The 67,914-nt window shown below is 56.5% G+C and overlaps 8 protein-coding genes across 8 annotated transcripts; all 8 read left to right on the forward strand.

Annotated features, from left to right (window-relative positions):
• Positions 1–430: 430 nt before the first annotated feature.
• LOC142088941 (protocadherin beta-15-like) lies at positions 431–5,731 on the forward strand. Its single transcript, XM_075164816.1, has 2 exons — positions 431–3,340; positions 4,765–5,731. The coding sequence occupies exons 1-2, from the start codon at positions 431–433 to the stop codon at positions 4,882–4,884; spliced, it is 3,030 nt and encodes a 1,009-aa protein (XP_075020917.1). The 3' UTR covers positions 4,885–5,731.
• Positions 5,732–7,558: 1,827 nt separating this feature from the next.
• LOC142088942 (protocadherin beta-15-like) lies at positions 7,559–9,997 on the forward strand. Its single transcript, XM_075164817.1, has one exon. The coding sequence runs from the start codon at positions 7,559–7,561 to the stop codon at positions 9,995–9,997; it is 2,439 nt and encodes an 812-aa protein (XP_075020918.1).
• A 7,837-nt stretch (positions 9,998–17,834) lies between these two features.
• On the forward strand, positions 17,835–22,740 carry LOC142088485 (protocadherin beta-15-like). The gene is made up of 2 exons (XM_075163857.1): positions 17,835–20,386; positions 21,666–22,740. Exons 1-2 carry the CDS (start codon positions 17,948–17,950, stop codon positions 21,783–21,785), a joined length of 2,559 nt encoding a protein of 852 aa, XP_075019958.1. The 5' UTR covers positions 17,835–17,947; the 3' UTR covers positions 21,786–22,740.
• Positions 22,741–22,866: 126 nt separating this feature from the next.
• On the forward strand, positions 22,867–26,790 carry LOC142088943 (protocadherin beta-15-like). Its single transcript, XM_075164818.1, has 2 exons — positions 22,867–22,879; positions 23,129–26,790. Exons 1-2 carry the CDS (start codon positions 22,867–22,869, stop codon positions 26,788–26,790), a joined length of 3,675 nt encoding a protein of 1,224 aa, XP_075020919.1.
• Positions 26,791–32,412: 5,622 nt separating this feature from the next.
• LOC142088944 (protocadherin beta-15-like) lies at positions 32,413–37,101 on the forward strand. Its single transcript, XM_075164819.1, has 3 exons — positions 32,413–32,519; positions 34,470–36,746; positions 36,975–37,101. Exons 1-3 carry the CDS (start codon positions 32,413–32,415, stop codon positions 37,099–37,101), a joined length of 2,511 nt encoding a protein of 836 aa, XP_075020920.1.
• Positions 37,102–40,948: 3,847 nt separating this feature from the next.
• On the forward strand, positions 40,949–43,387 carry LOC142088945 (protocadherin beta-15-like). The gene has a single exon (XM_075164821.1). The coding sequence runs from the start codon at positions 40,949–40,951 to the stop codon at positions 43,385–43,387; it is 2,439 nt and encodes an 812-aa protein (XP_075020922.1).
• Positions 43,388–50,658: 7,271 nt separating this feature from the next.
• On the forward strand, positions 50,659–53,835 carry LOC142088946 (protocadherin beta-15-like). The gene has a single exon (XM_075164822.1). The coding sequence runs from the start codon at positions 50,659–50,661 to the stop codon at positions 53,833–53,835; it is 3,177 nt and encodes a 1,058-aa protein (XP_075020923.1).
• A 3,923-nt stretch (positions 53,836–57,758) lies between these two features.
• LOC142088947 (protocadherin beta-15-like) lies at positions 57,759–60,197 on the forward strand. The gene has a single exon (XM_075164823.1). It carries the CDS (start codon positions 57,759–57,761, stop codon positions 60,195–60,197), a length of 2,439 nt encoding a protein of 812 aa, XP_075020924.1.
• Positions 60,198–67,914: the final 7,717 nt, after the last annotated feature.

Genomic DNA, 67,914 nt, shown 5'->3' on the forward strand with positions numbered 1-67,914 from the left:
AGGAGAAAGGGCTGTCTCCCTCCAAAACAGGAAAACAGGTTGCAGCATTTCGATGTTTGTGCACAGCTGGGGACATTTTGCGGTACAGTGATACACCTTATCATGGGTGCAAGGGTCAGCAGGCGGCAGGGGAGGATGCTCCCGACAATTAAGGAGAAAAACGCTTTTCACACAGAAAAGCGTTGAAGTTGTGTGTCCTTTGGGCGAGCTGTGATACACAATGTGAAGAAAACAGGATTAGGATGATGTGCCCTAGAACAGCATTTTCATTCTAGTGTGATGGTAAGCTCGGGTGACGGTGAAGCATTCGCTTTCGGGACCTTTCCCTGGCACCAGCTCTCACATTCAGTAGCCGTGCTTCTCTCACCCGCCCCGCTTGCTGACTGTGCTGTGCTGATGAACAAGTGGAGAAGAGAAGGAAAATCCCGCAATGCGTCCTGTGGAAGAGGCAGATCCTGCAATGCCGACAGAACACAGAGGAAAACCAAGAGCTGTGTTCGAAGAGCTCGCGGTGGCGAGCTGGGAAGCGATACCCGGAGCAGCGCTCTGTGTGCGGGAGGCAGCCGGCTTCCAAGCGAGGAGAGCGTTTACGCTGCGCCTTTTGCCTTCGGTTTGGCCCGCAGAGCGCGGATTCCGAAGCAGCAAACTCCGAAGCAGCAGCTCTGCCCCGAACGAGAAGGCAGAGGAAATATTCCCCGTCGCGACGCTGGGTGGGGGTGTTGGCCACGGACCGGCAGGTTCCTCCGCCCGCGCCGGGTTTGCGGGCTCGGCGAGACAAAAGAAGCCGTGTGAGCTGCTGGGGAAGGGCGGCGGGGCACGGAGTCGGGGTGCGCGGGGGCTTTCAGACCCCCTTACCCCGGGCTTCCTGACAAACACCGCTCTGCCTCGGACGCTGCTTAAAATGCTGGGACCCAGGGAGGACGGCGGCTGGCTTTTCTGGAGAGAAATGGCGTGTGGGAGACGGAGCGGAGGCAGCAAGAGGCAAGTGATCTTGTTTATTCTGTGCGTTTGCGTGTGCCAGAGCGGGGCCGAAACCCTCCGCTATTCTCTGGCGGAGGAGATGGAGAGGGACGCCTTTGTCGCCAATATTGCAAAGGACCTGGGGGTTCCTCCGGGCCAGCTCGCGGCTCGCAAGGCCCGCCTTGTGTCCGAGGGGAACGAGCAGCTTTTCCGCCTCAGTCAAAACACCGGAGTCCTGACGGCAAAGGAGTCGCTGGACCGGGAGGAGATCTGTCCGCAGAGCGAGACCTGCATACTCCTCTTCCAGATATTCTTTGAAAATCCGTTGCAGCTGATCCGAGGGGAGGTGGAGGTTCGTGACGTGAACGACAACTCCCCCGTGTTCCCGGAGAAGGAGGTGGTTTTAGAGATTCCCGAAACGACGTCTCCCGGGTCCCGTTTCCCTCTGGCAAGCGCCCGGGACAAGGACGTGGGCAGCAACGGCTTGCAGAACTACAGCCTCGGGTCCAATGCGCATTTCTCCCTCGCTCTCGGCACAAGAAAAGGTGGAGCAAAATACGCCGAGCTCGTCCTAGAGCGGCAGCTGGACCGCGAAGAGCAGCGAGAGCTGAATTTACTCCTCACCGCCACCGACGGGGGCTCGCCACCCAGGTCGGGTACGGCTCAGGTCCGGATCGTGGTGCTGGATGCCAATGACAACATCCCGGTCTTCGGTCGGGAGATCTACGAGGTGCGCCTGGCCGAGAACAGCCCCCCGGAGCTGCTGGTGGTCAGAGTCGCGGCCGCGGATCCCGACGAAGGGTCGAACGGGAAGGTGCGGTACGCCTTCACCCAGACATCGGAGCGGTCCCCGCAGCTCTTCGAGCTGAACCCTGCCAGTGGGGAGATACGGGTGGCGGGCAACCTGGACTTCGAGGAAGCGAAAAACCACGAGATGGTGGTGAGGGCCACCGACGGCGGGGGGCTGTCTGCGCATTGCAAGGTGCAGGTGGAGGTCCTGGACGTGAATGACAACGCCCCGGAGATCGCGCTCACCTCCCTCACCGCCTCCATTCCCGAGGACGCCCCGCCCCGCACCCTGGTGGCCCTGTTCAGTGTGCGGGACCGGGACTCCGGGGACAACGGCAGGACGGAGTGCGCGATCGACGGGGACTTGCCCTTCAGTCTCACCCCGACTGTCGATAATTACTACGAACTGCGAACAAAGGCGGCGCTGGACAGGGAGAGGACGGCGGAGTATAACATCACCGTCACGGCCACGGACTGGGGCACGACGCGGCTGAGCTCTCGGGAAAGCCTCTTCGTGCAGATATCGGACGTGAACGACAATCCGCCAGAGTTCAGCCAGGAGATGTACACCCTGTCGGTCCCGGAGAACAACAGCCCCATGCTCCGGATCGGCAGCGTGAAGGCCACGGACGCCGACGCGGGAAAAAACGCCCGCGTAAACTACGCGCTGGTGCGGCAGGAGGGCAAGGAGCAGCCCGACGTGTCGGTCAACTCCGACAGCGGGGACGTTTACATCCTCCGCCCGCTGGACTACGAGGAGGTGCGCGCCTTCGAGGTGGCGGTGCGCGCTGCCGACGGCGGCTCGCCGCCGCTCAGCGCCCAGGCGGTGCTGCGCGTGGTGGTGCGGGACGAGAACGACAACGCGCCCGTGGTGCTGCACCCGCCCCCCGACAGCAGCGCGGCGGCGGGCGAGCTGGTGCCGCGCTGGGCGCGGGCGGGCTACCTGGTGGCCAAGGTGGTGGCGGTGGACGCGGACGCGGGGCAGAACGCGTGGCTGTCGTACGAGCTGGCCAAGGCGACGGAGCCGGGGCTGTTCCGCGTGGGGCTGCACAGCGGCGAGGTGCGCACGGCGCGGGCCGTGGCGGAGCGCGACGCGCCCCGGCAGAGGCTCGTCGTGCTGGTGCGCGACCGCGGGCAGCCGCCGCGCTCCGCCAGCGCCACCCTCGGCATCGCCCTGGTCGACGGCTTCTCCGACGCCCATCTGCGGGTGAGCGAGGAGGCGCCGGCCGCCGAGCCCGACGGGCCGCTGACCCTCTACCTCGTGGCCTCCCTGGCCTGCGTGTCCGCGCTGTTCCTGGCCACGGCGGCGTCCGCCGTGGTGGTGAAGGTGCGGCGGGCCAGGCGGAGCGAGGCGGAGAGCTTGCCCACGTTCCCGAAGGCTGCCACGGAGAGCAACGCGGGCTCCCTGCCCCGCAGCTACGTGTACGACGTCTGCTTCGCCGCCGGCACCGTCAACAGCGAGTTTCGGTTCCTCAGGCCGCTCCTGCCCTGCTTCCCCGCCGGGCTGCCCCCCGGCCCGGGCGAACAGCGGAGCTCGGTGTGCTCGCAAGAGGCGGCCAGCCTCGGGGACGAAGGCGACTGGGCTGCACAGGTGAGAGACCTGGCCGGGCCGAGGCGATGGGGGGAGGCGGAGGGAGCAGCGCGGGGCGGGAGGATGCGCTCAGCCCGGGCAATGAGGACTGTCGGTGTTGCGGAGCTGGCGGTGGAGGAGCCGCTGGGGCGGGAGCAGAGGGCAGAGAGGGTCTCAGAGCCGCTGGCGGGGCCTCCCACGAGGATCCGGCACGGCTCAGCTGCTCCCCAAGGGCTCACTGACCGCGCCTCGCTGCATCCAGCTCTAGGCCCTGAGTATTCGCGTTAGATCAAGTCTTTGGTGTCACCACAAAGGCGGGCAGCTGGACCATGCGAAGATGAGAAGTAGGGGTGTGGATGTGTGAGGCACACAGGGGGTCCTGCCCACGCATGGAGAGCCCGTAGGGACCCAGAGCAGGAACGACACGGCTCCCAGGGACACGTCCCCCCAGGGGCGGCAGCACCGGGAACGTGGTGGTCCTGTCCAGCGTTACCCGGCACTGCGGGGACAACGGCGCAAAGGGGTGTCACCTCACGGACGGCGTCCCCTGCACTGCTCTTAAGAGCTGGTGCTCGGCGCTGCCAAGTGCCGTTCACCAGGGTAGTGGCAGCGCTGTACTCAAGCTGTCTCTCAAGCTTCTGGAGGCCACGGAGGTGGGGACCTCTGCCACGAGATGCCCTTATATTTTTGTGGCTTGGATGAACAGTATTGGCCAGAAAAATTACAATACAACGATACAACGATACAACGCACCGTCCCAGACCCCTTCTGACCCAGCCGGGTGATCCCGGACGGTACCAGCACCTCTCTTCCCAGTGCTGCTGTGAACTGGAAGTGAGCCATGTTTGAGACGCCCTTTAAAGTTCGGCTGTTCAAAGAGCATGGGGGAGACAAGAGGTGGTCATTGAAACAGCTCCTTCTCTCCTCATGGGGTTACTAGTTTCCGGGGATCCAACTAGCATTTCACAAGAGTCTGGACGATGAACATATTTGAGGCTGAAGACCCACAAGCACCATCTTTTGGTCACCCCACAACATTTTCTTATTTCATAACCACTGATGACTTGGACTCCCTTTACTGCAGGTTCTCAGAACCGCAGTCAAGTAGCCTCAGGGGAGACAAGGACCCATCTTGACACGTCAACGTTAAACCACATTTACTGTTTGTGAGCAGTAAATGTTTGGGCTCTTACCATCTTAAATTACTCCCTCAGGCTCATAAAAAGTTTGCAGTGCCTTTGTGATGTCCACGGTGGAGGATGGTCTCTGGCTTTAGATTTTCGCCGTGCAGGTCAGAGCCTCACAGCCTTGGCCAACCTCCTCTTTGGCTCTGGGTGGAGAAGAGAAGAGAGGGGTCAGCCGTGCAGTGGTGGAAGACATGCCCTCTAAGCTTCTCGCTTACCTTCAACGCCCAAATGACATCCTCCACTCTCTGTTCTTTGCAGGGCAGAGCTCCCCTCTCCGAAGACACGCGTCCCAGACCTGCGGAAGCAGCTTGCGCTGCAACCAGGGGGATGGAGCGAAATGTCAGTTCTGATCAAAACCCTTGGCTCACCCATCAGTAAGTGAGGAGAAAGACAAGCGTGTCTGTCCTCACAGGGAAAAGAGAACGAAGAGAAAAAACACCCACCAAAAAAGTACCAGGGAGGTACAAGGCTTCTCTGAGAGAGAGCAAAAACGCTCTCCTCTTGAGCAGTACTTTGTTGAGTAGGTATTTTGTAATTGTGATATGGATGGAGGAGGAGGACTGTGTTGCATATTGATTACACCGAGACTTGATGTATGATTGTGAGAGTGCTACTGCTTCTAAATGTTAAGGGAAATACTGAACACTGGAAGCAGATCTTCAAGATAACGTTTTCCTACATCATCTTTTCGGCGTTTGTTTGTTTGTTTGTTTTTTTCTTAGGGAGAGGACTCTGTAATCATGTCGTAATTTTCTGCGGTCTGTTCAATACCAGGCCAAAGAGATATTAAGCAAAATTAAGTGCTGCTTGCAAAGGAATTCCTTAATCACAAGCAGAAGCTGATTACATGAGAAACGGCTGACATTGGCACGCTTCGCGTATTTGACCAGGAGTTGACAGGTTCTCCACGCTGTAAAGAGTGGGCTTTGAGCAATGCATTCTTTTTTTTTTTTTTTCCGTAACGTAACGTAGAATATAGAGCGACAAGAAGCTTTCTGTTTTCTTCTCCTTTCATTAATCGGTATTGATCTATAAAGTAATGTGATATTTCCTGTGGCTGACACATTTTTAAGAATGAAATGCCTGATGATAGAAAACAATAAAATCTACTTGGAACTCCCTCGGGTGAGTGTGGTGTCTCGAAGATCATTTGTCACAGGCGTCGCCGACACTTGTCACTGCCATAGCCACCCAAGAGCAGCATTTCGGGAATCAATCCGTGCCTTCGGAGTGGATTTTATGGAGGGGAAATCAGAGCGACCTCCGTTCTCAGAAGCCGGCGCAAGGTGGAGGGGGCTTGTCGGAGCCAAGCTGAGGTCCGAGAGATGCTGCCCCCAGCCCCTTCGCGAGGGCTCCCAGCCTGAGAGGTCGTGAATCGGGGGAACAATCCCCGTCCATTGCAGACACCCGCCCGAGAATTACTAGGGGGAACTACATGGCGATGGCTGCCAAGGTTCATGGACCAGCTCACTCCGGATGCCGGACACCTGTAACAATACACAGCTTTTTTAGCTAAACAGCCTAAAAGTAGTTCCTTCACTGTGCATAAACAGTTCAAAGCGTTGTGGGGAGGGACATTAGAAAAAACAGCTTTAAATACATCTCGTTTTCAAATAAAAGGCAAACAGAAGCATTGCTCATTGCAGTGGTGGCCATGCTTGGAACAGGGTTGTCAGGGCAGTAAAAGCTGTATGCCCTGACCTGGGAACAAAGAGCGCGGTTTCTCCGTGTTCTGCAGTCTTTGCGCTGGGAAATCGCCGCGTCCTTCTGCAGGTCGGCCGCCCGGTGCCGCTGGTGACCGCAGAGGCGCGGAGGCTCCGCGCAGCTCCCGGACCCACCGCCCCCGGGGCTCGGCCGGGCGGGGCTGCACCATCCCGGGCTGCTCTGCTCGGGGGTCGGCAGGCTGGCTCGGCAGTTCCATCCAACTCACAGCGGGAGGAGATCGGTTCGCTGGGAGGGAATGGAGCTGAGGAAGAGCGAGGAATCGCTCCCACGGCGAGCGGTGGCTCTGATGCTGCTCCTCTGCGTGTCGGGGATGAGAGCAGAAGCCGCCTTCGGGTACTCTGTGCCCGAAGAGGCGGAGAGAGGCTCTTTTGTGGCGAATATCGCCGGACTGGCCGGCCGGCAGGCGCGTCCACGCCTGAGCCTCGCCGGGACCCGCCTCCGCTCCCCGCCCTCAGCCTGACATTGCCCGGTAGACGGAGTGCCGTGCTGCGCCGCTACCTGCGTGCCGCCCCTGTGGAGGCTCTTGCCCGGCTCCTCCGGCCGGGGAAGGCGGCTCGGTCCCTCCGGGCTGAGCCTCCGCCCCACGCTGCCGAGGGAATCGCCTCGTGCTTGTCTTGCCGCCGTGTTTCTCGAAGGGCACGGGTTTGCCGGCTCCCGGGAGCCGAGCGCGCACGCCTGCCCGCGGGTTCCGGGCCGCGGGCAGCGGGGCAAGACGCGGGGCAGCTGCCGGCGCTGCCCGTGCGCTCGGACTCCAGCGGCGGCCCCGCGGGACTCGGGGCGCTCCTTCCCTGCGCTTCCCTCCCCGGCGCGGTGTGCGCGCGTCCTGCCGCGGGGCCCCCGCTCGGGCGAGCGGCCGGCAGCCGCGCGGGTGCGCGCGGGTCCGGGTGCCGCTGCGAGCCGGCAGCGCGGGCAGCGGGCGGCGGCGGGCGCAGTCCCGCCGCGGGCCGCAGGGTGGTGCTCCCGGCCAAGGCGGCGCCGAGCGGCTGCGAGAGGGGAGGCGGCCGAGCCCGGCCCTGCCCTGCCCTGCCCAGCCCAGCACAGCCCAGCCCAGCCCAGCCCAGCACAGCCCAGCACAGCACAGCACAGCACAGCCCAGCACAGCCCTGCCCAGCACAGCCCAGCACAGCCGAGCCGGGCGGCGAGCGGCGGCGAGCGGTACCCCGTGCCATCCGCTGCCGGGCCACGGCGGCCGCGCTCCGGGCCGCCAGCCGGACTCGGCGAGAGGGAGGGCGCCCGCCCGCCGCCCCGCCGCGCCGCTGCCGGGCGCCGCTTTCCGCGGAGGACTGCGCCGGCGACCCGCGAGACAGAGGCTCCCCGCCGCCCCGACATGGCGATCGCAAGGCAAGTGCTTTGTCTCTCCGCTTTGCTCTCCCTGCCGCACGCGCGCTCCGAGCCCATCCGCTACCGCGTAGCCGAGGAGGCGGAGAGCGGCTCCGTGGTAGCCAACGTGGCGGAGGACGCGGGGCTGGCCCCGGCGCAGCTCTCGGCTCGCCGCGCCCGCCTGGCCCCGGAGGACGGCCGGCAGCACTTTCGCTTAGAGCGCGGCACCGGCCGCCTCGTAGTGGCGGAGAGGCTGGACCGGGAGGAGCTGTGCGGGCAGTCCGGGACCTGCACGCTGCCCTTCGAGCTCCTGCTGGCAAACCCGCTGCAGTTCTTTCGGGTCGAGGTGGCCGTGGAGGACATCAATGACCATTCGCCCGTTTTCCCGGAGGAACGAGTCACTTTCAAGATCCCGGAAACGAGCGCCCCGGGCTCGCGTTTCCCGCTGGAGGGGGCTCGGGATCTGGACGTTGGCAGCAACAGCATCCAGGCTTACAGCATCGCTCCCGACAACGAGTACTTTAGTGTCTCCTTTGGGAGTCAGAGTGAGGACGACAAATATGTAGAACTGGTCTTGGAAAAGCCGCTAGACAGAGAGGAGCAGGCGGAGTTGGGTTTCAGTCTCATTGCCGTGGACGGGGGCTCTCCACCCAGGAGCGGGACCACCCAAATCCACATTGTTGTTCTAGATGTAAATGACAACGCTCCCGTCTTCACACAAAAGCTGTACGTTGGGCAGGTTTTGGAAAATGCCCCAGAGGGCTCTGTGGTTCTCAGCGTGGTGGCAACCGATCGGGACACAGGACCTAATGGGGACATCTCCTATCAGTTCAGCCAAGCAGTGGGTCAGAGCCACTCAGCATTCGCGATTGACCCCACGAGTGGTGAAATTAAACTCACAAAGCCTCTGGACTTTGAGGCGGCAGAGAATCATGAGCTCAGTGTGCGGGCCACAGATGGCGGGGGCCTCTCGGCAATCTGCAAGGTGTTGGTGGAGGTGGTGGATGTGAACGACAATGCACCGGAGTTGGTGGTCAGTTCCTTCAGCAGTCCCCTCCCTGAGAACGCATTACCTGGGACAGTGGTTGCCCTCTTTACTGTCAGGGACCGGGATGCGGGTGCCAACGGGAAGATCTCCTGTGCCCTTGAGGACCAGCTATTGTTCTCCCTCCGGCCAGCCTATAAGAATTACTACGAGCTGGTAACTGTGAGCGCACTGGACCGTGAAGAGACGGCTCGGTACATCCTCACTGTCACAGCAGCAGATGCGGGGTCACCTCCTCTCACAACCACCCAGACCTTCATAGTGGACATCTCCGATGTCAATGACAATGCACCTATCTTCAACCAGACATCATACACCATGTTTGTGCATGAGAACAATGTCCCCACGGCACTCGTTGGAACCGTCAGTGCCTCGGATGCTGATGTGGGGCCCAATGCCAAGGTGACCTATTCCCTGGCCCCAGCCCACCCCACAGAGCCCGACCCCTGCTCCTGTATCTCTGTGAACTCTGAGAACGGGCACGTGTTTGTGCTGCGGCCTCTGGACTACGAGCAGGTGAGGCAGATCGAGGTCTTGGTGAGTGCCTCCGACGCGGGGTCTCCTCCCCTCAGTGCCAATGTCACTGTCCGCCTTGTCGTGGTGGACGAGAATGACAATGCGCCGCTGGTGCTGTACCCCACCCAGGGCAGCAGCCCACCATCCAATGAGCTGGTGCCCATGTCGGCTGAGGCGGGGTACCTCGTCACCAAAGTGGTGGCCGTCGATGCCGACGCAGGGCAGAACTCGTGGCTTTCGTACCACCTGCTGAGGGCCACCGACCCCGGGCTGTTTGCGGTGGGTGCCCAAAGCGGGGAGGTGAGGCTGAGGAGGCCGGTGATGGAGAGAGATGCCGTGAAGCAGAAACTCGTCATCCTGGTGCGAGACAACGGGCAGCCACCACTGTCGGCCACTGCGGCGCTGAGCGCACTCCTGCTCAATGACTTCTCAGACATGCGACTACCGCACAGCAGCCTGGCCACGGAGGATGAGGGTGGCTCCCTGACAACCTATTTAATCATTTCATTGGTCTTCATCTCACTCCTCTTCCTCACATCCACAGCAGCCTTCGTGGCTCGCAAGGTGTGCAAGAGAAAGGAGCCGAAGGGTGGGCACATGCTTTACGGTGCCGGCAACTTGCAGAGCAACCTGGCCAATGCGGCCGCTGTGGGGACCCTGCCCCACGCCTATTGCTACGAGATCAGCCTCACGACGGGCTCGGGCAACAGCGAGTTCAAGTTCCTGAAGCCCATCCTCCCCAGCCTGCCACCACAGCACTGTGGCATGGGTGGGGACACCAACGATGAACAAGATTTCCCCCATGGCCCTATCACTGCGGACATGGCACCAGACAACCCAGGGACGTTCTCTGTGGAACAGTTCAATAGTCTTTCCTTGAACTAGCATGGAGTCAGCACAGCCAGAGGCTTCCTGCCTCACGATAGGAAGAGATCCAGGCTACAACATGTGGCAATGGTTCCTCCAGAATAAATCTGCATTTGCAACAGGCGTCACCCATTTCCCCCAAATTCTAAGTCAGAAGAAAGGTTCTCTCCCCTTCCAAAAAAACAGCCAAACAAAAGAATCTACAGGCTCCCTCAGTCAGGCAATAATAGGTTTCAGCTCTGTTACAGGTGTTTCTGAAATGCTTTGAGAGTGGGGTTAAGTTCCAGGGGCTCCAGCTAAGTTCTTGTCTCACTTGCTGTCAGGCAAGACCCTGGACCTCTTATTCCGTGCTGTAACGCAATGGCAAGGTCAGGCAGACAAATCACAGGCTTGCTGAAATGCAGGTAGCCCTCGTCCTGGGTCAGGAAAGCAAGGAAGTTGTGAGTACTGTGCTACGATGTGGTGCAAGCGCGGGGCTCTTTCTTCTTGGTGTTCCAGATGTTTCTGTCTGCATGTGGGCTCTGTATGTTTTGCCTTCTGGTCACTATGTCTGTCCGCACGGCCGTTGTCCGCACAGCTGCACAGCTGCCCTAGGACTCACATCCAGCAGATGCACGCAATTGCAGCTGAGCAGGCAAGAAGGATATTTTGACCCTTTGAGTACAGCAGTCTCATCTGCTCTAAGGGAGAGCAGCAAAACGCACAACAAGATTTTTCTTTTGGCCCATGAGACGGGGGTGGGTGGGCTGTCTCCTTGGGATTGCCATGAAAATACAGCAGCACAAACAGTGTTGGTATAGACTGTAACTGTACAGAGTTGTGAAAAGCCTGACCTTGCTTCCAGAGATCATACAATTTCTTTTTCCTCTTGAGCTCCACGAGGAGTTCCCTGTTCAGCCAAGCTGGTCTTCTGCCCCACTTGCTTGACTTTTGACACAGTGCAATTGCCTGCTTCTAGGCTATAACCGTACAGAGTTGTGAAAACACGTTCATTTCTTTGGTTCCATTGTAAGGAATTATCCACGAGTCACTTCAAAGGACTTTGTCTGAAGGTGGAATCGAGATGATCTTGGAAAAGGGCCATTGAGTTTGGTCTTGTATTTGTTGTTCCCGAGTTCAGGGGCTTCTTGATGGGAGTGGAAAGCTGTCCCGATAGGATTTCCTGGGTTTGTGTTAGAGCCTTTGCATTCTCCTTTTTGCCCTTTCTCCTTCTACTCTGCAAACTGTGTTTGAGCATTGTCTTACCGATTCCTCTCAAGAAGGACTGTCACCCCGTGTATAATAACGGATTGTTGAATGAAGGCAGTGTGGCAGGGAATATTCGGAAACCCTGACGCTGTGTTGTGCTGCAGTTATAAACTGTACCGTTGTAAACCGGGATACCCTTGTGTGTAAAAGTGAAATAAAGAGAAGACCTGAATGCCTTGTGTGGAGACAGTAGTCTTTGTAGAGATGTTCTTGCTGTGAACGCTCTGTCAAAGGGTTTCAAAAGGCCGGGAGTTTTTTTCTTGTTTTGTCCCTTGCCTGAAGTAAGGTTGAGTGGGTTCATTTCTTCCGTTTGGAAGCGCGGCCGATAGAGCATTCAGGAAAATTGTGGGGAGCAGGATTTGCTGGCAGGCCTCTGCCGGTCTTCTGAGCACTGAGGTTCTAGCTGCAACAGGGCACAGTTAGCTCAGGTCAGTGGAAAGTGGCCCCGACCCCAAGAGGGGCCCTGGATGTGCAAAGGTCTCTGCCCAGCAGTGAGGTGGGGGGAGTGACCTATCCCAGTCTTGCAAGAGCTCCAACTGTGGATGGCAGCTGTGAGGTGTTCGAGCACAAAGTATTTTGATTCTAAAGTTTTTTGGGGATGAGAGTATAGATGTTGCCTTGGGGAATTGTTGAGGGCAGCGCCAGGAGGTGGGTGATTTGTGGGGGAAAACTGCTACCAGGGTGGGGATTCACTCTCGGGAAATGCAGAGGACTACAGCTGTCCCTTCCGCAAAGGCCCCAATGAAATGTAAGTCCTGAGGACAGGCTGGTGTAGTGACGCTGACCAGAAGACCGTTGTACATCGAGGAGTGAATGATCCACTACCTAGTTAACGTGAGTTGAATCATAGAATCACTTAGTCTGGACAGGACCCTTGCAACCATTGAGTCCAACTGGCAACCTAAGACTACCAAGTCCACCACTAAACCATGTCCCTAAGCGCCACGTCCAGTGACTCAGCCACTTCCCTGGGCAGCCTGTGCCAATGCTTGACAATCCTTTTGGTGAAGAAATGTTTCCTAATATCCAATCTAAACCTGCCCTGGTGCAACTTGAGGCCGTTTCCTCTCGTCCCATCACTTGTTACTTGGGAAAAGAGACCGACACCCGCCTCCTTATAGCTTCCTTCCAGGCACAGGCCGGTGCTGTGCTGTGCTGTGCTGTGCTGCACAAATCCTGTGGCAGCAGGATGAACTCAGCTCATTGTAACCCAGGAACCTGCAGGCAGCTCCCACTTGGTACTGGTGGGAAAGCCCGCTGCGAGCAAGTAGTCCACATGCAAACTTCTTTTACTGTGGCAGTAGGAATGGTGAATAGAATTGGTGTCTTGCAGGGGAGTCCCATAAATGGCTTGAATGACTGAAACGGGGGCACTCTGTCTTTCCCATGACCGGGGTCTGTATGACATGCTGTGGGTGGCTGGAGTCCTGTGTGAAGCTGCTCTGCTCAGGGTTCTCTGCATCTAAAGGGACGTAGGGTTATCTGTGCTAATCTCTTCCAATAGTGTGAGTTATAACAAACAGAGTTGTAAGCGACATCTTAGAGCGTCGGCGTGTCTCTCTAACTGAGATCACAAAGAACCAGGACCTCCTGGTGTAAAAGTGCTGCTTCTCGGGTCATTCCAGCTGGAGGGTCTGGGTGTCTGATGCAGTTCATAACTAGATGGTTTATTAGGGTTTGTACCCTCGGAGAGGGGGAGGCTGCTTCCTGCACTGGAGGGCCTGAACACACTGCAGAGCCTTCCCGAGGGGCTCGTCGGAGGAGCCCTTTAGGAAGGATAACTTCTTAGGCCAGGTAACAGACAGCCCTACCAGAGGGGATGTGTTTCTGGACCTGTTGGTCACCAACGCAAGTGAGCTGATCAGAGACAAGAGTCAAGATTGGAGGCAGCTGGGCTGCAGTGATCATGCACTGGTGGAGTTTGCTGTCCTGAGGGATATGGGACAGGCAAAGAGTAAAGTCAGGTCCCTGAATTTTAGGAGAGCGAACTTGCAGCTGTTCAAGGAGTTAGTCAATGTGACCCCCTGGGAAACTGCCTTCAGGGACAAAGGAGCAGAACAGAGCTGGCAGATCTTTAAGGACGCTTTCCACAGAGTGCAAGAGCTCTCAATCCCCATTGTAAGAAATGCGTCCTGGGAGGTGGCTGGGAAAGAGAGGATGGGAGTGCTGCTCCCTCTTTGCACTCGGACATGGAAACGACAGTGACTCGGGGAAGCAGCTGTGCTTTTGATCTGCAGGCAACTGCTCTTGCCAAGTCACGCTGTCCTCAGGGTGTGCTGGAGATGGACAGGCAGTGGCTCCAGGGATGGGGAAGAAGCCTTTATCCAGGGGGGAACAACACCCGGCATGGGGCCTCTGAGGTTTCACTCAGCGGATCTGAATTCCCAGCTGCAAGACCAAGAAGGGGATTTTGGAAACTGGAACTGCTCAGGCTGCAGAAGTGCCGGGAGAATCCTCTTTTAGGAACCCTGTGTTCTGAAATATGGAGACATACCAGGAGCTGAGCACAATGTGTTGTAGCAGAAATCTCAGAGTAAAGAGGAAACCCGGTTTCAGTCATTTTAAGCTACCTTCTTAGGATATAGTCATCACTAAACCAAACAACGAGGAAGCCTGCAACATCACTGTGTACTCAGGGAGGGAAGTGAATTCTTGACACATTTATGGAAATTACATAGAATCATAGAATCATTAAGGTTGGAAAAGACCTCTAAGATCATCGCGTCCAACCGTCAACCCAACACCACCATGCCCACTAAACCATGTCCCTAAGCGCCTCATCTACACGTCTTTTAAATACTTCCAGGGATGGTGACTCAACCACTTCCCTGGGCAGCCTGTTCCAAGGCCTGACCACTCTTTCAGTAAAGAAAGTTTTCCTAATGTCCAGTCTAAACCTCCCCTGGTGCAACTTGAGGCCATTTCCTCTCGTCCTATCGCTAGTTACTTGGGAGAAGAGACCAACCCCCACCTCACTACAACCTCCTTTCAGGTAGTTGTAGAGCGCGATGAGGTCTCCCCTCAGCCTCCTCTTCACCAGGCTAAACAACCCCAGTTCCCTCAGTCACTCCTCATAAGACTCCAGGCCCTTCACCAGCTTCGTTGCCCTTCTCTGGACACGCTCTAGCACCTCCATGTCCTTCTTATCGTGAGGGGCCCAAAACTGAACACAGTATTTGAGGTGCGGCCTCCCCAGTGCCGAGTATAGGGGCACGATCACCTCCCTGCTCCTGCTGGCCACACTATTTCTGATACAGGCCAGGATGCCATTGGCCTTCTTGGCCACCTGGGCACGCTGCCGGTTCATGTTCAGCCGGCTGTCAACCAGCAACCCAGGTCCTTTTCCTCTGGGCAGCTTTCCAGCCACTCTTCCCCAAGCCTGTAGCATTGCCTGGGATTGTGGTGGCCGAAGTGCAGGACCCGGCACTTGGCCTTGTTAAACCTCATGCAATGGGCCTCAGCCCATCGATCCAGCCTGTCCAGGTCCCTCTGCAGAGCCTTCCTCCGCTCGAGCAGATCAACACTCCCGCCCAACTTGGTGTCATCTGCAAACTTACTGAGGGAGCACTCGATCCCCTCGTCCAGATCGTTGATAAAGATATTGAACAAGACCAGCCCCAAAACTGAGCCCTGGGGAACACCGCTCGTGACTGGCCGCCAACTGGATTTAACTCCGTTCACCACAGTTCTCTGGGCTTGGCTGTCCAGCCAGTTTTTTACCCAGCGAAGAGTGCACCTGTCTAAGCCGTGAGCCACCAGCTTCTCTAGGAGAATGTTGTGGGAGACAATGTCAAAGGCTTTACTGAAGTCCAGGTAGACCACATCCACAGCCTTTCCCTCATCCACTAGGCGGGTCACCTGGTCATAGAAGGAGATCAGGTTGGTCAAGCAGGACCTGCCTTCCATGAACCCGTGCTGGCTGGGCCTGATCCCCAGGTTGTCCCAGACATGGCTTGGGAGTGCCCTCAAAACATACATTCTTATTATGGCTATGGTTCCTTAGTCCGTCCTAAACCAGCATGCCTTCTTCTGGCAGTACACACACTTCTTTTTTCCACCCATACACATCCATGTCATTGTTGTGACCCAACAGAAACCACCAGCATTAGCTATCCAATGGTGCCTGCTAAGCGAGCCTCTTTTATTTCGCCTTTCTCTACAATCTGAAAGAACATGAGCTTCAGTCTAGGAGCAGCATCTTCTGATGTGCAAAGATACTCTGATAGCCAAGAGCTCCGTTAAGGATCGCTGTTCCCCTTACAGCCTTCTACACCTGAAGCTGAAGGACACCATTTGCCTTCTGAAATGAGGGGAGCAACAATTACCGGGTTACTGCAGTCAGGGTGGGAAGTGTCTGTGGCAGCTCTTCTCAGCTTGTGTCTGTTCCCTGCTGCGTAGTGGTGCCAAGGATGAGGTTTCAGAGAAGCAAATACACCTCCCTGTCCCTGAGGTGCCGAGAGCTGAGCAGGAGCACTGGCAAGGGCACAAAGCAAATGGATTGCAGGTGTCACTGTTATTTTTGCATGGCACGAATGAGGAGAGAAGCCACATTGCCAACGCATCTGCTGCTGTACTTGGCCTATGGTTGGTTTTACATCAAGTTTCTGTGTTGGTGATAATGACAGAAACTGGAGAGATGGACACGTCCCTGGAAGGGAAGGAAGGAAGAAAGCGCTGACCTGGCCATTGATGTAAGTTAGCCTTTTACATCCTATCACGCTTCCAAGTCAAAGGGCAACAAGAGGAAATCACAAAAAAATGGCTGCATCCGTGCAAAGTTCTCTAGTAGCTGAAATGCTGGGGAGTCCTAAAGTCAACCCGGGTTGTTATTTCTCCTACAGATACAGTCACAAAGATTTTATTTAAACAAAACAAAAAAAAAAAGAAGGCATCAATGAATTTCTAGGACTTCACCTGGTGAGTATTGTTTGACAGTGTCAGCCCTTTTAGCAAACAAAAACCAAAAAACAAAATAAGGGGAAACGATCTAGGAAATCAAAGGAAAAGTGTCAAAACCAAGGAGGGTAGGACACTTTCTATAGAGAAAATGAGCGTGGTTCCTTTAGTAGTAAAAGCTGAATTAAAATTGCTTGAACCAAAAACAAATAGTGCGAGCCCTATTTTGTTTTCTCCTCCAGTTTTCATTCTGTAAGAGGTCTTAGAGGCAGCTGTGCGCATCCCCAGAACGTTGCGTGTGCGTTTGCCGGAGCTCGCCGCTGGGTGCGCAGGAGCAGTCGCGGTACAAGTGGATCCTCAGGGCCGGCGACGAGTGCCTGAGCCGGGCGTTTTTATCGGGTCTCCGGCACGGATCCTGGCTCGCACTACCGGACCGTGCTCAGGATCCCTCGCTCTCCCCTCCCACCTCCGTTTCCCCACGGTTCTTCCTCCCAGGTCCACTCTTGACCTCTCCCTTTCACCGAGTTTGAGCCTGCCTCGAATCCTCCCATAATAAGCTTTGCATATTGCTAGAATCCCCCGCAAACATCTCGTAATCAGTTCGCTCTTTCCTATGAGACCCTTTCTGAGAATCCATGATAATGTTTTTTTTTTACCCCTTATCGTTTACAAAGTTTCTGGTTGAACCTCTTGGAGTTTACACTTGAATGGTTCCTTTAATGGCCCATCGTGAGTGTCGTTAGATCCCTGGTCTCTGCTATTGTCCCCGTTAGCTCCTGCTCGTTAGCGTTTGTGTATCTGGGGCTTTAATTTAGGACCTGTGCTGTTTGTTTCCTTGCCTTTTGTATTCAATAGCTGTTGGCCGTAGATCCTTACCCCGGTACAGGAGTTGAGGTTTGACCTCTGAGCACAGGGACCTTTGCAGTATTTCTGAGCCCGTGTGATGACGTTAGAGGAGAAGGCCTGTCTCCCTCCAAAACAGGAAAACAGGTTGCAGCATTTCGATGTTTGTGCACGGCTGGGGGCATTTTGCGGTACAGTGACACACCTTATCATGGGTGCAAGGGTCAGCAGGCGGCAGGGGAGGATGCTCCCGCCAATTAAGGAGAAGTTGCATGTCCTTTGGGCGAGCTGTGATACACAATGTGAAGAAAACAGCATTAGGATGATGTGCCCTAGAACAGCATTTTCATTCTAGTGTGATGGTGAGCTCGGGTGATGGTGAAGCATTCGCTTTCGGGACCTTTCCCTGGCACCAGCTCTCATATTCAGTAGCCGTGCTTCTCTCACCCGCCCCGCTTGCTGACTGTGCTGTGCTGATGAACAAGTGGAGAAGAGAAGGAAAATCCCGCAATGCGTCCTGTGGAAGTGGCAGATCCTGCAATGCCGACAGAACACAGAGGAAAACCAAGAGCTGTGTTCGAAGAGCTCGCGGTGGCGAGCTGGGAAGCGATACCCGGAGCAGCGCTCTGTGTGCGGGAGGCAGCCGGCTTCCAAGCGAGGAGAGCGTTTACGCTGCGCCTTTTGCCTTCGGTTTGGCCCGCAGAGTGCGGATTCCGAAGCAGCAAACTCCGAAGCAGCAGCTCTGCCCCGAACGAGAAGGCAGAGGAAATATTCCCCGTCGCGACGCTGGGTGGGGGTGTTGGCCACGGACCGGCAGGTTCCTCCGCCCGCGCCGGGTTTGCGGGCTCGGCGAGACAAAAGAAGCCGTGTGAGCTGCTGGGGAAGGGCGGCGGGGCACGGAGTCGGGGTGCGCGGGGGCTTTCAGACCCCCTTACCCCGGGCTTCCTGACAAACACCGCTCTGCCTCGGACGCTGCTTAAAATGCTGGGACCCAGGGAGGACGGCGGCTGGCTTTTCTGGAGAGAAATGGCGTGTGGGAGACGGAGCGGAGGCAGCAAGAGGCAAGTGATCTTGTTTATTCTGTGCGTTTGCGTGTGCCAGAGCGGGGCCGAAACCCTCCGCTATTCTCTGGCGGAGGAGATGGAGAGGGACGCCTTTGTCGCCAATATTGCAAAGGACCTGGGGGTTCCTCCGGGCCAGCTCGCGGCTCGCAAGGCCCGCCTTGTGTCCGAGGGGAACGAGCAGCTTTTCCGCCTCAGTCAAAACACCGGAGTCCTGACGGCAAAGGAGTCGCTGGACCGGGAGGAGATCTGTCCGCAGAGCGAGACCTGCACACTCCTCTTCCAGATATTCTTTGAAAATCCGTTGCAGCTGATCCGAGGGGAGGTGGAGGTTCGTGACGTGAACGACAACTCCCCCGTGTTCCCGGAGAAGGAGGTGGTTTTAGAGATTCTGGAAACGGCGTCTCCCGGGTCCCGTTTCCATCTCGAAAGCGCCCAGGACAAGGACGTGGGCAGCAACGGCTTGCAGAACTACAGCCTCGGGTCCAATGCGCATTTCTCCCTCGCTCTCGGAACAGGGAAAGGTGGAGTAAAATACGTGGAGCTCGTCCTAGAGCGGCAGCTGGACCGCGAAGAGCAGCGAGAACTGAATTTACTCCTCACCGCCACCGACGGGGGCTCGCCACCCAGGTCGGGTACGGCTCAGGTCCGGATCGTGGTGCTGGATGCCAATGACAACATCCCGGTCTTCGGTCGGGAGCTCTACGAGGTGCGCCTGGCCGAGAACAGCCCCCCGGAGCTGCTGGTGGTCAGAGTCGCGGCCGCGGATCCCGACGAAGGGTCGAACGGGAAGGTGCGGTACGCCTTCACCCAGACATCGGAGCGGTCCCGGCAGCTCTTCGAGCTGAACCCTGCCAGTGGGGAGATACGGGTGGCGGGCAACCTGGACTTCGAGGAAGCGAAAAACCACGACTTGGTGGTGAGGGCCACCGACGGCGGGGGGCTGTCTGCGCATTGCAAGGTGCAGGTGGAGGTCCTGGACGTGAATGACAACGCCCCGGAGATCGCGCTCACCTCCCTCACCGCCTCCATTCCCGAGGACGCCCCGCCCCGCACCCTGGTGGCCCTGTTCAGTGTGCGGGACCGGGACTCCGGGGACAACGGCAGGACGGAGTGCGCGATCGACGGGGACTTGCCCTTCAGTCTCACCCCGACTGTCGATAATTACTACGAACTGCGAACAAAGGCGGCGCTGGACAGGGAGAGGACGGCGGAGTATAACATCACCGTCACGGCCACGGACTGGGGCACGACGCGGCTGAGCTCTCGGGAAAGCCTCTTCGTGCAGATATCGGACGTGAACGACAATCCGCCAGAGTTCAGCCAGGAGATGTACACCCTGTCGGTCCCGGAGAACAACAGCCCCATGCTCCGGATCGGCAGCGTGAAGGCCACGGACGCCGACGCGGGAAAAAACGCCCGCGTAAACTACGCGCTGGTGCGGCAGGAGGGCAAGGAGCAGCCCGACGTGTCGGTCAACTCCGACAGCGGGGACGTTTACATCCTCCGCCCGCTGGACTACGAGGAGGTGCGCGCCTTCGAGGTGGCGGTGCGCGCTGCCGACGGCGGCTCGCCGCCGCTCAGCGCCCAGGCGGTGCTGCGCGTGGTGGTGCGGGACGAGAACGACAACGCGCCCGTGGTGCTGCACCCGCCCCCCGACAGCAGCGCGGCGGCGGGCGAGCTGGTGCCGCGCTGGGCGCGGGCGGGCTACCTGGTGGCCAAGGTGGTGGCGGTGGACGCGGACGCGGGGCAGAACGCGTGGCTGTCGTACGAGCTGGCCAAGGCGACGGAGCCGGGGCTGTTCCGCGTGGGGCTGCACAGCGGCGAGGTGCGCACGGCGCGGGCCGTGGCGGAGCGCGACGCGCCCCGGCAGAGGCTCGTCGTGCTGGTGCGCGACCGCGGGCAGCCGCCGCGCTCCGCCAGCGCCACCCTCGGCATCGCCCTGGTCGACGGCTTCTCCGACGCCCATCTGCGGGTGAGCGAGGAGGCGCCGGCCGCCGAGCCCGACGGGCCGCTGACCCTCTACCTCGTGGCCTCCCTGGCCTGCGTGTCCGCGCTGTTCCTGGCCACGGCGGCGTCCGCCGTGGTGGTGAAGGTGCGGCGGGCCAGGCGGAGCGAGGCGGAGAGCTTGCCCACGTTCCCGAAGGCTGCCACGGAGAGCAACGCGGGCTCCCTTCCCCGCAGCTACGTGTACGACGTCTGCTTCGCCGCCGGCACCGTCAACAGCGAGTTTCGGTTCCTCAGGCCGCTCCTGCCCTGCTTCCCCGCCGGGCTGCCCCCCGGCCCGGGCGAACAGCGGAGCTCGGTGTGCTCGCAAGAGGCGGCCAGCCTCGGGGACGAAGGCGACTGGGCTGCACAGGTGAGAGACCTGGCCGGGCCGAGGCGATGGGGGGAGGCGGAGGGAGCAGCGCGGGGCGGGAGGATGCGCTCAGCCCGGGCAATGAGGACTGTCGGTGTTGCGGAGCTGGCGGCGGAGCTGGCCGCTGGGGCGGGAGCAGAGGGCAGAAAGGGTCTCGGAGCCGCTGACGGGGCCTCCCACGAGGATCCGGCACGGCTCAGCTGCTCCCCGAGGGCTCACTGACCGCGCCTCGCTGCATCCAGCTCTAGGCCCTGAGTATTCGCGTTAGATCAAGTCTTTGGTGTCACCACAAAGGCGGGCAGCTGGACCATGCGAAGATGAGAAGTAGGGGTGTGGATGTGTGAGGCACACAGGGGGTCCTGCCCACGCATGGAGAGCCCGTAGGGACCCAGAGCAGGAACGACACGGCTCCCAGGGACACGTCCCCCCAGGGGCGGCAGCACCGGGAACGTGGTGGTCCTGTCCAGCGTTACCCGGCACTGCGGGGACAACGGCGCAAAGGGGTGTCACCTCACGGACGGCGTCCCCTGCACTGCTCTTAGGAGCTGGTGCTCGGCGCTGCCAAGTGCCGTTCACCAGGGTAGTGGCAGCGCTATACTCAAGCTGTCTCTCAAGCTGCTGGAGGCCACGGAGGTGGGGACCTCTGCCACGAGATGCCCTTATATTTTTGTGGCTTGGATGAACAGTATTGGCCAGAAAAATGACGATACCGGGGCTTTACAACGCACCGTCCCAGTCCCCTTCTGACCCAGCTCCTTCTCTCCTCATGGGGTTACTAGTTTCCGGGGATCCAACTAGCATTTCACAAGAGTCTGGACGATGAACATATTTGAGGCTGAAGACCCACAAGCACCATCTTTTGGTCACCCCACAACATTTTCTTATTTCATAACCACTGATGATTTGGACTCCCTTTACCGCAGGTTCTCAGAACCGCAGTCAAGTAGCCTCAGGGGAGACAAGGAGCCATCTTGACAGGTTAATATTAAACCACATTTAGTGTTTGTGAGCAGCAAACGTTTGGGCTCTTACCATCTTAAATTACTCCCTCAGGCTCATAAAAACTTTGCAGCAGTGCCTTTGTGATGTCCACGGTGGAGGATGGTCTCTGGCATTAGAATTTCCCAGAGCAGGTCAGAGCCTTGTCCAACCCCCTCTTTGGCTCTGGGTGGAGAAGAGAAGAGTGGGGTCAGCCGTGCAGTGGTGGCAGACATGCCCTCTAAGCTTCTCGCTTACCTTCAACGCCCAAATGACATCCTCCACTCTCTGTTCTTTGCAGGGCAGAGCTCCCCTCTCCGAAGACACGCATCCCAGACCTGCGGAAGCAGCTTGCGCTGCAACCAGGGGGATGGAGCGAAATGTCAGTTCTGATCAAAACCCTTGGCTCACCCATCAGTAAGTGAGGAGAAAGACAAGCGTGTCTGTCCTCACAGGGAAAAGAGAACGAAGAGAAAAAACACCCACCAAAAAAGTACCAGGGAGGTACAAGGCTTCTCTGAGAGAGAGCAAAAACGCTCTCCTCTTGAGCAGTACTTTGTTGAGTAGGTATTTCGTAATTGTGATATGGATGGAGGAGGAGGACTGTGTTGCATGTTGATTACACCGAGACTTGACGTATGATTGTGAGAGTGCTACTGCTTCTAAATGTTAAGGGAAATACTGAACACTGGAAGCAGTTTTCCTACATCATCTTTTCGGTGTTTGTTTGTTTGTTTTTTTTTCTTAGGGAGAGGGCTCTGTAATCATGTCGTAATTTTCTGCGGCCTGTTCAATACCAGGCCAAAGAGATATTAAGCAAAATTAAGTGCTGCTTGCAAAGGAATTCCTTAATCACAAGCAGAAGCTGATTACATGAGAAACGGCTGACATTGGCACGCTTCGCGTATTTGACCAGGAGTTGACAGGTTCTCCACGCTGTAAAGAGTGGGCTTTGAGCAATGCATTCTTTTTTTTTTTTTTTCCGTAACGTAACGTAGAATATAGAGCGTCAAGAAGCTTTCTGTTTTCTTCTCCTTTCATTAATCGGTATTGATCTATAAAGTAATGTGATATTTCCTGTGGCTGACACATTTTTAAGAGTGAAATGCCTGATGACAGAAAACAATAAAACCTACTTGGAACTCCCTCGGGTGAGTGTGGTGTCTCGAAGATCACTTGTCACAGGCGTCGCCGACACTTGTCACTGCCATAGCCACCCAAGGGCAGCATTTCGGGAATCAATCCGTGCCTTTGGAGTGGATTTTATGGAGGGGAAATCAGAGCGACCTCCGTTCTCAGAAGCCGGCGCAAGGTGGAGGGGGCTTGTCGGAGGCAAGCTGAGGTCCGAGAGATGCTGCCCCCAGCCCCTTCGCGAGGGCTCCCAGCCTGAGAGCTCGTGAATCGGGGGAACAATCCCCGTCCATTGCAGACACCCGCCCGAGAATTACTAGGAGGAACTACATGGCGGTGGCTGCCAAGGTTTATGGACCAGCTCACTCCGGATGCCGGACACCTGTAACAATACACAGCTTTTTTAGCTAAACAGCCTAAAAGTAGTTCCTTCACTGTGCATAAACAGTTCAAAGCGTTGTGGGGAGGGACATTAGAAAAAACAGCTTTAAATACATCTCGTTTTCAAATAAAAGGCAAACAGAAGCATTGCTCATTGCAGTGGTGGCCATGCTTGGAACAGGGTTGTCAGGGCAGTAAAAGCTGTATGCCCTGACCTGGGAACAAAGAGCGCGGTTTCTCCGTGTTCTGCAGTCTTTGCGCTGGGAAATCGCCGCGTCCTTCTGCAGGTCGGCCGCCCGGTGCCGCTGGTGACCGCAGAGGCGCGGAGGCTCCGCGCAGCTCCCGGACCCACCGCCCCCGGGGCTCGGCCGGGCGGGGCTGCACCATCCCGGGCTGCTCTGCTCGGGGGTCGGCAGACTGGCTCGGCAGTTCCATCCAGCTCACAGCGGGAGGAGATCGGTTCGCTGGGAGGGAATGGAGCTGAGGAAGAGCGAGGAATCGCTCCCACGGCGAGCGGTGGCTCTGATGCTGCTCCTCTGCGTGTCGGGGATGAGAGCAGAAACCGCCTTCGGGTACTCTGTGCCCGAAGAGGCGGAGAGAGGCTCCTTTGTGGCGAATATCGCCGGACTGGCCGGCCGGCAGGCGCGTCCACGCCTGAGCCTCGCCGGGACCCGCCTCCGCTCCCCGCCCTCAGCCTGACATTGCCCGGTAGACGGAGTGCCGTGCTGCGCCGCTACCTGCGTGCCGCCCCTGCGGAGGCTCTTGCCCGGCTCCTCCGGCCGGGGAAGGCGGCTCGGTCCCTCCGGGCTGAGCCTCCGCCCCACGCTGCCGAGCGAAACGCCTCGTGCTTGTCTTGCCGCCGTGTTTCTCGAAGGGCACGGGTTTGCCGGCTCCCGGGAGCCGAGCGCGCACGCCTGCCCGCGGGCTCCGGGCCGCGGGCAGCGGGGCAAGACGCGGGGCAGCTGCCGGCGCTGCCCGTGCGCTCGGACGCCAGCGGCGGCCCCGCGGGACTCGGGGCCTCCTTCCCTGCGCTTCCCTCCCCGGCGCGGTGTGCGCGCGTCCTGCCGCGGGGCCCCCGCGCGGGCGAGCGGCCGGCAGCCGCGCGGGTGCGCGCGGGTCCGGGTGCCGCTGCGAGCCGGCAGCGCGGGCAGCGGGCGGCGGCGGGCGCAGTCCCGCCGCGGGCCGCAGGGTGGTGCTCCCGGCCAAGGCGGCGCCGAGCGGCTGCGAGCGGGGAGGCGGCCGAGCCCGGCCCGACCCTGCCCAGCACAGCACAGTACAGCCCAGCACAGCCGAGCAGCGAGCGGTGCCCCGAGCCATCCGCTGCCGGGCCACGGCGGCCGCGCTCCGGGCCGCCAGCCGGACTCGGCGAGAGGGAGGGAGCCCGCCCGCCGCCCCGCCGCGCCGCTGCCGGGCGCCGCTTTCCGCGGAGGACTGTGCCGGCGACCCGCGAGACGGAGGCTCCCCGCCGCCCCGACATGGCGATCGCAAGGCAAGTGCTTTGTCTCTCCGCTTTGCTCTCCCTGCCGCACGCGCGCTCCGAGCCCATCCGCTACCGCGTAGCCGAGGAGGCGGAGAGCGGCTCCGTGGTAGCCAACGTGGCGGAGGACGCGGGGCTGGCCCCGGCGCAGCTCTCGGCTCGCCGCGCCCGCCTGGCCCCGGAGGACGGCCGGCAGCACTTTCGCTTAGAGCGCGGCACCGGCCGCCTCGTAGTGGCGGAGAGGCTGGACCGGGAGGAGCTGTGCGGGCAGTCCGGGACCTGCACGCTGCCCTTCGAGCTCCTGCTGGCAAACCCGCTGCAGTTCTTTCGGGTCGAGGTGGCCGTGGAGGACATCAATGACCATTCGCCCGTTTTCCCGGAGGAACGAGTCACTTTCAAGATCCCGGAAACGAGCGCCCCGGGCTCGCGTTTCCCGCTGGAGGGGGCTCGGGATCTGGACGTTGGCAGCAACAGCATCCAGGCTTACAGCATCGCTCCCGACAACGAGTACTTTAGTGTCTCCTTTGGGAGTCGGATTAAGGGCAAGGACTATGTGGAATTGGTCTTGGAAAAGCCGCTAGACAGAGAGGAGCAGGCGGAGTTGGGTTTCAGTCTCATTGCCGTGGACGGGGGCTCTCCACCCAGGAGCGGGACCTGCCAAATCCACATTGTTGTTCTAGATGTAAATGACAACGCTCCCGTCTTCACACAGGAGCTGTACGTTGGGCAGGTTTTGGAAAATGCCCCAGAGGGCTCTGTGGTTCTCAGCGTGGTGGCAACCGATCGGGATGTGGGTGTTAACGGGGACATCTCCTATCAGTTCATCCAAGCAGTGGGCCAGAGTCACTCAGTATTCACGATTGACCCCACGAGCGGTGAAATTAAACTCACAAAGCCTCTGGACTTTGAGGCGGCAGAGAATCATGAGCTCAGTGTGCGGGCCACAGATGGCGGGGGCCTCTCGGCAATCTGCAAGGTGTTGGTGGAGGTGGTGGATGTGAACGACAATGCACCGGAGCTGGTGGTCAGTTCCTTCAGCAGTCCCCTCCCCGAGAACGCATTACCTGGGACAGTGGTCGCTCTCTTTACTGTCAGGGACCGGGATGCAGGTGCCAACGGGAAGATCTCCTGCGCCCTTGAGGACCAGCTATTGTTCTCCCTCCGGCCAGCCTATAAGAATTACTATGAGCTGGTAACTGTGAGCACACTGGACCGTGAAGAGACGGCTCGGTACATCCTCACTGTCACAGCAGCAGATGCGGGGTCACCTCCTCTCACAACCACCCAGACCTTCACAGTGGACATCTCCGATGTCAATGACAACATGCCTGTCTTCAACCAGACATCGTACACCATGTTCGTGCGTGAGAACAATGTTCCCACGGCACTCGTTGGAGCCGTCAGCGCCTCGGATGCTGATGTGGGGCCCAATGCCAAGGTGACCTATTCCCTGGCCCCAGCCCACCCCACAGAGCCCGACCCCTGCTCCTGTATCTCTGTGAACTCTGAGAACGGGCATGTGTTTGTGCTGCAGCCTCTGGACTACGAGCAGGTGAGGCAGATCGAGGTCTTGGTGAGCGCCTCCGACGCGGGGTCTCCTCCCCTCAGTGCCAACGTCACTGTCCGCCTTGTCGTGGTGGACGAGAATGACAATGCGCCGCTGGTGCTGTACCCCACCCAGGGCAGCAGCCCACCATCCAATGAGCTGGTGCCTGTGTCGGCTGAGGCGGGGTACCTCGTCACCAAGGTGGTGGCCATTGACGCTGACTCAGGGCAGAACTCGTGGCTTTCGTATCACCTGCTGAGGGCCACCGACCCCGGGCTGTTTGCGGTGAGTGCCCAAAGCGGGGAGGTGAGGCTGAGGAGGCCGGTGATGGAGAGAGATGCCGTGAAGCAGAAGCTCGTCATCCTGGTGCGAGACAACGGGCGGCAACCGCTGTCGGCCACTGCGGCGCTGAGCGCACTCCTGCTCAATGACTTCTCAGACATGCGACTACCGCACAGCAGCCTGGCCACGGAGGACGAGGGCAGCTCCCTAACAACCTATTTAATCATTTCATTGGTCTTCATCTCACTCCTCTTCCTCACATCCACAGCAGCCTTCGTGGCTCGCAAGGTGTGCAAGAGAAAGGAGCCGAAGGGTGGGCACGTGCTTTACGGTGCCGGCAACTTGCAGAGCAACCTGGCCAATGCGGCCGCTGTGGGGACCCTGCCCCACGCCTATTGCTACGAGATCAGCCTCACGACAGGCTCGGGCAACAGCGAGTTCAAGTTCCTGAAGCCCATCCTCCCCAGCCTGCCACCACAGCACTGTGGCATGGGTGGGGACACCGACGATGAACCAGATTTCCCCCGTGGCCCTATCACTGCGGACATGGCACCAGACAACCCAGGGACGTTCTCTGTGGAACAGTTCAATAGTCTTTCCTTGAACTAGCATGGAGTCAGCACAGCCAGAGGCTTCCTGCCTCGCGATAGGAAGGGATCCAGGCTACAACATGTGGCAATGGTTCCTCCAGAATAAATCTGCATTTGCAACAGGCGTCACAAATTTCCCCCAAATTCTAAGTCAGAAGAAAGGTTCTCTCCCCCTCCAAAAAAACAGCCAAACAAAAGAATCTACAGGCTCCCTCAGTCAGGCAATAATAGGTTTCAGCTCTGTTACAGGTGTTTCTGAAATGCTTTGAGAGTGGGGTTAGTTCCAGGGGCTCCAGCTAAGTTCTTGTCTCACTTGCTGTCAGGCAAGACCCTGGACCTCTTATTCCGTGCTGTAACGCAATGGCAAGGTCGGGCAGACAAATCACAGGCTTGCTGAAATGCAGGTAGCCCTCGTCCTGGGTCAGGAAAGCAAGGAAGTTGTGAGTACTGTGCTACGATGTGGTGCAAGCGTGGGGCTCTTTCTTCTCTGGGTTCTGGATGTTTCTGTCTGCGTGTGGGCTCTGTGTGTTTGCCTTCTGGTCACTATGTCTGTCTGGAGAGCTGTTGCGTGTCTGCATATGCTGCACTAGGGCTGTCCAGTGGAGCAGGGAGTTGCTCCCCTCCAGCAGATGCACGCAATTGCAGCTGAGCAGGCAAGAAGGGTGTTTTGACCCTTTGAGTACAGCAGTCTCATCTGCTCTAAGGGAGAGCAGCAAAACGCACAACAAGATTTTTCTTTTGGCCCATGAGACGGGGGTGGGTGGGCTGTCTCCTTGGGATTGCCTTGAAAATACAGCAGCACAAACAGTGTTGGTATAGACTGTAACTGTACAGAGTTGTGAAAAGCCTGACCTTGCTTCCAGAGATCATACAATTTCTTTTTCCTCTTGAGCTCCACGAGGATTTCCCTTTTCGGCCAAGCTGGTCTTCTGCCCCGCTTGCTTGACTTTTGACACAGTGCAATTGCCTGCTTCTAGACTATAACTGTACAGAGTTGTGAAAACACGTTCATTTCTTCGGGTGCATTGTAAGGGAACTCCATGAGTCGCTTCAAAGGACTTTGTCTGAAGGTGGAATCGAGATGATCTTGGAAAAGGGCCATTGAGTTTGGTCTTGTATTTGTTGTTCCCGAATTCAGGGGCTCCTTGGTGGGAGTGGAAAGCTGTCCCGATACTATTTCCTGGGTTTGCGTTAGAGCCTTTGCATTCCCCTTTTTGCCCTTTCTCCTTCTGCTCTGCAAACTGTGTTTGAGCATTGTCTTACCGATTCCTCTCAAGAAGGACTGTCACCCCGTGTATAATAACAGATTGTTGAATGAAGGCAGTGTGGCAGGGAATATTCGGAAACCCTGATGCTGTGTTGTGCTGCAGTTATAAACTGTACCGTTGTAAACCGGGATACCCTTGTGTGTAAAAGTGAAATAAAGAGAAGACCTGAATGCCTTGTGTGGAGACAATAGTCTTTGTAGAGATGTTCTTGCTGTGAACGCTCTGTCAAAGGGTTTCAAAAGGCCGGGAGTTTCTTTCTTGTTTTGTCCCTTGCCTGAGGTAAGGTTGAGTGGGTTCATTTCTTCCATTTGGAGTTATTTGAGAACTGAGGTTCTGGCTGCAAGAGGGCCCAGTTAGATCCAGGTCAGGGGAAAGTGGCCCCGACCCCAAGAGGGGCCCTGGGTGTGCAAAGGCCTCTGCCCAGCAGTGAGGTGGGGGGAGTGACCTATCCCAGTCTTGCAAGAGCTCCAACTGTGGATGGCAGCTGTGAGGTGTTCGAGCACAAAGTATTTTGATTCTAAAGTTTTTGGGGGATGACAGTATAGATGTTGCTTTGGGGAATTGTTGAGGGCAGCGCCAGGAGGTGGGCGATTCGTGGGGGAAAACTGCTACCAGGATGGGGATTCACTCTCGGGAAATGCAGAGGACTACAGCTGTCCCTTCCGCAAAGGCCCCAATGAAATGTAAGTCCTGAGGACAGGCTGGTGTAGTGACGCTGACCAGAAGACCGTTGTACATCGAGGAGTGAATGATCCACTACCTAGTTAACGTGAGTTGAATCATAGAATCACTTAGTCTGGACAGGACCCTTGCAACCATTGAGTCCAACTGGCAACCTAAGACTACCAAGTCCACCACTAAACCATGTCCCTAAGCGCCACGTCCAGTGACTCAGCCACTTCCCTGGGCAGCCTGTGCCAATGCTTGACAATCCTTTTGGTGAAGAAATGTTTCCTAATATCCAATCTAAACCTGCCCTGGTGCAACTTGAGGCCGTTTCCTCTCGTCCCATCACTTGTTACTTGGGAAAAGAGACCGACACCCGCCTCCTTACAGCCTCCTTCCAGGCACAGGCCGGTGCTGTGCTGTGCTGTGCTGCACAAATCCTGTGGCAGCAGGATGAACTCAGCTCATTGTAACCCAAGAACCTGCAGGCAGCTCCCACTTGGTACTGGTGGGAAAGACCCCTGCAAGCAAGTAGTCCACATGCAAACTTCTTCTGCTGTGACAGTAGAAGAATAGAATTGGTGAATAGAATTGGTGTCTTACAGGAGAGTCCCATAAATGGCTTGAATGACTGAAACAGGGCATTGTCTTTTCCATGACCGGGGTCTGCATGGCATGCTGTGTGTGGCTGGAGTCCTGTGTGAAGCTGCTCTGCTCAGGGTTCTCCACATCTAAAGGGACGTAGGATTATCTGTGCTAATCTCTTCCAATAGTGTGAGTTATAACAAACAGAGTTGTAAGCGACATCTTAGAGCGTCGGCGTGTCTCTCTAACTGAGATCACAAAGAACCAGGACCTCCTGGTGTAAAAGTGCTGCTTCTCGGGTCATTCCAGCTGGAGGGTCTGGGTGTCTGATGCAGTTCGTAACTAGATGGTTTATTAGGGTTTGTACCCTCTGAGAGGGGGAGGCTGCTTCCTGCACTGGAGGGCCTGAACACACTGCAGAGCTTTCCCGAGGGGCTCGTCGGAGGATCCCTTTAGGAAGGATAACTTCTTAGGCCAGGTAACAGACAGCCCTACCAGAGGGGATGCATTTCTGGACCTGTTGGTCACCAACGCAAGTGAGCTGATCAGAGACAAGAGTCAAGAGTGGAGGCAGCTGGGCTGCAGTGATCATGCACTGGTTGAGTTTGCTGTCCTGAGGGATATGGGACAGGCGAAGAGTAAAGCCAGGTCCCTGAAAGCAAACTTGCAGCTGTTCAAGGAGTTAGTCAATGTGACCCCCTGGGAAACTGCCTTCAGGGACAAAGGAGCAGAACAGAGCTGGCAGATCTTTAAGGACGCTTTCCACAGAGCACAAGAGCTCTCAATCCCCATAATATGAAACGAGGAAAGGACGGCAAGAGACCAGTATGACTGAGTGAAGTCTTGCTGGTCAACCTAAGGGGCAAGAAGGAAAGGCACAGGCAGTGGAAGCAGGGAAAGGTATCCTGGGAAGAGTATAGGGACGTTGCCCAATTGTGTAGGGATGGGGTCAGGAAGGCCAAGGCACAGCTGGACCTGAACTTGGCAAGGAACGCAAAGATTAATAAGAAGGGCTTCTAGAGGTATATCAGGCAGAAAAGGAAGGTCAGAGAAAGTGTACCCTCCCTGACGAACACGACTGGCAAACTGGTAAGAAGAGATGCAGAGAAGGCTGAAGTACTCAACAACATTTTTGCCTTCATCTTCACTGGCAATCTCTCTTCCCACACCTCTTTAGTGGATGGACCTCAAGGCAGGGACTGAGGGAGCAAAGTCCCTCCCCCTGTAAGAGAAGATCATGTTCAAGACCACCTGGGGAACCTGAACATACATAAGTCTCTGAGACCTGACCAGACGCATCTGAGGGTCCTGAGGGAATTGGCTGATGCAGTTGCCAAGCCACTTTCCATGACATTTGAAAAGTCATGGCAGCCAGGTGAAGTCCCCGGTGACTGGAAAAAGGGGAACATTGCACCCATTTTTAAAAAGGGTAGAAAGGAGGACCCTGGGAACTACCAACCCGTCAGCCTCACCTCTGTGAGGTGACTTTCCACTTGTACCTATCTCCTCCTAGTCAACTGAAACAGCCACTGCAGGAAACTGTGGAAGGAGTCATAGAGGGGGGAGATGGTGTCCCAGGCTGTCCCCAGCCCGCTGATGTCACACTCCATCCCTGGGGGATATGGGAAGATTTCACTGCAGAAATCACTCAGGCAGAGCCCGTTGGTTGGTAAGCACCGAGTTAATACCGCAAGAAATGTTTCCATTTAACAGAGTGCTGGGGAAAGCATTAACTGGACCGAATGCAGACAGAGAGAGGAGGCTGTTTTTTCTCTCAGAAAATGAACCACGAATAGGATGTACCAGTGGTATTTACAGCATAACGGAAAGCCAGAAGGTTGGGAACGATTCTCCTTGCTTTCCTCACGTTTGCATCCAGCGGAGAGCTCAGGGCAGCAGTCCCGCAGGAGAGCTGGGACTTCAGGTGCTGTCCGAATGCCAGAGGCGAGAGAAGAAATCTGTCCTGGGAGGTGGCTGGGAAGGAGAGGACAGGAGCATTGCTCCCTCTTTCTGCTCAGGCATGGAAACCACAGTGACTCGGGGAAGTAACTGTGCTCTTGATCTGCAGGCAACTGCTCCTGCCAAGCCACGCTGTCCTCAGGGTGTGCTGGAGATGGACAGGCAGTGGCTCCAGGGATGGGGAAGAAGCCTTTATCGAGGGGGGAACAACACCCGGCATGGGGCCTCTGAGGTTTCACTCAGCAGATCTGAATTCCCAGCTGCAAGACCAAGAAGGGGATTTTGGAAACTGGAACTGCTCAGGCTGCAGAAGTGCCAGGAGAATCCTCTTTTAGGAACACTGTGTTCTGAAATACGGTGTCACACCAGGAGCTGAGCACGATATGTTGCTGTCGCTCTTTTCTAGCGTAAATCTGAGAGTAAAGAGGAAACCCCATTTCGGTCATTTTAAGCTACCTTCTTAGGATACAGACGTCATCGCTAAACCAAACAACGAGGAAGCCTGCAACATCACTGTGTGCTCAAGGAGATAAGTGAATTCTCTGACACATTTATGCAAATTACCTTCTTATTATGGCTATGGTTCTTTAGTCTGTCCCAAAACACAGCGTGCCTTCGTCTGACAGTACACACACTTCATCTTTTTTCCACCCATACACATCCATGTCATTGTTGTGACCCAACGGAAAACACCAGCATTAGCTATCCAATGGTGAGCTTCTTTTATTTTGCATTTCTCTACAGTCTGAAAGAACATGAGCTTCAGTCTAGGAGCAGCATCTTCTGATGTGCAAAGATACTCTGATAGCCAAGAGCTCCGTTAAGGATCGCTGTTCCCCTTACAGCCTTCTATACCTGAAGCTGAAGGACACCATTTGCCTTCTGAAATGAGGGGAGCAACAATTACCGGGTTACTGCCGTCAGGGTGGGAAATGTCTGTGGCAGCTCTTCTCAGCTTGTGTCTGTTCCCTGCTGCGTAGTGGTGCCAAGGATGAGGTTTCAGAGAAGCAAATACACCTCCCTGTCCCTGAGGTGCCGAGAGCTGAGCAGGAGCACTGGCAAGGGCACAAAGCAAATGGATTGCAGGTGTCACTGTTATTTTTGCATGGCACAAATGAGGAGAGAAGCCACATTGCCAACGCATCTGCTGCTGTACTTGGCCTATGGTTGGTTTTACATCAAGTTTCTGTGTTGGTGATAATGACAGAAACTGGAGAGATGGACACATCCCTGGAAGGGAAGGAAGGAAGAAGGCGCTCCTACGGATACAGTCACGAAGTTTTTATTTAAAAAAAAATGAAGACATTAGCGAATTTCTAGGTGGGTATTGTTTGACAGTGTCAGCCCATTTAGCAAACAAAAATAAGGGGAAAACATCTAAGAAATCAAAGGAAAAGTGTCAAAACCAAGGAGGATAGGATATTTCTGTATAAAAAAATAGCGTGGTTCCTTTTGTAGTAAAAGCTGAATTAAAATTGCTTGAACCAAAAATAAATAGTGCGAGCTCTATTTTGTTTTCTCCTCCATTTTTCATTCTGAAAGAGGAAGACTGGTCTTGGAGGGAGCTGTGCGCACCTCCAGAACGTTGCGTGTGCGTTTGCCGGAGCTCGCCGCTGGGTGCGCAGGAGCAGTCGCGGTACAAGTGGATCCTCAGGGCCGGCGACGAGTGCCTGAGCCGGGCGTTTTTATCGGGTCTCCGGCACGGATCCTGGCTCGCACTACCGGACCGTGCTCAGGACCCCTCGCTCTCCGCTCTCACCTCCGTTTCCCCACAGTTCTTCCTCCCAGGTCCACTCTTGACCTCTCCCTTTTACAGAGTTTGAGCCTGCCTCGAATCCTCCCATAATAAGCTTTGCATATTGCTAGAATCCCCCGCAAACATCTCGTAATCAGTTCGCTCTTTCCTATGAGACCCTTTCTGAGAATCCATGATAATCTTTTTTTTTCCCCCTTTTCGTTTACAAAGTTTCTGGTTGAACCTCTTGGAGTTTACACTTGAATGGTTCCTTTAATGGCCCATCGTGAGTGTCGTTAGATCCCTGGTCTCTGCTATTGTCCCCGTTAGCTCCTGCTCGTTAGCGTTTGTGTATCTGGGGCTTTAATTTAGGAGCTGTGCTGTTTGTTTCCTTGCCTTTTGTATTCAGTAGCTGTTGGCCGTAGATCCTTACCCCGGTACAGGAGTTGAGGTTTGACCTCTGAGCACAGGGACCTTTGCAGTATTTCTGAGCCCGTGTGATGACGGTAGAGGAGAAAGGCCTGTCTCCCTCCCAAACAGGAAAACAGGTTGCAGCATTTCGATGTTTGTGCACGGCTGAGGGCATTTTGCGGTACAGTGATACACCTTATCATGGGTGCAAGGGTCAGCAGGCGGCAGGGGAGGATGCTCCTGCCAATTAAGGAGAAAAACGCTTTTCACACAGAAAAGCGTTGAAGTTGTGTGTCCTTTGGGCGAGCTGTGATACACAATGTGAAGAAAACAGGATTAGGATGATGTGCCCTAGAACAGCATTTTCATTCTAGTGTGATGGTGAGCTCGGGTGACGGTGAAGCATTCGCTTTCGGGACCTTTCCCTGGCACCAGCTCTCATATTCAGTAGCCGTGCTTCTCTCACCCGCCCCGCTTGCTGACTGTGCTGTGCTGATGAACAAGTGGAGAAGAGAAGGAAAATCCCGCAATGCGTCCTGTGGAAGTGGCAGATCCTGCAATGCCGACAGAACACAGAGGAAAACCAAGAGCTGTGTTCGAAGAGCTCGCGGTGGCGAGCTGGGAAGCGATACCCGGAGCAGCGCTCTGTGTGCGGGAGGCAGCCGGCTTCCAAGCGAGGAGAGCGTTTACGCTGCGCCTTTTGCCTTCGGTTTGGCCCGCAGAGTGCGGATTCCGAAGCAGCAAACTCCGAAGCAGCAGCTCTGTCCCGAACGAGAAGGCAGAGGAAATATTCCCCGTCGCGACGCTGGGTGGGGGTGTTGGCCACGGACCGGCAGGTTCCTCCGCCCGCGCCGGGTTTGCGGGCTCGGCGAGACAAAAGAAGCCGTGTGAGCTGCTGGGGAAGGGCGGCGGGGCACGGAGTCGGGGTGCGCGGGGGCTTTCAGACCCCCTTACCCCGGGCTTCCTGACAAACACCGCTCTGCCTCGGACGCTGCTTAAAATGCTGGGACCCAGGGAGGACGGCGGCTGGCTTTTCTGGAGAGAAATGGCGTGTGGGAGACGGAGCGGAGGCAGCAAGAGGCAAGTGATCTTGTTTATTCTGTGCGTTTGCGTGTGCCAGAGCGGGGCCGAAACCCTCCGCTATTCTCTGGCGGAGGAGATGGAGAGGGACGCCTTTGTCGCCAATATTGCAAAGGACCTGGGGGTTCCTCCGAGCCAGCTCGCGGCTCGCAAGGCCCGCCTTGTGTCCGAGGGGAACGAGCAGCTTTTCCGCCTCAGTCAAAACACCGGAGTCCTGACGGCAAAGGAGTCGCTGGACCGGGAGGAGATCTGTCCGCAGAGCGAGACCTGCACACTCCTCTTCCAGATATTCTTTGAAAATCCGTTGCAGCTGATCCGAGGGGAGGTGGAGGTTCGTGACGTGAACGACAACTCCCCCGTGTTCCCGGAGAAGGAGGTGGTTTTAGAGATTCTGGAAACGGCGTCTCCCGGGTCCCGTTTCCATCTCGAAAGCGCCCAGGACAAGGACGTGGGCAGCAACGGCTTGCAGAACTACAGCCTCGGGTCCAATGCGCATTTCTCCCTCGCTCTCGGAACAGGGAAAGGTGGAGTAAAATACGTGGAGCTCGTCCTAGAGCGGCAGCTGGACCGCGAAGAGCAGCGAGAGCTGAATTTACTCCTCACCGCCACCGACGGGGGCTCGCCACCCAGGTCGGGCACAGCTCAGGTCCGGATCGTGGTGCTGGATGCCAATGACAACATCCCGGTCTTCGGTCGGGAACTCTACGAGGTGCGCCTGGCCGAGAACAGCCCCCCGGAGCAGCTGGTGGTCAGAGTCGCGGCCGCGGATCCCGACGAAGGGTCCAACGGGAAGGTGCGGTACGCCTTCATCCAGACATCGGAGCGGTCCCGGCAGCTCTTCGAGCTGAACCCTGCCAGTGGGGAGATACGGGTGGCGGGCAACCTGGACTTCGAGGAAGCGAAAAACCACGAGATGGTGGTGAGGGCCACCGACGGCGGGGGGCTGTCTGCGCATTGCAAAGTGCAGGTGGAGGTCCTGGACGTGAATGACAACGCCCCGGAGATCGCGCTCACCTCCCTCACCGCCTTCATTCCCGAGGACGCCCCGCCCCGCACCCTGGTGGCCCTGTTCAGTGTGCGGGACCGGGACTCCGGGGACAACGGCAGGACGGAGTGCGCGATCGACGGGGACTTGCCCTTCAGTCTCACCCCGACTGTCGATAATTACTACGAACTGCGAACAAAGGCGGCGCTGGACAGGGAGAGGACGGCGGAGTATAACATCACCGTCACGGCCACGGACTGGGGCACGACGCGGCTGAGCTCTCGGGAAAGCCTCTTCGTGCAGATATCGGACGTGAACGACAATCCGCCAGAGTTCAGCCAGGAGATGTACACCCTGTCGGTCCCGGAGAACAACAGCCCCATGCTCCGGATCGGCAGCGTGAAGGCCACGGACGCCGACGCGGGAAAAAACGCCCGCGTAAACTACGCGCTGGTGCGGCAGGAGGGCAAGGAGCAGCCCGACGTGTCGGTCAACTCCGACAGCGGGGACGTTTACATCCTCCGCCCGCTGGACTACGAGGAGGTGCGCGCCTTCGAGGTGGCGGTGCGCGCTGCCGACGGCGGCTCGCCGCCGCTCAGCGCCCAGGCGGTGCTGCGCGTGGTGGTGCGGGACGAGAACGACAACGCGCCCGTGGTGCTGCACCCGCCCCCCGACAGCAGCGCGGCGGCGGGCGAGCTGGTGCCGCGCTGGGCGCGGGCGGGCTACCTGGTGGCCAAGGTGGTGGCGGTGGACGCGGACGCGGGGCAGAACGCGTGGCTGTCGTACGAGCTGGCCAAGGCGACGGAGCCGGGGCTGTTCCGCGTGGGGCTGCACAGCGGCGAGGTGCGCACGGCGCGGGCCGTGGCGGAGCGCGACGCGCCCCGGCAGAGGCTCGTCGTGCTGGTGCGCGACCGCGGGCAGCCGCCGCGCTCCGCCAGCGCCACCCTCGGCATCGCCCTGGTCGACGGCTTCTCCGACGCCCATCTGCGGGTGAGCGAGGAGGCGCCGGCCGCCGAGCCCGACGGGCCGCTGACCCTCTACCTCGTGGCCTCCCTGGCCTGCGTGTCCGCGCTGTTCCTGGCCACGGCGGTGGCCGCCGTGGTGGTGAAGGTGCGGCGGGCCTGGCGGAGCGAGGCGGAGAGCTTGCCCACGTTCCCGAAGGCTGCCACGGAGAGCAACGCGGGCTCTCTGCCCCGCAGCTACGTGTACGACGTCTGCTTCGCCGCCGGCACCGTCAACAGCGAGTTTCGGTTCCTCAGGCCGCTCCTGCCCTGCTTCCCCGCCGGGCTGCCCCCCGGCCCGGGCGAACAGCGGAGCTCGGTGTGCTCGCAAGAGGCGGCCAGCCTCGGGGACGAAGGCGACTGGGCTGCACAGGTGAGAGACCTGGCCGGGCCGAGGCGATGGGGGGAGGCGGAGGGAGCAGCGCGGGGCGGGGGGGTGCGCTCAGCCCGGGCAGTGAGGACTGTCGGTGTTGCGGAGCTGGCGGTGGAGGAGCCGCTGGGGCGGGAGCAGAGGGCAGAGAGGGTCTCAGAGCCGCTGGCGGGGCCTCCCACGAGGATCCGGCACGGCTCAGCTGCTCCCCAAGGGCTCACTGACCGCGCCTCGCTGCATCCAGCTCTAGGCCCTGAGTATTCGCGTTAGATCAAGTCTTTGGTGTCACCACAAAGGCGGGCAGCTAGACCATGCGAAGATGAGAAGTAGGGGTGTGGATGTGTGAGGCACACAGGGGGTCCTGCCCACGCATGGAGAGCCCGTAGGGACCCAGAGCAGGAACGACACGGCTCCCAGGGACACGTCCCCCCGGAGGCGGCAGCACCGGGAACGTAGTGGTCCTGTCCAGCGTTACCCGGCACTGCGGGGACAACGGCGCAAAGGGGTGTCACCTCACGGACGGCGTCCCCTGCACTGCTCTTAGGAGCTGGTGCTCGGCGCTGCCAAGTGCCGTTCACCAAGGTAGTGGCAGCGCTGTACTCAAGCTGTCTCTCAAGCTGCTGGAGGCCACGGAGGTGGGGACCTCTGCCACGAGATGCCCTTATATTTTTGTGGCTTGGATGAACAGTATTGGCCAGAAAAATTACGATACAACGATACAACAATACAACGCACCGTCCCAGACCCCTTCTGACCCAGCCGGGTGATCCCGGACGGTACCAGCACCTCTCTTCCCAGTGCTGCTGTGAACTGGAAGTGAGCCATGTTTGAGACGCCCTTTAAAGTTCGGCTGTTCAAAGAGCATGGGGGAGACAAGAGGTGGTCATTGAAACAGCTCCTTCTCTCCTCATGGGGTTACTAGTTTCCGGGGATCCAACTAGCATTTCACAAGAGTCTGGACGATGAACATACATGAGGCTGAAGACCCACAAGCACCATCTTTTGGTCACCCCACAACATTTTCGTATTTCATAACCACTGATGACTTGGACTCCCTTTACTGCAGGTTCTCAGAACCGCAGTCAAGTAGCCTCAGGGGAGACAAGGACCCATCTTGACACGTCAACGTTAAACCACATTTACTGTTTGTGAGCAGTAAATATTTGGGCTCTTACCATCTTAAATTACTCCCTCAGGCTCATAAAAAGTTTGCGGTGCTTTTGTGATGTCCACGGTGGAGGATGGTCTCTGGCTTTAGATTTTCGCCGTGCAGGTCAGAGCCTCACCGCCTTGTCCAACCTCCTCTTTGGCTCTGGGTGGAGAAGAGAAGAGTGGGGTCAGCCGTGCAGTGGTGGCAGACATGCCCTCTAAGCTTCTCGCTTACCTTCAACGCCCAAATGACATCCTCCACTCTCTGTTCTTTGCAGGGCAGAGCTCCCCTCTCCGAAGACACGCATCCCAGACCTGCGGAAGCAGCTTGCGCTGCAACCAGGGGGATGGAGCGAAATGTCAGTTCTGATCAAAACCCTTGGCTCACTCATCAGTAAGTGAGGAGAAAGACAAGCGTGTCTGTCCTCACAGGGAAAAGAGAACGAAGAGAAAAAACACCCACCAAAAAAGTACCAGGGAGGTACAAGGCTTCTCTGAGAGAGAGCAAAAACGCTCTCCTCTTGAGCAGTACTTTGTTGAGTAGGTATTTTGTAATTGTGATATGGATGGAGGAGGAGGACTGTGTTGCATGTTGATTACACCGAGACTTGACGTATGATTGTGAGAGTGCTACTGCTTCTAAATGTTAAGGGAAATACTGAACACTGGAAGCAGTTTTCCTACATCATCTTTTCGGTGTTTGTTTGTTTGTTTTTTTTTCTTAGGGAGAGGGCTCTGTAATCATGTCGTAATTTTCTGCGGCCTGTGCAATACCAGGCCAAAGAGATATTAAGCAAAATTAAGTGGTGCTTGCAAAGGAATTCCTTAATCACAAGCTGAAGCTGATTACATTGAGAAACGGCTGACATTGGCACGCTTCGCGTATTTGACCAGGAGTTGACAGGTTCTCCACGCTGTAAAGAGTGGGCTTTCAGCAATGTATTCTTTTTTTTTTTTTTTCCGTAACGTAACGTAGAATATAGAGCGTCAGGAAGCTTTCTGTTTTCTTCTCCTTTCATTAATCGGTGTTGATCTATAAAGTAATGTGATATTTCCTGTGGCTGACACATTTTTAAGAGTGAAATGCCTGATGACAGAAAACAATAAAACCTACTTGGAACTCCCTCGGGTGAGTGTGGTGTCTCGAAGATCACTTGTCGCAGGCGTCGCCGACACTTGTCACTGCCATAGCCACCCAAGAGCAGCATTTCGGGAATCAATCCGTGCCTTTGGAGTGGATTTTATGGAGGGGAAATCAGAGCGACCTCCGTTCTCAGAAGCCGGCGCAAGGTGGAGGGGGCTTGTCGGAGGCAAGCTGAGGTCCGAGAGATGCTGCCTCCAGCCCCTTCGCGAGGGCTCCCAGCCTGAGAGGTCGTGAATCGGGGGAACAATCCACCTCCACTGCAGACACCCGCCCGAGAATTACTAGGGGGAACTACATGGCGGTGGCTGCCAAGGTTTATGGACCAGCTCACTCCAGATGCCGGACACCTGTAACAATACACAGCTTTTTTAGCTAAACAGATCTAAAAGTAGTTCCTTCACTGTGCATAAACAGTTCAAAGCGTTGTGGGGAGGGACATTAGAAAAAAACAGCTTTAAATACATCTCGTTTTCAAATTAAAGGCAAACAGAAGCATTGCTCATTGCAGTGGTGGCCATGCTTGGAACAGGGTTGTCAGGGCAGTAAAAGCTGTATGCCCTGACCTGGGAACAAAGAGCGCGGTTTCTCCGTGTTCTGCAGTCTTTGCGCTGGGAAATCGCCGCGTCCTTCTGCAGGTCGGCCGCCCGGTGCCGCTGGTGACCGCAGAGGCGCGGAGGCTCCGCGCAGCTCCCGGACCCACCGCCCCCGGGGCTCGGCCGGGCGGGGCTGCACCATCCCGGGCTGCTCTGCTCGGGGGTCGGCAGACTGGCTCGGCAGTTCCATCCAGCTCACAGCGGGAGGAGATCGGTTCGCTGGGAGGGAATGGAGCTGAGGAAGAGCGAGGAATCGCTCCCAGGGCGAGCGGTGGCTCTGATGCTGCTCCTCTGCGTGTCGGGGATGAGAGCAGAAACCGCCTTCGGGTACTCTGTGCCCGAAGAGGCGGAGAGAGGCTCCTTTGTGGCGAATATCGCCGGACTGGCCGGCCGGCAGGCGCGTCCACGCCTGAGCCTCGCCGGGACCCGCCTCCGCTCCCCGCCCTCAGCCTGACATTGCCCGGTAGACGGAGTGCCGTGCTGCGCCGCTACCTGCGTGCCGCCCCTGCGGAGGCTCTTGCCCGGCTCCTCCGGCCGGGGAAGGCGGCTCGGTCCCTCCGGGCTGAGCCTCCGCCCCACGCTGCCGAGCGAAACGCCTCGTGCTTGTCTTGCCGCCGTGTTTCTCGAAGGGCACGGGTTTGCCGGCTCCCGGGAGCCGAGCGCGCACGCCTGCCCGCGGGCTCCGGGCCGCGGGCAGCGGGGCAAGACGCGGGGCAGCTGCCGGCGCTGCCCGTGCGCTCGGACGCCAGCGGCGGCCCCGCGGGACTCGGGGCGCTCCTTCCCTGCGCTTCCCTCCCCGGCGCGGTGTGCGCGCGTCCTGCCGCGGGGCCCCCGCGCGGGCGAGCGGCCGGCAGCCGCGCGGGTGCGCGCGGGTCCGGGTGCCGCTGCGAGCCGGCAGCGCGGGCAGCGGGCGGCGGCGGGCGCAGTCCCGCCGCGGGCCGCAGGGTGGTGCTCCCGGCCAAGGCGGCGCCGAGCGGCTGCGAGCGGGGAGGCGGCCGAGCCCGGCCCGACCCTGCCCAGCACAGCACAGTACAGCCCAGCACAGCCGAGCAGCGAGCGGTGCCCCGAGCCATCCGCTGCCGGGCCACGGCGGCCGCGCTCCGGGCCGCCAGCCGGACTCGGCGAGAGGGAGGGCGCCCGCCCGCCGCCCCGCCGCGCCGCTGCCGGGCGCCGCTTTCCGCGGAGGACTGCGCCGGCGACCCGCGAGACGGAGGCTCTCCGCCGCCCCGACATGGCGATCGCAAGGCAAGTGCTTTGTCTCTCCGCTTTGCTCTCCCTGCCGCACGCGCGCTCCGAGCCCATCCGCTACCGCGTAGCCGAGGAGGCGGAGAGCGGCTCCGTGGTAGCCAACGTGGCGGAGGACGCGGGGCTGGCCCCGGCGCAGCTCTCGGCTCGCCGCGCCCGCCTGGCCCCGGAGGACGGCCGGCAGCACTTTCGCTTAGAGCGCGGCACCGGCCGCCTCGTAGTGGCGGAGAGGCTGGACCGGGAGGAGCTGTGCGGGCAGTCCGGGACCTGCACGCTGCCCTTCGAGCTCCTGCTGGCAAACCCGCTGCAGTTCTTTCGGGTCGAGGTGGCCGTGGAGGACATCAATGACCATTCGCCCGTTTTCCCGGAGGAACGAGTCACTTTCAAGATCCCGGAAACGAGCGCCCCGGGCTCGCGTTTCCCGCTGGAGGGGGCTTGGGATCTGGACGTTGGCAGCAACAGCATCCAGGCTTACAGCATCGCTCCCGAGAACGAGTACTTTAGTGTCTCCTTTGGGAGTCGGATTAAGGGCAAGGACTATGTGGAATTGGTCTTGGAAAAGCCGCTAGACAGAGAGGAGCAGGCGGAGTTGGGTTTCAGTCTCATTGCCGTGGACGGGGGCTCTCCACCCAGGAGCGGGACCACCCAAATCCACATTGTTGTTCTAGATGTAAATGACAACGCTCCCATCTTCACACAGGAGCTGTACATTGGGCAGGTTTTAGAAAATGCCCCAGAGGGCTCTGTGGTTCTCAGCGTGGTGGCAACCGATCGGGATGTGGGTGTTAACGGGGACATCTCCTATCAGTTCAGCCAGACGGTGGGCCAGAGTCACTCAATATTTGCGATTGACCCCACGAGCGGTGAAATTAAACTCACAAAGCCTCTGGACTTTGAGGCAACAGAGAATCATGAGCTCATTGTGCGGGCCACAGATGGCGGGGGCCTCTCGGCAATCTGCAAGGTGTTGGTGGAGGTGGTGGATGTGAACGACAATGCACCGGAGCTGGTGGTCAGTTCCTTCAGCAGTCCCCTCCCCGAGAACGCATTACCTGGGACAGTGGTCGCCCTCTTTACTGTCAGGGACCGGGACGCGGGTGCCAACGGGAAGATCTCCTGTGCCCTTGAGGACCAGCTATTGTTCTCCCTGCGGCCAGCCTATAAGAATTACTACGAGCTGGTAACTGTGAGCGCACTGGACCGTGAAGAGACGGCTCGGTACATCCTCACTGTCACAGCAGCAGATGCGGGGTCACCTCCTCTCACAACCACCCAGACCTTCATAGTGGACATCTCCGATGTCAATGACAATGCACCTATCTTCAACCAGACATCATACACCATGTTCGTGCGTGAGAACAATGTCCCCACGGCACTCGTTGGAACCGTCAGTGCCTCGGATGCTGATGTGGGGCCCAATGCCAAGGTGACCTATTCCCTGGCCCCAGCCCACCCCACAGAGCCCGACCCCTGCTCCTGTATCTCTGTGAACTCTGAGAACGGGCACGTGTTTGTGCTGCAGCCTCTGGACTACGAGCAGGTGAGGCAGATCGAGGTCTTGGTGAGCGCCTCCGACGCGGGGTCTCCTCCCCTCAGTGCCAACGTCACTGTCCGCCTTGTCATGGTGGACGAGAATGACAATGCGCCGCTGGTGCTGTACCCCACCCAGGGCAGCAGCCCACCATCCAATGAGCTGGTGCCCATGTCGGCTGAGGCGGGGTACCTCGTCACCAAAGTGGTGGCCGTCGACGCCGACGCAGGGCAGAACTCGTGGCTTTCGTACCACCTGCTGAGGGCCACCGACCCCGGGCTGTTTGCGGTGGGTGCCCAAAGCGGGGAGGTGAGGCTGAGGAGGCCGGTGATGGAGAGAGATGCCGTGAAGCAGAAACTCATCATCCTGGTGCGAGACAACGGGCAGCCACCGCTGTCGGCCACTGCGGTGCTGAGCGCACTCCTGCTCAATGACTTCTCAGACATGCGACTACCGCACAGCAGCCTGGCCACGGAGGATGAGGGTGGCTCCCTAACAACCTATTTAATCATTTCATTGGTCTTCATCTCACTCCTCTTCCTCACATCCACAGCAGCCTTCGTGGCTCTCAAGGTGTGCAAGAGAAAGGAGCCGAAGGGTGGGCACGTGCTTTACGGTGCCGGCAACTTGCAGAGCAACCTGGCCAATGCGGCCGCTGTGGGGACCCTGCCCCACGCCTATTGCTACGAGATCAGCCTCACGACGGGCTCGGGCAACAGCGAGTTCAAGTTCCTGAAGCCCATCCTCCCCAGCGTGCCGCCGCAGCACTGTGGCATGGGTGGGGACACCAACGATGAACAAGATTTCCCCCGTGGCCCTATCACTGCGGACATGGCACCAGACAACCCAGGGACGTTCTCTGCGGAACAGTTCAATAGTCTTTCCTTGAACTAGCATGGAGTCAGCACAGCCAGAGGCTTCCTGCCTCGCGATAGGAAGAGATCCAGGCTACAACATGTGGCAATGGTTCCTCCAGAATAAATCTGCATTTGCAACAGGCGTCACCAATTTCCCCCAAATTCTAAGTCAGAAGAAAGGTTCTCTCCCCTTCCAAAAAAACAGCCAAACAAAAGAATCTACAGGCTCCCTCAGTCAGGCAATAATAGGTTTCAGCTCTGTTACAGGTGTTTCTGAAATGCTTTGAGAGTGGGGTTAGTTCCAGGGGCTCCAGCTAAGTTCTTGTCTCGCTGTCAGGCAAGACCCTGGACCTCTTATTCCGTGCTGTAACGCAATGGCAAGGTCAGGCAGACAAATCACAGGCTTGCTGAAATGCAGGTAGCCCTCGTCGTGGGTCAGGAAAGCAAGGAAGTTGTGAGTACTGTGCTACGATGTGGTGCAAGCGCGGGGCTCTTTCTTCTCTGGGTTCTGGATGTTTCTGTCTGCATGTGGGCTCTGTGTGTTTTGCCTTCTGGTCACTATGTCTGTCCGCATGGCCGTTGTCCGCACAGCCGCACAGCTGCCCTAGGACTCACATCCAGCAGATGCATGCAATTGCAGCTGAGCAGGCAAGAAGGGTATTTTGACCCTTTGAGTACAGCAGTCTCATCTGCTCTAAGGGAGAGCAGCAAAACGCACAACAAGAATTTTCTTTTGGCCCATGAGACGGGGGTGGGTGGGCTGTTTCCTTGGGATTGCCATGAAAATACAGCAGCACAAACAGTGTTGGTATAGACTGTAACTGTACAGAGTTGTGAAAAGCCTGACCTTGCTTCCAGAGATCATACAATTTCTTTTTCCTCTTGAGCTCCACGAGGAGTTCCCTGTTCAGCCAAGCTGGTCTTCTGCCCCACTTGCTTGACTTTTGACACACTGCAATTGCCTCCTTCTAGGCTATAACCGTACAGAGTTGTGAAAACACGTTCATTTCTTTGGTTCCATTGTAAGGAATTATCCACGAGTCACTTCAAAGGACTTTGTCTGAAGGTGGAATCGAGATGATCTTGGAAAAGGGCCATTGAGTTTGGTCTTGTATTTGTTGTTCCCGAGTTCAGGCGCTTCTTGATGGGAGTGGAAAGCTGTCCCGATAGGAGTTCCTGGGTTTGTGTTAGAGCCTTTGCATTCTCCTTTTTGCCCTTTCTCCTTCTACTCTGCAAACTGTGTTTGAGCATTGTCTTACCAACTCCTCTCAAGAAGGACTGTCACCCCGTGTATAATAACGGATTGTTGAATGAAGGCAGTGTGGCAGGGAATATTCGGAAACCCTGACGCTGTGTTGTGCTGCAGTTATAAACTGTACCGTTGTAAACCAGGATATCCTTGTGTGTAAAAGTGAAATAAAGAGAAGAATTGAATGCCTTGTGTGGAGACAGTAGTCTTTGTGGAGATGTTCTTGCTGTGAACGCTCTGTCAAATTGTTTCAAAAGGCCGGGAGTTTTTTTCTTGTTTTGTCCCTTGCCTGAGGTAAGGTTGAGTGAGTTCATTTCTTCCGTTTGGAGACGCGGCCGATAGAGCATTCAGGAAAATTGTGGGGAGCAGGATTTTCTAGCAGGCCTGTATGGATCTTTTGAGCACTGAGCTTCTGGCTGCAACAGGGCCCAGTTAGATCCAGGTCCGGGGAAAGTGGCCCCGACTCCAAGAGGGGCCCTGGATGTGCAAAGGTCTCTGCCCAGCAGTGAGGTGGAGGGAGTGACCTATCCCAGTCTTGCAAGAGCTCCAGCTGTGGATGGCAGCTGTGAGGTGTTTGAGCACAAAGTATTTTGATTCTAAAGTTTTTTGGGGATGACAGTATAGAAGTTGCCTTGGGGAATTGTTGAGGGCAGCGCCAGGAGGTGGGCGATTCGTGGGTGAAAACTGCCACCAGGGTGGGGAGTCACTCTCGGGAAATGCAGAGGACTACAGCTGTCCCTTCCGCAAAGACCCCAATGAAATGTAAGTCCTGAGGACAGGCTGGTGTAGTGACGCTGATCAGAAGACCGTTGTACATCGAGGAGTGAATGATCCACTACCTAGTTAACGTGAGTTGAATCATAGAATCACTTAGTCTGGTCAAGACCCTTGCGACCATTGAGTCCAATCACCACTAAACCATGTCCCTAAGCGCCACGTCCAGTGACTCAGCCACTTCCCTGGGCAGCCTGTGCCAATGCTTGACAATCCTTTTGGTGAAGAAATGTTTCCTAATGTCCAATCTAAACCTGCCCTGGTGCAACTTGAGGCCGTTTCCTCTCGTCCCATCACTTGTTACTTGGGAAAAGAGACCGACACCCGCCTCCTTACAGCCTCCTTTCAGGCACAGGCCGGTGCTGTGCTGTGCTGTGCTGTGCTGCACAAATCCTGTGGCAGCAGGATGAACTCAGCTCATTGTAACCCAGGAACCTGCAGGCAGCTCCCACTTGGTACTGGTGGGAAAGCCCGCTGCGAGCAAGTAGTCCGCATGCAAACTTCTTTTACTGTGGCAGTAGGAATGGTGAATAGAATTGGTGTCTTGCAGGGGAGTCCCATAAATGGCTTGAATGACTGAAATGGGGCTCTGTCTTTTCCATGACCGGGGTCTGCATGGCATGCTGTGTGTGGCTGGAGTCCTGTGTGAAGCTGCTCTGCTCAGGGTTCTCTGCATCTAAAGGGACGTAGGATTATCTGTGCTAATCTCTTCCAATAGTGTGAGTTATAATCAGCAGAGTTGTAAGCGACATCTTAGAGCGTCGGCGTGTCTCTCTAACTGAGATCACAAAGAATCAGGACCTCCTGGTGTAAAAGTGCTGCTTCTCGGGTCATTCCAGCTGGAGGGTCTGGGTGTCTGATGCAGTTCGTAACTAGATGGTTTATTAGGGTTTGTACCCTCTGAGAGGGGGAGGCTGCTTCCTGCACTGGAGGGCCTGAACACACTGCAGAGCTTTCCCGAGGGGCTCGTCGGAGGATCCCTTTAGGAAGGATAACTTCTTAGGCCAGGTAACAGACAGCCCTACCAGAGGGGATGCGTTTCTGGACCTGTTGGTCACCAACGCAAGTGAGCTGATCAGAGACAAGAGTCAAGAGTGGAGGCAGCTGGGCTGCAGTGATCATGCACTGGTGGAATTTGCTGTCCTGAGGGATATGGGACAGGTGAAGAGTAAAGCCAGGTCCCTGAAAGCAAACTTGCAGCTGTTCAAGGAGTTAGTCAATGTGACCCCCTGGGAAACTGCCTTCAGGGACAAAGGAGCAGAACAGAGCTGGCAGATCTTTAAGGACGCTTTCCACAGAGCGCAAGAGCTCTCAATCCCCATAATATGAAACGAGGAAAGGAAGGCAAGAGACCAGTATGACTGAGTGAAGTCTTGCTGGTCAACCTAAGGGGCAAGAAGGAAAGGCACAGGCAGTGGAAGCAGGAACAGGTATGCTGGGAAGAGTATAGGGACTTTGCCCAGTTCCGTAGGGATGGGGTCAGGAAGGCCAAGGCGCAGCTGGACCTTAACTTGGCAAGGAACGCAAAGATTAATAAGAAGGGCTTCTACAGGTATATCAGGCAGAAAAGGAAGGTCAGAGAAAGTGTACCCTCCCTGATGAACACGACTGGCAAACTGGTAACAAGAGATGCGGAGAAGGCTGAAGTACTCAACAACATTTTTGCCTTCATCTTCACTGGCAATCTCTCTTCCCACACCTCTTGAGTGGATGGACCTCAAGGCAGGGACTGAGGGAGCAAAGTCCCTCCCCCTGTAAGAGAAGATCTGGTTCAAGACCACCTGGGGAACCTGAACATACATAAGTCTCTTGAACCCGACGAGACACATCTGAGGGTCTTGAGGGAATTGGCTGATGCAGTTGCCAAGCCACTTTCCATGACATTTGAAAAGTCATGGCAGTCAGGTGAAGTCCCCGGTGACTGGAAAAAGGGGAACATTGCACCCATTTTTAAAAAGGGTAGAAAGGAGGACCCTGGGAACTACCGACCTGTAAGCCTCACCTCTGTGAGGTGACTTTCCACTTGTACCTATCTCCTCCTAGTCAACTGAAACAGCCACTGCAGGAAACTGTGGAAGGAATCATAGAGGGGGGAGACGGTGTCCCAGGCTGTCCCCAGCCCGCTGATGTCACACTCCATCCCTGAGGGATATGGGAAGATTTCACTGCAGAAATCACTCAGGCAGAGCCTGTTGGTTGGTAAGCACCGAGTTAATACCGCGAGAAAGAAATGTTTCCATTTAACAGAGTGCTGGGGAAAGCATTAACTGGACTGAATGCAGACAGAGAGCGGAGGCCGTTTTTTCTCTCAGAAAATGAACCACGAATAGGATATGTACCAGTGGTATTTACAGCATAACGGAAAGCCAGAGGTTGGGAAGAATTCTCCTTGCTTTCCTCACGTTTGCATCCAGCAGAGAGCTCAGGGCAGCAGTCCCGCAGGAGAGCTGGGACATCAGGTGCTGTCCGAATGCCAGAGGCGAAAGAAGAAATCCGTCCTGGGAGGTGGCTGGGAAGGAGAGGACGGGATCGTTGCTCTCTCTTTGCGCTCGGGCATGGAAACCACAGTGACTCAGGGAAGTAACTGTGCTCTTGATCTGCAGGCAACTGCTCCTGCCAAGCCACGCTGTCCTCAGGGTGTGCTGGAGATGGACAGGCAGTGGCTCTAGGGATAGGGAAGAAGCCTTTATCGAGGGGGGAACAACACCCGGCATGGGGCCTCTGAGGTTTCACTCAGCGGATCTGAATTCCCAGCTGCAAGACCAAGAAGGGGATTTTGGAAACTGGAACTGCTCAGGCTGCAGAAGTGCCGGGAGAATCCTCTTTTAGGAACACTGTGTTCTGAAATACGGTGTCACACCAGGAGCTGAGCACGATATGTTGCTGTCGCTCTTTTCTAGCGTAAATCTGAGAGTAAAGAGGAAACCCCATTTCGGTCATTTTAAGCTACCTTCTTAGGATACAGACGTCATCGCTAAACCAAACAACGAGGAAGCCTGCAACATCACTGTGTGCTCAAGGAGAGAAGTGATTTCTCTGACACATTTATGCAAATTACCTTCTTATTATGGCTATGGTTCCTTAGTCTGTCCCAAAACACAGCGTGCCTTCGTCTGGCAGTACACACACTTCATCTTTTTTCCACCCATACACATCCATGTCATTGTTGTGACCCAACGGAAAACACCAGCGTTAGCTATCCAATGGTGAGCTTCTTTTATTTTGCATTTCTCTACAGTCTGAAAGAACATGAGCTTCAGTCTAGGAGCAGCGTCTTCTGATGTGCAAAGATACTCTGATAGCCAAGAGCTCCGTTAAGGATCGCTATTCCCCTTACAGCCTTCTACACCTGAAGCTGAAGGACACCATTTGCCTTCTGAAATGAGGGGAGCAACAATTACCGGGTTACTGCAGTCAGGGTGGGAAGTGTCTGTGGCAGCTCTTCTCAGCTTGTGTCTGTTCCCTGCTGCGTAGTGGTGCCAAGGATGAGGTTTCAGAGAAGCAAATACACCTCCCTGTCCCTGAGGTGCCGAGAGCTGAGCAGGAGCACTGGCAAGGGCACAAAGCAAATGGATTGCAGGTGTCAGTGTTATTTTTGCATGGCACGAATGAGGAGAGAAGCCACATTGCCAACGCATCTGCTGCTGTACTTGGCCTATGGTTGGTTTTACATCAAGTTTCTGTGTTGGTGATAATGACAGAAACTGGAGAGATGGACACGTCCCTGGAAGGGAAGGAAGGAAGAAAGCGCTGACCTGGCCGTTGATGTAAGTTAGCCTTTTACATCCTATCACGCTTCCAAGTCAAAGGGCAACAAGAGGAAATCACAAAAAATGGCTGCATCTGTGCAACGCCCTCTAGTAGCTGAAATGCTGGGGAATCCTGAAGTCAACCCTGGTTGTTACTTTCTCCTACGGATACAGTCACGAAGTTTTTATTTAAAAAAAAATGAAGGCATTAGAGAATTTGTAGGTGAATATTGTTTGATCGTGTCAGTCCTTTTAGCAAACAAAAATAAGGGGAAAACATCTAAGAAATCAAAGGAAAAGTGTCAAAACCAAGGAGGATAGGATATTTCTGTATAAAAAAATAGCGTGGTTCCTTTTGTAGTAAAAGCTGAATTAAAATTGCTTGAACCAAAAAAAATAGTGCGAGCCCTATTTTGTTTTCTCCTTCATTTTTCATTCTGTAAGAGGTCTTAGAGGCAGCTGTGCGCACCTGCAGAACGTTGCGTGTGCGTTTGCCGGAGCTCGCCGCTGGGTGCGCAGGAGCAGTCGCGGTACAAGTGGATCCTCAGGGCCGGCGATGAGTGCCTGAGCCGGGCGTTTTTATCGGGTCTCTGGCACGGATCCTGGCTCGCACTACCGGACCGTGCTCAGGATCCCTCGCTCTCCCCTCCCACCTCCGTTTCCCCACGGTTCTTCCTCCCAGGTCCGCTCTTGACCTCTCCCTTTTACCGAGTTTGAGCCTGCTTCGAATCCTCCCATAATAAGCTTTGCATATTGCTAGAATCCCCCGCAAACATCTCGTAATCAGTTCGCTCTTTCCTATGAGACCCTTTCTGAGAATCCATGATAATCTTTTTTTTTACCCCCTTATCGTTTACAAAGTTTCTGGTTGAACCTCTTGGAGTTTACACTTGAATGGTTCCTTTAATGGCCCATCGATGAGTGTCGTTAGATCCCTGGTCTCTGCTATTGTCCCCGTTAGCTCCTGCTCGTTAGCGTTTGTGTATCTGGGGCTTTAATTTAGGAGCTGTGCTGTTTGTTTCCTTGCCTTTTGTATTCAATAGCTGTTGGCCGTAGCTCCTTACCCCGGTACAGGAGTTGAGGTTTGACCTCTGAGCACAGGGACCTTTGCAGTATTTCTGAGCCCGTGTGATGACGGTAGAGGAGAAAGGCCTGTCTCCCTCCCAAACAGGAAAACAGGTTGCAGCATTTCGATGTTTGTGCACGGCTGGGGGCATTTTGCGGTACAGTGACACACCTTATCATGGGTGCAAGTGTCAGCAGGCGGCAGGGGAGGATGCTCCTGTCAATTAAGGAGAAGTCTATTAAGACGAGCTCTGACACATAATGTGAAGAAAACAGCATTAGGATGATGTGCCCTAGAACAGCATTATCGTTCGGGTGTGATGGTGAGCTCGGGTGACGGTGAAGCATTCGTTTTCGGGACCTTTCCCTGGCACCAGCTCTCATATTCAGTAGCCGTGCTTCTCTCACCCGCCCCGCTTGCTGACTGTGCTGTGCTGATGAACAAGTGGAGAAGAGAAGGAAAATCCCGCAATGCGTCCTGTGGAAGAGGCAGATCCTGCAATGCCGACAGAACACAGAGGAAAACCAAGAGCTGTGTTCGAAGAGCTCGCGGTGGCGAGCTGGGAAGCGATACCCGGAGCAGCGCTCTGTGTGCGGGAGGCAGCCGGCTTCCAAGCGAGGAGAGCGTTTACGCTGCGCCTTTTGCCTTCGGTTTGGCCCGCAGAGCGCGGATTCCGAAGCAGCAAACTCCGAAGCAGCAGCTCTGCCCCGAACGAGAAGGCAGAGGAAATATTCCCCGTCGCGACGCTGGGTGGGGGTGTTGGCCACGGACCGGCAGGTTCCTCCGCCCGCGCCGGGTTTGCGGGCTCGGCGAGACAAAAGAAGCCGTGTGAGCTGCTGGGGAAGGGCGGCGGGGCACGGAGTCGGGGTGCGCGGGGGCTTTCAGACCCCCTTACCCCGGGCTTCCTGACAAACACCGCTCTGCCTCGGACGCTGCTTAAAATGCTGGGACCCAGGGAGGACGGCGGCTGGCTTTTCTGGAGAGAAATGGCGTGTGGGAGACGGAGCGGAGGCAGCAAGAGGCAAGTGATCTTGTTTATTCTGTGCGTTTGCGTGTGCCAGAGCGGGGCCGAAACCCTCCGCTATTCTCTGGCGGAGGAGATGGAGAGGGACGCCTTTGTCGCCAATATTGCGAAGGACCTGGGGGTTCCTCCGAGCCAGCTCGCGGCTCGCAAGGCCCGCCTTGTGTCCGAGGGGAACGAGCAGCTTTTCCGCCTCAGTCAAAACACCGGAGTCCTGACGGCAAAGGAGTCGCTGGACCGGGAGGAGATCTGTCCGCAGAGCGAGACCTGCACACTCCTCTTCCAGATATTCTTTGAAAATCCGTTGCAGCTGATCCGAGGGGAGGTGCAGGTTCGTGACGTGAACGACAACTCCCCCGTGTTCCCGGAGAAAGAGGTGGTTTTAGAGATTCCCGAAACGACGTCTCCCGGGTCCCGTTTCCCTCTGGCAAGCGCCCAGGACAAGGACGTGGGCAGCAACGGCTTGCAGAACTACAGCCTCGGGTCCAATGCGCATTTCTCCCTCGCTCTCGGAACAGGGAAAGACGGCGTACAATACGTGGAGCTCGTCCTAGAGCGGCAGCTGGACCGCGAAGAGCAGCGAGAGCTGAATTTACTCCTCACCGCCACCGACGGGGGCTCGCCACCCCGGTCGGGCACGGCTCAGGTCCGGATCGTGGTGCTGGATGCCAATGACAACATCCCGGTCTTCGGTCGGGAGCTCTACGAGGTGCGCCTGGCCGAGAACAGCCCCCCGGAGCAGCTGGTGGTCAGAGTCGCGGCCGCGGATCCCGACGAAGGGTCGAACGGGAAGGTGCGGTACGCCTTCACCCAGACATCGGAGCGGTCCCGGCAGCTCTTCGAGCTGAACCCTGCCAGTGGGGAGATACGGGTGGCGGGCAACCTGGACTTCGAGGAAGCGAAAAACCACAAGATGGTGGTGAGGGCCACCGACGGCGGGGGGCTGTCTGCGCATTGCAAAGTGCAGGTGGAGGTCCTGGACGTGAATGACAACGCCCCGGAGATCGCGCTCACCTCCCTCACCGCCTCCATTCCCGAGGACGCCCCGCCCCGCACCCTGGTGGCCCTGTTCAGTGTGCGGGACCGGGACTCCGGGGACAACGGCAGGACGGAGTGCGCGATCGACGGGGACTTGCCCTTCAGTCTCACCCCGACTGTCGGTAATTACTACGAACTGCGAACAAAGGCGGCGCTGGACAGGGAGAGGACGGCGGAGTATAACATCACCGTCACGGCCACGGACTGGGGCACGACGCGGCTGAGCTCTCGGGAAAGCCTCTTCGTGCAGATATCGGACGTGAACGACAATCCGCCAGAGTTCAGCCAGGAGACGTACACCCTGTCGGTCCCGGAGAACAACAGCCCCATGCTCCGGATCGGCAGCGTGAAGGCCACGGACGCCGACGCGGGAAAAAACGCCCGCGTAAACTACGCGCTGGTGCGGCAGGAGGGCAAGGAGCAGCCCGACGTGTCGGTCAACTCCGACAGCGGGGACGTTTACATCCTCCGCCCGCTGGACTACGAGGAGGTGCGCGCCTTCGAGGTGGCGGTGCGCGCTGCCGACGGCGGCTCGCCGCCGCTCAGCGCCCAGGCGGTGCTGCGCGTGGTGGTGCGGGACGAGAACGACAACGCGCCCGTGGTGCTGCACCCGCCCCCCGACAGCAGCGCGGCGGCGGGCGAGCTGGTGCCGCGCTGGGCGCGGGCGGGCTACCTGGTGGCCAAGGTGGTGGCGGTGGACGCGGACGCGGGGCAGAACGCGTGGCTGTCGTACGAGCTGGCCAAGGCGACGGAGCCGGGGCTGTTCCGCGTGGGGCTGCACAGCGGCGAGGTGCGCACGGCGCGGGCCGTGGCGGAGCGCGACGCGCCCCGGCAGAGGCTCGTCGTGCTGGTGCGCGACCGCGGGCAGCCGCCGCGCTCCGCCAGCGCCACCCTCGGCATCGCCCTGGTCGACGGCTTCTCCGACGCCCATCTGCGGGTGAGCGAGGAGGCGCCGGCCGCCGAGCCCGACGGGCCGCTGACCCTCTACCTCGTGGCCTCCCTGGCCTGCGTGTCCGCGCTGTTCCTGGCCACGGCGGTGGCCGCCGTGGTGGTGAAGGTGCGGCGGGCCAGGCGGAGCGAGGCGGAGAGCTTGCCCACGTTCCCGAAGGCTGCCACGGAGAGCAACGCGGGCTCCCTTCCCCGCAGCTACGTGTACGACGTCTGCTTCGCCGCCGGCACCGTCAACAGCGAGTTTCGGTTCCTCAGGCCGCTCCTGCCCTGCTTCCCCGCCGGGCTGCCCCCCGGCCCGGGCGAACAGCGGAGCTCGGTGTGCTCGCAAGAGGCGGCCAGCCTCGGGGACGAAGGCGACTGGGCTGCACAGGTGAGAGACCTGGCCGGGCCGAGGCGATGGGGGGAGGCGGAGGGAGCAGCGCGGGGCGGGGGGGTGCGCTCAGCCCGGGCAGTGAGGACTGTCGGTGTTGCGGAGCTGGCGGTGGAGGAGCCGCTGGGGCGGGAGCAGAGGGCAGAAAGGGTCTCAGAGCCGCTGGCGGGGCCTCCCACGAGGATCCGGCACGGCTCAGCTGCTCCCCAAGGGCTCACTAACCGCGCCTCGCTGCATCCAGCTCTAGGCCCTGAGTATTCGCGTTAGATCAAGTCTTTGGTGTCACCACAAAGGCGGGCAGCTGGACCATGCGAAGATGAGAAGTAGGGGTGTGGATGTGTGAGGCACACAGGGGGTCCTGCCCACGCATGGAGAGTCCGTAGGGACCCAGAGCAGGAACGACACGGCTCCCAGGGACACGTCCCCCCGGAGGCGGCAGCACCGGGAACGTAGTGGTCCTGTCCAGCGTTACCCGGCACTGCGGGGACAACGGCGCAAAGGGGTGTCACCTCACGGACGGCGTCCCCTGCACTGCTCTTAGGAGCTGGTGCTCGGCGCTGCCAAGTGCCGTTCACCAGGGTAGTGGCAGCGCTGTACTCAAGCTGTCTCTCAAGCTGCTGGAGGCCACGGAGGTGGGGACCTCTGCCACGAGATGCCCTTATATTTTTGTGGCTTGGATGAACAGTATTGGCCAGAAATATGACGATACTGGGGCTTTACAATGCACCGTCCCAGTCCCCTTCTGACCCAGCTCCTTCTCTCCTCATGGGGTTACTAGTTTCCGGGGATCCAACTAGCATTTCACAAGAGTCTGGACGATGAACATATTTGAGGCTGAAGACCCACAAGCACCATCTTATGGTCACCCCACAACATTTTCTTATTTCATAACCACTGATGATTTGGACTCCCTTTACCGCAGGTTCTCAGAACCGCAGTCAAGTAGCCTCAGGGGAGACAAGGACCCGTCTTGACAAGTTAATGTTAAACCACATTTAGTGTTTGTGAGAAGTAGATGTTTGGGCTCTTACCATCTTAAATTACTCCCTCAGGCTCATAAAAGCTTTGCAGCAGTGCCTTTGTGATGTCCACGATGGAGGGTGGTCTCTGGCATTAGATTTTCCCAGAGCAGGTCAGAGCCTTGTCCAATCTCCTCTTTGGCTCTGGGTGGAGAAGAGAAGAGTGGGGTCAGCCGTGCAGTGGTGGCAGACATGCCCTCTAAGCTTCTCGCTTACCTTCAACGCCCAAATGACATCCTCCACTCTTTTCTTTGCAGGGCAGAGCTCCCCTCTCCGAAGACACACGTCCCAGACCTGCGGAAGCAGCTTGCGCTGCAACCAGGGGAATGGAGCGAAATGTCAGTTCTGATCAAAACCCTTGGCTCACCCATCAGTAAGTGAGGAGAAAGACAAGCGTGTCTGTCCTCACAGGGAAAAGAGAACGAAGAGAAAAAACACCTACCAAAAAAGTACCAGGGAGGTACAAGGCTTCTCTGAGAGAGAGCAAAAACGCTCTCCTCTTGAGCAGTACTTTGTTGAGTAGGTATTCTGTAATTGTGATATGGATGGAGGAGGAGGACTGTGTTGCATGTTGATTACACCGAGACTTGATGTATGATTGTGAGAGTGCTACTGCTTCTAAATGTTAAGGGAAATACTGAACACTGGAAGCAGTTTTCCTACATCATCTTTTCGGTGTTTGTTTGTTTGGATTTTTTCTTAGGGAGAGGACTCTGTAATCACGTCGTAATTTTCTGCGGCCTGTTCGATACCAGGCCAAAGAGATATTAAGCAAAATTAAGTGCTGCTTGCAAAGGAATTCCTTAATCACAAGCAGAAGCTGATTACATGAGAAACGGCTGACATTGGCACGCTTCGCGTATTTGACCAGGAGTTGACAGGTTCTCCACGCTGTAAAGAGTGGGCTTTGAGCAATGCATTCTTTTTTTTTTTTTCCCTAACGTAATGTAGAATATAGAGCGACAAGAAGCTTTTCTGTTTTCTTCTCCTTTCATTAATCGGTATTGATCTATAAAGTAATGTGATATTTCCTGTGGCTGACACATTTTTAAGAGTGAAATGCCTGATGACAGAAAACAATAAAACCTACTTGGAACTCCCTCGGGTGAGTGTGGTGTCTCGAAGATCATTTGTCACAGGCGTCGCCGACACTTGTCACTGCCACAGCCACCCAAGAGCAGCATTTCGGGAATCAATCCGTGCCTTTGGAGTGGATTTTATGGAGGGGAAATCAGAGCGACCTCCGTTCTCAGAAGCCGGCGCAAGGTGGAGGGGGCTTGTCGGAGGCAAGCTGAGGTCCGAGAGATGCTGCCTCCAGCCCCTTCGCGAGGGCTCCCAGCCTGAGAGGTCGTGAATCGGGGGAACAATCCCCGTCCATTGCAGATACCCGCCCGAGAATTACTAGGGGGAACTACATGGCGATGGCTGCCAAAGTTCATGGACCAGCTCACTCCGGATGCCGGACATCTGTAACACCTGCACTTTCTGAAGGTGGAATCGAGACGAGCTTGGAAAAAGGGCCATTGAGTTTGGTCTTGTATTTGTTGTTCCCGAATTCAGGGGCTTCTTGATGGGAGTGGAAAGCTGTCCCGATAGGAGTTCCTGGGTTTGTGTTAGAGCCTTTGCATTCCCCTTTTTGCCCTTTCTCCTTCTACTCTGCAAACTGTGTTTGAGCATTGTCTTACCGATTCCTCTCAAGAAGGACTGTCACCCCGTGTATAATAACGGATTGTTGAATGAAGGCAGTGTGGCAGGGAATATTCGGAAACCCTGACGCTGTGTTGTGCTGCAGTTATAAACTGTACCGTTGTAAACCGGGATACCCTTGTGTGTAAAAGAGAAGACCTGAATGCCTTGTGTGGAGACAGTAGTCTTTGTAGAGATGTTCTTGCTGTGAATGCTCTGTCAAATTGTTTCAAAAGGTCAGGAGATTTTTTCTTGTTTTGTCCCTTGCCTGAGGTAAGGTTGAGCAGGTACATTTCTTCCGTTTGGAGTTGAGGCCTATAGTGCATTCAGGAAAACTCTGAGGAGCAGGGAATTGCTGGCAGGCCTCTGCGGGTATTTTGAGAACTGAGGTTGTAGCTGCAACAGGGCCCAGTTAGATCCAGGTCAGTGGAAAGTGGCCCCGACCCTAAGAGGGGCCCTGGGTGTGCAAAGGCCTCTGCCCAGCAGTGAGGTGAGGGGAGTGACCTCTCCAAGTCTCCTGACAGCTCCAGCTGCGGGGGCGACCAAGGACGAAGAACCGCTGTGCAGCTCGTAGCCCGCTGCCCAGAGGGAAGCCAAGCCGGGGAGCACAGCCCCTCCTGCCGTCCTGCCGCCGGACTGGCCGGCCGGCAGGCGCGTCCACGCCTGAGCCTCGCCGGGACCCACCTCCGCTCCCCGCCCTCAGCCTGACATTGCCCGGTAGACGGAGTGCCGTGCTGCGCCGCTACCTGCGTGCCGCCCCTGCGGAGGCTCTTGCCCGGCTCCTCCGGCCGGGGAAGGCGGCTCGGTCCCTCCGGGCTGAGCCTCCGCCCCACGCTGCCGAGCGAAACGCCTCGTGCTTGTCTTGCCGCCGTGTTTCTCGAAGGGCACGGGTTTGCCGGCTCCCGGGAGCCGAGCGCGCACGCCTGCCCGCGGGCTCCGGGCCGCGGGCAGCGGGGCAAGACGCGGGGCAGCTGCCGGCGCTGCCCGTGCGCTCGGACGCCAGCGGCGGCCCCGCGGGACTCGGGGCGCTCCTTCCCTGCGCTTCCCTCCCCGGCGCGGTGTGCGCGCGTCCTGCCGCGGGGCCCCCGCGCGGGCGAGCGGCCGGCAGCCGCGCGGGTGCGCGCGGGTCCGGGTGCCGCTGCGAGCCGGCAGCGCGGGCAGCGGGCGGCGGCGGGCGCAGTCCCGCCGCGGGCCGCAGGGTGGTGCTCCCGGCCAAGGCGGCGCCGAGCGGCTGCGAGAGGGGAGGCGGCCGAGCCCGGCCCGACCCTGCCCAGCACAGCACAGCACAGCCCAGCACAGCCGAGCGGCGAGCGGTGCCCCGAGCCATCCGCTGCCGGGCCACGGCGGCCGCGCTCCGGGCCGCCAGCCGAACTCGGCGAGAGGGAGGGCGCCCGCCCGCCGCCCCGCCGCGCCGCTGCCGGGCGCCGCTTTCCGCGGAGGACTGCGCCGGCGACCCGCGAGACGGAGGCTCTCCGCCGCCCCGACATGGCGATCGCAAGGCAAGTGCTTTGTCTCTCCGCTTTGCTCTCCCTGCCGCACGCGCGCTCCGAGCCCATCCGCTACCGCGTAGCCGAGGAGGCGGAGAGCGGCTCCGTGGTAGCCAACGTGGCGGAGGACGCGGGGCTGGCCCCGGCGCAGCTCTCGGCTCGCCGCGCCCGCCTGGCCCCGGAGGACGGCCGGCAGCACTTTCGCTTAGAGCGCGGCACCGGCCGCCTCGTAGTGGCGGAGAGGCTGGACCGGGAGGAGCTGTGCGGGCAGTCCGGGACCTGCACGCTGCCCTTCGAGCTCCTGCTGGCAAACCCGCTGCAGTTCTTTCGGGTCGAGGTGGCCGTGGAGGACATCAATGACCATTCGCCCGTTTTCCCGGAGGAACGAGTCACTTTCAAGATCCTGGAAATGAGCGCCCCGGGCTCGCGTTTCCCGCTGGAGGGGGCTCGGGATCTGGACGTTGGCAGCAACAGCATCCAGGCTTACAGCATCGCTCCCGACAACGAGTACTTTAGTGTGTCCTTTGGGAGTCAGAGTGAGGACGACAAATATGTAGAACTGGTCTTGGAAAAGCCGCTAGACAGAGAGGAGCAGGCGGAGTTGGGTTTCAGTCTCATTGCCGTGGACGGGGGCTCTCCACCCAGGAGCGGGACCACCCAAATCCACATTGTTGTTCTAGATGTAAATGACAACGCTCCCGTCTTCACACAAAAGCTGTACGTTGGGCAGGTTTTGGAAAATGCCCCAGAGGGCTCTGTGGTTCTCAGCGTGGTGGCAACCGATCGGGATGTGGGTGTTAACGGGCACATCTCCTATCAGTTCAGCCAAGCGGTGGGTCAGGGCCATTCAGCATTCGCGATTGACCCCACGAGCGGTGAAATTAAACTCACAAAGCCTCTGGACTTTGAGGCAGCAGAGAATCATGATCTCAGTGTGCGGGCCACAGATGGCGGGGGCCTCTCGGCAATCTGCAAGGTGTTGGTGGAGGTGGTGGATGTGAACGACAATGCACCGGAGCTGGTGGTCAGTTCCTTCAGCAGTCCCCTCCCCGAGAACGCATTACCTGGGACAGTGGTCGCCCTCTTTACTGTCAGGGACCGGGATGCGGGTGCCAACGGGAAGATCTCCTGTGCCCTTGAGGACCAGCTATTGTTCTCCCTCCGGCCAGCCTATAAGAATTACTACGAGCTGGTAACTGTGAGCGCACTGGACCGGGAAGAGATGGCTCGGTACATCCTCACTGTCACAGCAGCAGATGCGGGGTCACCTCCTCTCACAACCACCCAGACCTTCATAGTGGACATCTCCGATGTCAATGACAATGCACCTATCTTCAACCAGACATCGTACACCATGTTCGTGCGTGAGAACAATGTTCCCACGGCACTCGTTGGAGCCGTCAGCGCCTCGGATGCTGATGTGGGGCCCAATGCCAAGGTGACCTATTCCCTGGCCCCAGCCCACCCCACAGAGCCCGACCCCTGCTCCTGTATCTCTGTGAACTCTGAGAACGGGCATGTGTTTGTGCTGCGGCCTCTGGACTACGAGCAGGTGAGGCAGATCGAGGTCTTGGTGAGCGCCTCCGACGCGGGGTCTCCTCCCCTCAGTGCCAATGTCACTGTCCGCCTTGTCGTGGTGGACGAGAATGACAATGCGCCGCTGGTGCTGTACCCCACCCAGGGCAGCAGCCCACCATCCAATGAGCTGGTGCCCATGTCGGCTGCGGCGGGGTACCTCGTCACCAAAGTGGTGGCCGTCGACGCCGACGCAGGGCAGAACTCGTGGCTTTCGTACCACCTGCTGAGGGCCACCGACCCCGGGCTGTTTGCAGTGGGTGCCCAAAGCGGGGAGGTGAGGCTGAGGAGGCCGGTGATGGAGAGAGATGCCGTGAAGCAGAAGCTTGTCATCCTGGTGCGAGACAATGGGCGGCCACCGCTGTCGGCCACTGCGGCGCTGAGCACACTCCTGCTCAACGACTTCTCAGATATGCGCCTACCGCACAGCAGCCTGGCCATGGAGGATGAGGGCGGCTCCCTGACAACCTATTTAATCATTTCATTGGTCTTCATCTCACTCCTCTTCCTCACATCCACAGCAGCCTTCGTGGCTCTCAAGGTGTGCAAGAGAAAGGAGCCGAAGGGTGGGCACGTGCTTTACGGTGCCGGCAACTTGCAGAGCAACCTGGCCAATGCGGCCGCTGTGGGGACCCTGCCCCACGCCTATTGCTACGAGATCAACCTCACGACGGGCTCGGGCAACAGCGAGTTCAAGTTCCTGAAGCCCATCCTCCCCAGCCTGCCACCACAGCACTGTGGCATGGGTGGGGACACCAACGATGAACAAGATTTCCCCCGTGGCCCTATCACTGCGGACATGGCACCAGACAACCCAGGGACATTCTCTGCGGAACAGTTCAATAGTCTTTCCTTGAACTAGCATGGAGTCAGCACAGCCAGAGGCTTCCTGCCTCGCGATAGGAAGAGATCCAGGCTACAACATGTGGCAATGGTTCCTCCAGAATAAATCTGCATTTGCAACAGGCGTCACCAATTTCCCCCAAATTCTAAGTCAGAAGAAAGGTTCTCTCCCCTTCCAAAAAAACAGCCAAACAAAAGACTCTAAAGGCTCCCTCAGTCAGGCAATAATAGGTTTCAGCTCTGTTACAGGTGTTTCTGAAATGCTTTGAGAGTGGGGTTAGTTCCAGGGGCTCCAGCTAAGTTCTTGTCTCACTTGCTGTCAGGCAAGACCCTGGACCTCTTATTCCGTGCTGTAACGCAATGGCAAGGTCAGGCAGACAAATCACAGGCTTGCTGAAATGCAGGTAGCCCTCGTCCTGGGTCAGGAAAGCAAGGAAGTTGCGAGTACTGTGCTACGATGTGGTGCAAGCGCGGGGCTCTTTCTTCTCTGGGTTTCGGATGTTTCTGTCTGCGTGTGGGCTCTGTGTGTTTTGCCTTCTGGTCACTATGTCTGTCTACACAGCCGTTGTCCGCACAGCCGCACAGCTGCCCTAGGACTCACATCCAGCAGATGCATGCAATTGCAGCTGAGCAGGCAAGAAGGGTGTTTTGACCCTTTGAGTACAGCAGTCTCATCTGCTCTAAGGGAGAGCAGCAAAACGCACAACAAGAATTTTCTTTTGGCCCATGAGACGGGGGTGGGTGGGCTGTTTCCTTGGGATTGCCATGAAAATACAGCAGCACAAACAGTGTTGGTATAGACTGTAACTGTACAGAGTTGTGAAAAGCCTGACCTTGCTTCCAGAGATCATACAATTTCTTTTTCCTCTTGAGCTCCACGAGGAGTTCCCTGTTCAGCCAAGCTGGTCTTCTGCCCCACTTGCTTGACTTTTGACACAGTGCAATTGCCTGCTTCTAGACTATAACCGTACAGAGTTGTGAAAACATGTTCATTTCTTTGGTTCCATTGTAAGGAATTATCCACGAGTCACTTCAAAGGACTTTGTCTGAAGGTGGAATCGAGATGATCTTGGAAAAGGGCCATTGAGTTTGGTCTTGTATTTGTTGTTCCCGAGTTCAGGGGCTTCTTGATGGGAGTGGAAAGCTGTCCCGATAGGATTTCCTGGGTTTGTGTTAGAGCCTTTGCATTCTCCTTTTTGCCCTTTCTCCTTCTACTCTGCAAACTGTGTTTGAGCATTGTCTTACCAACTCCTCTCAAGAAGGACTGTCACCCCGTGTATAATAACGGATTGTTGAATGAAGGCAGTGTGGCAGGGAATATTCGGAAACCCTGACGCTGTGTTGTGCTGCAGTTATAAACTGTACCGTTGTAAACCGGGATACCCTTGTGTGTAAAAGTGAAATAAAGAGAAGACCTGAATGCCTTGTGTGGAGACAGTAGTCTTTGTAGAGATGTTCTTGCTGTGAACGCTCTGTCAAATTTTTTTTTTCTTGTTTTGTCCCTTGCCTGAGGTAAGGTTGAGTGGGTTCATTTCTTCCGTTTGGAGACGCGGCCGATAGAGCATTCAGGAAAATTGTGGGGAGCAGGATTTTCTAGCAGGCCTGTATGGATCTTTTGAGCACTGAGCTTCTGGCTGCAACAGGGCACAGTTAGATCCAGGTCGGTGGAAAGTGGCCCCGACTCCAAGAGGGGCCCTGGATGTGCAAAGGTCTCTGCCCAGCAGTGAGGTGAGGGGAGTGACCTATCCCAGTCTTGCAAGAGCTCCAGCTGTGGATGGCAGCTGTGAGGTGTTCGAGCACAAAGTATTTTGATTCTAAAGTTTTTGGGGGATGACAGTATAGATGTTGCTTTGATGAATTGTTGAGGGCAGCGCCAGGAGGTGGGCGATTCGTGGGGGAAAACTGCCACCAGGGTGGGGAGTCACTCTCGGGAAATGCAGAGGACTACAGCTGTCCCTTCCGCAAAGGCCCCAATGAAATGTAAGTCCTGAGGACAGGCTGGTGTAGTGACGCTGATCAGAAGACCGTTGTACATCGAGGAGTGAATGATCCACTACCTAGTTAACGTGAGTTGAATCATAGAATCACTTAGTCTGGTCAAGACCCTTGCGACCATTGAGTCCAATCACCACTAAACCATGTCCCTAAGCGCCACGTCCAGTGACTCAGCCACTTCCCTGGGCAGCCTGTGCCAATGCTTGACAATCCTTTTGGTGAAGAAATGTTTCCTAATGTCCAATCTAAACCTGCCCTGGTGCAACTTGAGGCCATTTCCTCTCGTCCCATCACTTGTTACTTGGGAAAAGAGACCGACACCCGCCTCCTTACAGCCTCCTTTCAGGCACAGGCCAGTGCTGTCCTGTGCTGTGCTGTGCTGCACAAATCCTGTGGCAGCAGGATGAACTCAGCTCATTGTAACCCAGGAACCTGCAGGCAGCTCCCACTTGGTACTGGTGGGAAAGCCCCCTGCAAGCAAGTAGTCCGCATGCAAACTTCTTTTACTGTGGCAGTAGAAATGGTGAATAGAATTGGTGTCTTGCAGGGGAGTCCCATAAATGGCTTGAATGACTGAAATGGGGCTCTGTCTTTTCCATGACCGGGGTCTGCATGGCATGCTGTGTGTGGCTGGAGTCCTGTGTGAAGCTGCTCTGCTCAGGGTTCTCCACATCTAAAGGGACGTAGGATTATCTGTGCTAATCTCTTCCAATAGTGTGAGTTATAACAAACAGAGTTGTAAGCGACATCTTAGAGCGTCGGCGTGTCTCTCTAACTGAGATCACAAAGAACCAGGACCTCCTGGTGTAAAAGTGCTGCTTCTCGGGTCATTCCAGCTGGAGGGTCTGGGTGTCTGATGCAGTTCGTAACTAGATGGTTTATTAGGGTTTGTACCCTCTGAGAGGGGGAGGCTGCTTCCTGCACTGGAGGGCCTGAACACACTGCTGAACTTTCCCGAGGGGCTCGTCGGAGGATCCCTTTAGGAAGGATAACTTCTTAGGCCAGGTAACAGACAGCCCTACCAGAGGGGATGCGTTTCTGGACCTGTTGGTCACCAACGCAAGTGAGCTGATCAGAGACAAGAGTCAAGAGTGGAGGCAGCTGGGCTGCAGTGATCATGCACTGGTGGAATTTGCTGTCCTGAGGGATATGGGACAGGCGAAGAGTAAAGTCAGGTCCCCGAATTTTAGGAGAGCAAACTTGCAGCTGTTCAAGGAGTTAGTCAATGTGACCCCCTGGGAAACTGCCTTCAGGGACAAAGGAGCAGAACAGAGCTCGCAGATCTTTAAGGACGCTTTCCACAGAGCGCAAGAGCTCTCAATCCCCATTGTAAGAAATGCATCCTGGGAGGTGGCTGGGAAGGAGAGGATGGGAGTGCTGCTCCCTCTTTGCACTCGGGCATGGAAACGACAGTGACTCGGGGAAGCAGCTGTGCTTTTGATCTGCAGGCAACTGCTCCTGCCAAGCCACGCTGTCCTCAGGGTGTGCTGGAAATGGACAGGCAGTGGCTCCAGGGGTGGGGAAGAAGCCTTTATCGAGGGGGGAACAACACCCGGCATGGGGCCTCTGAGGTTTCACTCAGCGGATCTGAATTCCCAGCTGCAAGACCAAGAAGGGGATTTTGGAAACTGGAACTGCTCAGGCTGCAGAAGTGCCGGGAGAATCCTCTTTTAGGAACACTGTGTTCTGAAATATGGAGATATATCGGGAGCTGAGCACAATATGTTGTAGCAGAAATCTCAGAGTAAAGAGGAAATCCGGTTTCAGTCATTTTAAGCTACCTTCTTAGGATACAGTCATCACTAAACCAAACAACAAGGAAGCCTGCAACATCACTGTGTACTCAGGGAGGGAAGTGAATTCTTGACACATTTATGGAAATTACATAGAATCATAGAATCATTAAGGTTGGAAAAGACCTCTAAGATCATCGAGTCCAACCGTCAACCCAACACCACCATGCCCACTAAACCATGTCCCTAAGCGCCTCATCTACACGTCTTTTAAATACTTCCAGGGATGGTGACTCAACCGCTTCCCTGGGCAGCCTGTTCCAAGGCCTGACCACTCTTTCAGTAAAGAAATTTTTCCTAATGTCCAGTCTAAATGTCCCCTGGCGCAACTTGAGGCCATTTCCTCTCGTCCTATCACTAGTTACTTGGGAGAAGAGACCAACCCCCACCTCACTACAACCTCCTTTCAGGTAGTTGTAGAGCGCGATGAGGTCTCCCCTCAGCCTCCTCTTCACCAGGCTAAACAACCCCAGTTCCCTCAGTCACTCCTCATAAGACTTATGCTCCAGGCCCTTCACCAGCTTTGTTGCCCTTCTCTGGACACGCTCCAGCACCTCCATGTCCTTCTTATCGTGAGGGGCCCAAAACTGAACACAGTATTTGAGGTGCGGCCTCCCCAGTGCCGAGTATAGGGGCACGATCACCTTCCTACTCCTGCTGGCCACACTATTTCTGATACAGGCCGGGATGCCATTGGCCTTCTTGGCCACCTGGGCACGCTGCCGGTTCATGTTCAGCCAGCTGTCAACCAGCAACCCAGGTCCTTTTCCTCTGGGCAGCTTTCCAGCCACTCTTCCCCAAGCCTGTAGCGTTGCATGGGGTTGTGGTGGCCGCAGGACCCGGCACTTGGCCTTGTTAAACCTCATGCAATGGGCCTCAGCCCATCGATCCAGCCTGTCCAGGTCCCTCTGCAGAGCCTTCCTCCGCTCGAGCAGATCAACGCTCCCACCCAACTTGGTGTCATCTGCAAACTTACTGAGGGAGCACTCGATCCCCTCATCCAGATCGTTGATAAAGATATTGAACAAGACCGGCCCCAAAACTGAGCCCTGGGGAACACCGCTCATGACCGGCCGCCAACTGGATTTAACTCCGTTCACCACAGTTCTCTGGGCTTGGCTGTCCAGCCAGTTTTTTACCCAGCGAAGAGTGTAGCTGTCTAAGCCGTGAGCCACCAGCTTCTCTAGGAGAATGTTGTGGGAGACAGTGTCAAAGGCTTTACTGAAGTCCAGGTAGACCACATCCACAGCCTTTCCCTCATCCACTAGGCGGGTCACCTGGTCATAGAAGGAGATCAGGTTGGTCAAGCAGGACCCGCCTTCCATGAACCCGTGCTGGCTGGGCCTGATCCCCAGGTTGTCCCGGACATGGCTTGGGAGTGCCCTCAAAACATACATTCTTATTATGGCTATGGTTCCTTAGTCCGTCCTAAAACAGCGTGCCTTCTTCTGGCAGTACACACACTTCTTCTTTCCACCCATACACATCCATGTCATTGTTGTGACCCAACAGAAACCACCAGCATTAGCTATCCAATGGTGCACACTAAGCGAGCCTCTTTTATTTCGCCTTTCTCTACAATCTGAAAGAACATGAGCTTCAGTCTAGGAGCAGCATGTTCTGATGTGCAAAGATACTCTGATAGCCAAGAGCTCCGTTAAGGATCGCTGTTCCCCTTACAGCCTTCTACACCTGAAGCTGAAGGACACCATTTGCCTTCTGAAATGAGAGGAGCAACAATTACTGGGTTACTGCAGTCAGGGTGGGAAGTGTCTGTGGCAGCTCTTCTCAGCTTGTGTCTGTTCCCTACTGCGTAGTGGTGCCAAGGATTAGGTTTCAGAGAAGCAAATACACCTCCCTGTCCCTGAGGTGCCGAGAGCTGAGCAGGAGCACTGGCAAGGGCACAAAGCAAATGGATTGCGGGTGTCACTGTTATTTTTGCATGGCACAAATGAGGAGAGAAGCCACATTGCCAACGCATCTGCTGCTGTACTTGGCCTATGGCTGGTTTTACATCAAGTTTCTGTGTTGGTGATAATGACAGAAACTGGAGAGATGGACACGTCCCTGGAAGGGAAGGAAGGAAGAAAGCGTTGACCTGGCCATTGATGTAAGTTAGCCTTTTACATCCTATCACGCTTCCAAGTTGTCGTGGTTTAACCTGGCAGGCAGCCAAATACCACGCAGCCGCTCACTCACTCCCCCCGCCCCCAATGGGACGGGGAGAGAATCGGAAGGGTAAGAGTGAGAAAAACTCGTGGGTTGAGATAAAGACAGTTTAATAGAACAGAAAAGGGAGAATAATGATAATAAATAATGATAGAATATACAAAATGAGTGATGCACAATGCAATTGCTCACCACCCGCGCTGACCGATAACCAAGTAGCGATCGGCACTTCCTGGATCACGCCTACCCTTCATATACTGAGCATGACGTCACATGGTATGGAATACCCCATTGGCCAGCTGGGCTGGCTGTCCTGATTATGTTCCCTCCCATCTTGTGTACCTAGCTCAGTCAGTAGGCACGGGAGCTGTCCTTGGACTAGGAGGGCACTTAGCAACAACTGAAAACATCAGTGTGTTATCAACATTCTCCTCATACTAAATCCAAAACACAGCACTAGGAAGAAATTTAACCCTATCCCAGCCGAAACCAGGACAGTATCCACCCCTTATTCCATACCATTTACGTTATGCTTAGGTCTCACATTTTTCGATACCTTTCAATTAATCACCACTATCTTTTTATATATATACATATATAATACATATACATACATATATACACATAAATATATAAATGTCCATTGAGTTCTTTTAGTCCACAACTTTGGGCTCCATCTGTCATAACAGTCTTTCAGGGCCAGAAGGATGGTGTGTGGTGTTGGGCTGTTGCATCCTGAAGCCAGTTCTCATTTCGGTACTGCTGCACTCATTCAGTTCTATCATCGTTGCACTTTGCTCGGTTTCATCGGAGTTAGTTCATTCTTCATTAATCTGGGTGATTTTCACTGCTATACCGTTGATAGCAACCATAGAAATAATGATATACAATATCATATAACAATTGACATCATAAAATTCAGTTCATTGGCTATTTTCACCCAAAATCAAATCCCCTTGAGGTACACACCGGACTTGCCCATCCTTTCGCATCACCCACCAAGTGCACCCAGGTCCTTGAGCAAAAGCAATCCCACGGATGGGTTTTCCCTTGCCAGAGGCAGGAGTAACCCAGACTGTCTTCCCCAGGATATTTCTTATGTGCACGACAGGGACTTTATCTCCATCTACAGTACGTAAAAGTCTTGACTGGGCAGGGCCAGCTCGATTAACAGACCTCCTAGTGTTGACTAACCAGGTGGCTTTTGCTAAATGTGTATCCCAATGCTTGAATGTCCCACCACCCATTGCCCTCAGTGTTGTCTTTAGCAGCCCGTTGTATCGTTCGATTTTCCCGGAGGCTGGTGCATGGTAGGGGATGTGATAGACCCACTCAATGCCATGCTCTTTGGCCCAGGTGTCTATGAGGGTGTTTCGGAAATGAGTCCCGTTGTCTGACTCAATTCTTTCTGGGGTGCCATGTGGCCACAGGACTTGCTTTTCAAGGCCCAGGATGGTGTTCCGGGCAGTGGCATGAGGCACAGGATATGTTTCTAGCCAGCCGGTGGTTGCTTCCACCATGGTGAGCACATAGCGTTTGCCGTGCCGGGTTTGTGGGAGTGTGATATAATCAATCTGCCAGGCCTCCCCATATTTGTATTTCAACCATCGTCCCCCATACCAAAGAGGCTTTACTCGCTTGGCTTGTTTGATTGCAGCGCACGTTTCACATTCATGGATAACCTGTGCAATAGCGTCCATGGTCAAGTCCACCCCTCGATCACGAGCCCATCTATATGTTGCATCTCTTCCTTGATGGCCTGAGGCATCATGGGCCCAC

The sequence above is a fragment of the Calonectris borealis genome, chromosome 15 (genome assembly GCF_964195595.1).
Source record: "Calonectris borealis chromosome 15, bCalBor7.hap1.2, whole genome shotgun sequence".
Lineage (NCBI taxonomy): Eukaryota > Metazoa > Chordata > Aves > Procellariiformes > Procellariidae > Calonectris > Calonectris borealis.

Bases quoted from the DNA above. Each gene is read 5' to 3' on its own strand.
- LOC142088941 (XM_075164816.1), top strand. From the start codon at position 431: ATGCGTCCTGTGGAAGAGGCAGATCCTGCAATGCCGACAGAACACAGA. The intron at 3,341-4,764 runs GTGAGAGACCTG...TGTTCTTTGCAG, and splicing joins AAGGCGACTGGGCTGCACAG to GGCAGAGCTCCCCTCTCCGA.
- LOC142088942 (XM_075164817.1), top strand. From the start codon at position 7,559: ATGGCGATCGCAAGGCAAGTGCTTTGTCTCTCCGCTTTGCTCTCCCTG.
- LOC142088485 (XM_075163857.1), top strand. From the start codon at position 17,948: ATGCTGGGACCCAGGGAGGACGGCGGCTGGCTTTTCTGGAGAGAAATG. The intron at 20,387-21,665 runs GTGAGAGACCTG...TGTTCTTTGCAG, and splicing joins AAGGCGACTGGGCTGCACAG to GGCAGAGCTCCCCTCTCCGA.
- LOC142088944 (XM_075164819.1), top strand. From the start codon at position 32,413: ATGGTTGGTTTTACATCAAGTTTCTGTGTTGGTGATAATGACAGAAAC. The intron at 32,520-34,469 runs GTCACGAAGTTT...GAGCGGAGGCAG, and splicing joins AAGGCGCTCCTACGGATACA to CAAGAGGCAAGTGATCTTGT. The intron at 36,747-36,974 runs GCTGCCCCCCGG...GCGGGAGCAGAG, and splicing joins CTGCCCTGCTTCCCCGCCGG to GGCAGAGAGGGTCTCAGAGC.
- LOC142088945 (XM_075164821.1), top strand. From the start codon at position 40,949: ATGGCGATCGCAAGGCAAGTGCTTTGTCTCTCCGCTTTGCTCTCCCTG.
- LOC142088946 (XM_075164822.1), top strand. From the start codon at position 50,659: ATGCGTCCTGTGGAAGAGGCAGATCCTGCAATGCCGACAGAACACAGA.
- LOC142088947 (XM_075164823.1), top strand. From the start codon at position 57,759: ATGGCGATCGCAAGGCAAGTGCTTTGTCTCTCCGCTTTGCTCTCCCTG.